Source organism: Rhamphochromis longiceps, linkage group LG23, assembly GCF_057381845.1.
Source record: "Rhamphochromis longiceps isolate RC_006_pf linkage group LG23, R_longiceps_female_GT1.1, whole genome shotgun sequence".
Lineage (NCBI taxonomy): Eukaryota > Metazoa > Chordata > Actinopteri > Cichliformes > Cichlidae > Rhamphochromis > Rhamphochromis longiceps.
Genome location: NC_140578.1, coordinates 40,173,874 through 40,234,821, shown reverse-complemented (window position 1 = coordinate 40,234,821; position 60,948 = coordinate 40,173,874). Strand labels below are relative to the sequence as shown.

The window sequence follows — 60,948 nt, the reverse complement described above, 5'->3', positions numbered from 1 at the left end:
GTTAGTTATTTGTCCATGTGGCATGCAACTTAGCCATGGCAGGGCAACAGTCATCACTCTCATATCAAAACTGTCCTCGATTCTGCATAGCTATTGTTATTCCAGATAATTCCTCTGCCATATGGTCAGGTACATCCATGCCGATCTGCCTCAGAGTCTCTTTGGGTCTATTCTGGGTGCTATCTGACAACATTCACTGTCCTGTTTAAGGTTCGACATTTTTAATTCATTGGTTTGTAGTTCTACATCCAGCACTTGAGACTTTAATCAATTGACACTTTCCTCTTGCCGCCTCAGCATTTCTTCACCAGACAGTGTCTGAAGGCTGAGGGGCGGGCACCCAGCACACATCTTTTAGACAGTTTCCCATCCCGGTCCTTACACTGCACTGTCCGGCTCTGCCAGCCAGTGTCACAAGTCCTGGAGCAGGTCATCCACGGCCCCGTTACCCACTGTGGCCCTGGAGCCGGGGTTGAGGGACCTGGAGCTGTGGATGGCCCTGGAACAAGAAGAGGAGGAGCGTAGGAAGACAAAGTGGTACTGCTAGTGGTAGTGGTGGTGGTTCTTGTCGTAGTTAACAGTGTTGTAGTTAACTTTGGATTGGGGATGAGAGGAAGTGACCGTGGCTGTGGATTTGTCCGACGGGGCATGAAAAAGCTATAATGGACATCCAGAGGCTTTTTGGCATCTGTCGCTAGAATCTGAACCACCAAGGGTTCTTGAAGAGCCCCGGGGCCCATACTGTGAAGCCATTCCTCCCTCTGGCTCCACCCACTGTAGTTGAGCACAGAACCGTTGAGTGGGATGACTGTCTCAGAGGTGGAGATCATGAACTTGCCATTTAGGAGGTAGTCTCCATTGGGCCGTCGAAGAGCTAGGTAGGCAGTGTACCGGGTCTGGTCCTTGGCCTTGTGCTGACGAACCTTGATGTGAGTAGAGCCTGCAGGGATCTTCACTACGTCAGTGTAGCCCTTACTGTTTGGCATGAGAGAAAGTAGAGGGGTCAGTTCAGTAAATAACACATGATCTTGTCCTTATAAAACTAAAAGCCGTTTTCAGTGTTTAGACCTGCTGTCACATGCTATAGAATCAGAATAAATTTAGGCTTGTTTAGCAACACTAATAACAAATGCAAATAGAGGGAGTTAAAGAGCAACAGTCAACGGATATCTGCCTAAATAGTCATGTGCGGATACATTTTTGTTTGTACTATGACTGTAGCTAAGTCCGTGAGCTTTTTTCACGCTAGATACTGTTACGCCGGCCATATAGTAGGATTAGCACAACACAAAATAAAGTCTTAAGCCAACTGATAATTAGATATAATCAGAGTTAACATTTAGGCCTGGGTATCGCATAGTTATTCACGGTACGATATTATAACAATACACCAAAGGTATCACGATGTAGTGATTCTGCAAGACTGATAACCTGCAAGGCAGTTATCTATGATGGACCACAATATCTGTGTACCTAAAGGAAAACACCACAAAAAAATCCAAAAATCAGGAATTTTTCATTGTATTGTGGTGTTAGTGCTAGTGAATAGAATTATGAAGTTGTAATTCGTCCATTGAGTTAGATAATCAATTGAATGTCTAATATTTTACTGCTTCACTACAAATTAACATCGATTTGCTCTACCTGCAGCGCCACCATCAGCAGTTATGAAGTAGTGATGCTGTTATGTAAATACTGACAAGAGCGTATCATGACAAGAAGCAATATGACATAGTTGTTGACATCTTCCATGTACAAACTGACCAGCTACTAACAGTCCTGCTCATGCATGTATGCAATGGAGCTACAATGCATACAATGCTTTTGCCTTACCTCTTCTTGGTGAAGTTTCCCACCACACGTATGCATCCTGTGCCATCACCTCCACATATACCACACTTGTCAAACTGAAGCTTGGAGCCAATGATGCCATCGCATCCTGTCCGCACACATTTCCCTTTCACGCATACCGAACTGCTGTACGGACGGCACTCTGTCCCATCTACCACCTGAAAACACAAAGTCGCTATCGTGATCAATCGTGTACATCTCCCCCGTCATTAAATACACAGCGCTGTCGTCTAAGTAACTCACCCTTTGAGAGAACACCACATAGTATCCAGTTCCTTTTGCTCTGCAAGTTAGCTTGCACACATCTTTAGGCAGAACTCCTGCGTACTTAGGCACCCACTCAACGAAGGTCTTCACCCCTTTGGGATCTGTCTGGGGACCGTTGCGCACCTCACACTGCTCCTGGCGGAAACTCTTGTCTGCAGGAAAGTGCAGTAAAAAGAGGTTTGAAATTAATGACTACGTACTAATAGATGTGCACTAATAGCTTATGCATTCTTAAGCTGTCACGCTCACTTGGTGTTGGGCACGGTGTTACACTGCAAGACCGATAGATGGCCCTCTTTCCTGTGCAGTAGCGCCCGTTGTTCCGTGGTGGTGGGTTGTTGCAAAGGCGCTGGGCAAACTGCACCCCACCCCCACAAGTTCTGGAGCACGGACCCCAAGGACCCCAAGAACTCCAGCTACCGTGATTGGACGCCTGGCAGAGGAGCGAAAGGAGTAGAGAGGAGAGGGAAGATGAAAGAGGCAAAAATGACAGCAGAGGAAAGATCAGAGGGTATAAAAGATGAAGGAAAAAAAGGAGATGAGAGAGAACAATTAGTGCTTATCAAACATGCTAGAAGCTGGAGTCGGCCAAATCACATGTCATAGGAAAAGCTGTTTGGAGAGAGATCTGCGATAAAGGAAAATGTGACGTTCACTTTGGAAAAGAGACGGGAAAAGGTTGGAGACTATGGTCATGTGATAATAACTCTTTTTAAAAGCCACTCGTTAGTGCAGCAGAGGAGGTTCTATCTGCGGTCAGAGCTCACATGCTTCCCCGGAGGAGCAGCCTGAATGAAATTCTTCAGGTAACATGACTATTTTTTTGTGTCTTTCCAACCAGCCTTACATGATTCATTGGCGATAAAAACAACTGGATAAGTAGCTCTTTGCATTTTATGAGACAAACTGGATCGTGTAATCCCCCTATTTCTTTGGAAATAGCTTTCCATTTAATTCCACTGCAGAGTTTTATGGCACTTGAACCAATTCTTTCCACAGTAAAAGCTATGCAATCTGCAATCATACTTCAAGAAATACGGAGAGGTTAAAAGATCCCAAAGTCTAAAATACAGGGAGTGGGTTTAAGCTTGCTCCGAGCAGGAAACTGCTCGTCATATAAGCAGTGAAAATGAAATGACTCAGAACTTGAGCCACATCTAGCCGTGCAGCCATCTGCCAAGGATCCAGTCGCTCTCGTCAAATGTCATGTGACAAACAAACACAAAAGGAGAAAATATTCTCCTTGCTCCCAATCTTTCTTTTTTGGACATTCCCTCTCTTTTCCTCCCCTGATGCACACACACACACAGGGTCGACAGTCTGCCAAGAACAGATTGGATCCTTTAACTCATAAAGGCCAAATTCAATTTGGGCCTGTTTGAGTAAGGCCGACGGAACAAATAGCACAGATCAGCAGTGTCTTGAATACAGCAGACCACACAATGAAGCCACAGAATGAATTTGATCTTTTGCTCGCTTTCATTTTTTTTTACTGACTTTCTACTTCCATGCGCTCTCCAAAGCACCCCTGTGTGCTCTACATATGAAGTGTATACTTTTTCTCTTTGTCTCCTACAAACAAGTTTGTCCAATGTGGGAATGAGATCCTAAAATATCAGCTTGCGAGCTATAAAAAGAACTCTATTTCTATCGACTCCCTTTTGTCTCTCCTGACAAATTCCTTCTGTCTCTGCGTCTTTTACCTTAGACTCCAACACCATCCATCCATCCCTCTTACCGAGTAGTGCTTCTTGCGGGTCTTGTCCACGCACTTTCCCTGCAGGCAGATGCGACCCTTCCCACAGGGCGTTCCCTCCACTGCCGGCAGCTTCTTGGTCAGGCACACCATCTGTCCCTGGCGAATCACTGCGCACCACAGCCGCGAACATACGTCCATGCCCGGGCACACTGTGTACTCAGGGCCGAAGGCCAGGCGACACTGGCGTACGGCGTCGTAGCTCTGCCCCGGGAGCTCCTCGGGGCCGAGGAGGGCCTGGCGGGGCGAGTCGAGGAGGCATTCGGCTGTGGAGGAAGGAGGTGTTTTTAAAGATCTGTGCCGTGCATACTGTTTGTGCACTGGTGTACGAATGCTTCTTTCAGTTGACAGATAAACTAGGCCATTATGACCTATCACTCAATAAAAGTGCTGGAGCAGCAGCACATGCTGTCAAGCCTTAAATCATGCTGTTGGTACATGAAATACGCCGAAATCCATGGAAACGCTGAGCAAAAAGTCAGCAAACTGTGGTGCTTTATGGTTGTCATGAATAAAACTGCCTGATCAAACTGGAATGCAAAGCATGACTCATCCTGATCTTTGGCTGCACTGCAACTGCTCTTTAAAGAACTTAACAGGATTGTAAATAAGCCTCTATTAATAGAGATTATTGCTTTGCTTGGTAGTAAACAGCTCTCAGTGATAGCTATCACCAGTCAAATTTACATGGATGCAATTTGGAGGTGGCAGCCTGGGAAAAGTTCTCACTTTTAGAAAGAAATTACAAGCATTGCTGTCGTGCATCTTCTCCCACGCTCACCGTTGCCGTCGTCGAAGAAGTCGATGATGGTTGCTGAGGTGCAGCGGCTCCAGGGTTTGGAGGCATCGATGGAGGTGAGAATGGAGGACATGAGCCGCTTGTCGCTGTTCACTCCGAAGCGCTCTTCGCAGAACTTGGAGTCGTCGTGGGACAAACCAAGCAGGTGACCTGAGTCACAACGAGAGAGGACATTTTTGTTTTTCCCCCTGAAGGACTTGTCTCAGATTTGCACACGCAGCAAGAATGAGAAAAGAAAACACACCTAATGTTATCAGTGGTATGACATCAGGGAACACTGGTGTGAGATTAATCAGCGAGAGGAAGACAGAGTGCTGACAGATGTGCATGTGCAAGCCCTGGCTTGTTTACATCTTTGTGTTGCTGTGTGTGTGTATCCATGCCTACCTATCTCATGGGCGACGGTAAATGCGGCGTGAAGCCCGTCGTCCTCGATGACGGCGCAGCTCCTCTCTGGAGAGCAGATGGTGCCGACGTCCGCCATGCCCAGCGTGTCACAGGAGTGGTGGCCACAGAGGTCCTGGACAAAAAAATACTGCACATTTAAATCAAAAGCTAATAACAAATAAATAATGGGCTTCATACTCAATCTCAAGATATGAGGTCTAAGATAATCTGTATTTCATCACAATTAAATGAAATATAGGTAAAGCTACTTCGAAACTCTGGATCTCGAGTCTGCTCCAGCATAGAAATCATCCACTTGCTGAAGAAGCTAAATGGTCGGCTTGTTGCCGGGACCAGTCCTCTCATGCTGGGGGAGGAGAAATTACGAGTGATATAGGAGGAAGCTCCATGAGTTCAAAACTGCCTTTTAATCTACTGGTCCCCGTGTACTCGCTGTAATCAACGCTTCACCAGTGTCTAGCAAAGTCCCTGCTTATTTTAGGAATGCTGTCCTCCGACCACTTTTACAAAAAAACAAAAAAACCCAAGGTTGACCCTTCTCTCCTCTTGCCAGTAACAAACCCATCTCAGAATTACAGTTTATTGCTCAGATTTTAGAGAAGGCATGTCTTTTATCTTCCTCCTCTCACCCCAACCGGCTGCAGCAGATGGCCCCGCCCCGCCCTGAGCCTGGTTCTGTCAGCGGTTTCTTCCTGTTAAAAGGGAGTTTTTCCTTCCCACTGTCGCCAAAGTGCTTGCTCATAGGAGGTCATATGATTGTTTGGTTTTACGTCACTCTTCTTCACTTTCCAAAACCAACACGCTACCTATGGGGCTACAGAATGAAGCCAACTGCATGTTAAAATACCCCACTATAAAGACTATAAAAGCATATTTACAGCTTGATTTTGTTCATCGTGGATAGTTTCCAACTCTACAACTGTATCGTGGTTGAACTATTTTTTATGGTGTGTCGACACAGGCCAATGTCACCTGCAAGGCCTCGCGCCCGCTAGCCACTGAGCTGGGCCTGGTTTATGGTGTTGTTGCGTTTTCCATTTTGCTTTCACTGGAATTATTTGACAAATAATATGGATTGCTGTTTGGTGTAGGCCGTTTATGAAGTCTTTTGTCCTCTTGTCCAAATATTGTGAATCATTACACCAACATGACGGGAGGCAAAATGCTGAAGGTTTCAAAATGAGAAGCTCAGATACTAGTTGCTACTCCCATCTTTTATCTACAGTCTATGGCAAGAGCTACAGGTGTCGTTGCGTTTCCCATTTCAGTCACCAGCTACCTGTTTGAACCAAAGGCTGTATAGAAGAACTTCTGCTTCTCATCTTGGATAGAGGGCAGCTATACTGGTTGTACCTCTAGATGGGATAGTTAAGGTATTATTGTGCAAGTGTACAAGGTGACTTCCAATTATGGTGGATGTATCTGCAACACAACACACAAAAGTTTCAGTAAGTCCCAGCTGTTCACAATTTACTTCTAATGTCTTTAACCACAACACAATATGTTAATTTCTCAAAAGCTGTTGTTAAATCCAGTGTGCTGACTGATCCAGATTAAAGATGTGCCTGTCATTGTTCTTTGGCACCTTTCTTCAAGCTAAAATGATTTTAATACGCACTTTTTTTGCTCTCCCTGCTCACTCTCTCCTCCACCATCTGTCTGTCTGCCTTGCCAGAGTACACAGTATTGATCTTTGTTTTGATTCCCACACATGTCCATGCAGATGATGCCTCAGGCGGCGCTGCCTGGCTGCACTGAGTGCTAAAATCAATCGGCAAATCGTACCGTTCCATCAGTACAAGCAGGCCTGCACATGAGCCAGTCCAACGGGACATGCTTAAAAAATATGCATTCGGCACATAGTTGCACATACATATATGGAGACTGAGATTCATGCATTTCCACACACGCGCAGACACACACATGTCCCATGGAGAGGATGAATTGTCATGTTAAATGGTGCTGACAGGCCTGCTGGATCGTGTGTGAGAGGCTCTGTGGGGAGGGTGTTTACCCGTTCCGGGCCGATCGGTTTGGAACAAACTGCCTTGTGTTCTGCACTCACACACATGACTGACTGGGTGGGACCTGCTCGCACAGAAACACACACTCAGATAGCTGTAAGTGCATACAATTAAGGACATGGAACATATATAGCATTTTACTGGAAATTCACAATGCACACAGATACAGGAAGACCGCATGTGCTTTTGCCAATTAGCTGCTGGATGAAAGAGGAAGCAAACAAAGGCTGATTCTGACTGCACGGACGGCTAACTAGAGCAAAACTGAAGTTTCTGCCTGTGTGTGGAAAGGCCTGAAAACTACAAAAGGAAGCTTGTTTATTTTGCTCAGAAACCGAGGACTTATAGAGAAGTTAGCCTTCATATTTTGGCTTTCTCTTCTCCCCTTTTCCCATACTCTTTCACCCTGCTGCGCTTTACACCCCTTTTCCATTTCATTTATTTATTCATTCATCCCCTCCCAGATATTAATGTGAGAGCTGTTTTTGTTCCGCTCCTTTTTTTGTGTACATGCCTTTCATTGATATAACCCCGTGTAACAAGCGGGTGAAAAATTGGAATCTCCTGTTTGATAAATAGTGACGAGTGAATAATACAGGAAATTCCCCCCAAAACTGAGCATATTTTCTACTTCTTCCCTCTGCCAAGACTTCCTAAACTCGCTTTCATTCGAAGGCCTCTGCAGACATGCAGAGAAAAAGAAAAGCAGGGCGGGTAAAGAAAAATAAGTTCAAGAATCACTCACAGCTGGGAAAGGATGGAGGATTGCCGGAAATTAAGGAGAAGAACTGAGAGGACAAGGAGTTACGGCAATATTGGCAGAAATAACAGGAGAACAGGTGGCAAGCTGGCTGCAAAGGTCAAGAGGCGATCAGAGCAGTGTGTCAGTGTGTATGTTTCTGTGTGTGTGTGAGGTACAAGACCACTTGCAGTCTAAGCCGAGGCTAAACAAACAGTTGGCTAGACCCAAACACACAGAGCAGTCCCTCTCGCAGAGAGAGTTCAGCTCACTTTGTGAAACCTGCTGCAGGTTGATTTCCAGCAATCCTAATTACAAACACTGACCGTAATGGTTCCGAATGATTCGCCACCAGTGAGTAACGCTGACCAAAAGCTGACACATATTCGTCAAAAGGTAAATAATAACCATTTAATAGGTTGCTCTTGTTCTTTATAGTCTTTGATATGCACAAAATGAGACTATTTTACAGTCATTATGTTCATGATTAGTAAAAAAAATGTCCTTATGTATTTAGATTTTCTTGAAAATAGGATAAAATATAAGAAGGAAGGAGTGTCCACTTTAACATATGACCAAACACCTTTGAAAACTGACATTCACCCCGGCCTTAGCTGATGGTTCTTTGCGCTAAGTACAAAAGATTTGCAACCACATTAAAGACTTTCAACTAAGCAGTTGAGATACTTTGTAATGAGCTTGTTAGCATGTCTAAAATTACCCCAAACATGTGCATGACCTATCTAGCAAGGCTTTGCCTCCAAAATTCTTACATCCCATCAGAAACAGACTCGTCTCAACGGTTGCTACATTTTTATCACCTGATTTTAGATCCATTTAGATCCATTACCTTGAGATTAATGGAGACATCCTTGAAAACTTTTGACTGAAGAATGTTCAAATGCACCCAAATGATTCCTTACAAGTAAACCTTTACTTTCAAAGTCTAGGAAGAACTACTAGAAATGTCTGTGTGTCATCAGTGTAGATGGATTTGACAATCTGGCAGCACTTGCACACTGAACAACAGTGGTCCCAGTAATGATCCTTGGGGAACACCATAGTAAATCAAAGAACAGAAGCACTTCAGTTCTATACTTTAAAGAAATAAATAACCAGTATGAGGATGCCATAGTCCCTGCTTTTGAAGGTGGCACACAACAGCGAGGCAGATAAGAGTTAAGAAACACACATGACGGATTAAGTTGCACTTGGTGCAGTTCAAAAGAAAAACTGCTTATCAGTTAATGAGAAAATAAATAGTTTGGTGGAGTGAATAAATGGAGTTATTTTTAATTTGTTGTGTCACATGAATTGGCCTTTAGTCCAGAATCAAAGGAAACTTTAGGAAATGACTGCAAACAGGAGTGTGTTTTAAAGTCACCGATGCATCTTGAGGGTGAAGAGGGCGAGGTTCGTTTGTTGGCATGGGACAAACCAAACTCCTGGGCTAGTTATGTAATGTCGACAGACAGACATGGGGGGCGGGGGGTTGCGAGGGGGTCGAAAGTTTGGAATCTAAAAGCTGTCTGCAGGTTGTCAACATATGCCAGACGAAGTAAAGCACATGTGAAATATCAAGAGCATTGAAAACAAATAGAGTAACTGGCTGTGACGGGGGCGAGGGCTGGGAAATGTACACTTCAATGTATGGACGCTGGAGAGGAGTGGAGGCAAGTGCACAGGAAAGGGGTGGGGGGCTCCAAACTATACACATGTTTATACTGCCAGAGGGCAAATGACTACAACCGTGTGGAGGGAATAGATGGTGTAATGTGTCTCTACGTCGAGCTTTCTCACTGGCACATGAGGATTAATGCTGTTAAGACATTTATCATACAGTACTTTCCCCTAATATATGCATTTATCTAACTTGTTGTTGTTTATACACTACTTTCCATTTAATCATTAGTTGTTATTAATCTCTGGCTCTCTTCCACAGTGTTTTTTTTTTCTTGTCTCCCTCCCAATAGCCGTGACAGACGACTGCCCCTCCCTGATCCTGGTTCTGCTGGAGGTTTCTTCCTGTGAAAAGAGAGTTTTTCCTTCCCACTGTCGGCAAGTGTTGGTCATAGGGTGGGAGCAATATTGCTACAAATGTTTGAAGTGAGTGAAACCCACCCCCCAAATGGCAACATGAACACGTATGCACGCCAGTATATCCACAGTTTTGCGCTCATGCTTTCCTTATAGTACTGCTTTGTCTACTGTACACAACACAGCCAAACACACACAAAAGTGTCCAAAGTCCCGTTCAATGTAGCCGTTGTATTATTCTTGTGCTGGTATGTGTGGAACTGGGTGACACGGCCACACGGGTCAGCACACTGCGGGTACTGGGTGTTGGAGTAATTGGACCCAACCACAAAAGGGGCCCCCGTGCGATCTGGCCCTTTCGTGTGGGAACAATGGAGCGGCCTGACTCTGCGGTCACTGTGAGCTTTGGCTCTACTTTGTCGGACGGCAATAATTGGGCTCTGCATCACAGTTTCACTCTGAATACACAGATGAAAGATTTTCACATGAAAACCAGCGTCCTCTTATTATTTGATACCTCTGACATTCGGTGAGATGGAGCTTACAAGGAACTTTGAGCTCAGTCAAAGCCACATTCGAACTTGTCTTTCCCCGTGACGTTTCCATTTGGCCTACAAGTTCTGTTCCTGAGAAAATAGTTCTTCTTTTTCAAGGCAAAAAGCAACAAGGTATGAAGTAATTGAGGCCAATCAAGTTATTTTCTTGCTGGCACCCCCTCAGTTAGTGGAAACATTAATAGCTGCATTCTGTGTGTAGAATTTGCTGCTCTTAAGCTCAATTCTTATGCAACAATTGACAGCAAAATATTCTTTCTCACGAAGCAGACATTTTTCATGATGTCAGCATCTTTTCACTCTTTGCAGCACCTCTGCAGCAGTGTGGCCCTGCTTGTCGACCTGTCCCATAACAACTCTAATAGCCAGAAACTTCTCTTTGGCTTGTTAAAATCACGACCCACCAAAAGCTAGGTCATGCATTACCTGATTGTGCTAATGCTCACCGCACACATTAACCGCATTTAGCAGCGACTGGGCTCATTTGTCCTGCAGAGGTGAGACAGATAGAAATCAAGAACCCACCTTATGAAGTTCATCGGAGGACTTCGTTATGTTACGGATGATTAAAAGCACTGCTGGGAGGCTGAATCCACTGTATGACCTCCAGGTTCAGCAGTGAAGGTGAGATGGGTGTGAAAGAGACCCAGAGACAGGTTTGTGAATAATGCAGGAGCCGTGAGAGGTGACACTAAAATATTGTGCTGAGTGATATAGTGAGGATCATATTGGAACTATGTTATTGAACCTTTAGGTATACAGTGGTTTGTCACTTGAACAGTGGAGGGAGTACAGACTGACTCAAAGCTTTATCTCACATCACATGGAATGACATAAAGGTTCAAACTTAAATAAATATATATGTACACACACACACACACACACACACACACACACACACACACACACACACACACACACACACACACACACACACACACACACACACACACACACACACACACACACATATATGTATACACATATGCTTTTCTTTTGTGTTTCTCTCTTAATATTGCACTTTAAATTCTAGAACAAACTGTGGAAATATGGACCTTTTGCTCTTTAGGAACATACATGTGCCTTTCCGTCCCTTGAAAAGGGAAATTTTGTTGTCTTGAAGTCTGATAATTAGTCCTGGGAGGTGCATTCATGTGGACTGTAACCTGTGAGGACAGAAATGGACTGAATGTACATGATATAACTCTGAAGTTTCAAACTGTGCATGACTGTAATCTTATCTATAGCATGCTGGAGATGAAAAGGCGACTTTAACCAGTACACTGACACTCTGATGGATGTGTTATGCCAGTGTGAGCATGGGTATTTTAATGAGATCAAAGCAGCAGAACAGCTGGAAAGAAGTCACAGTACACGGCCTGTCATGTTTCATAAAAAATTCCTGTTCATTCTGAGTCTGCCTGTCTGTCCCGAGTCTGCCTGAGTATCTGGATTAGTGTTTCCGTGCCCGACCAGCCTGCCAAACCCAAGCGCCCAAGGATGCCACTTCCTCCTGCCTGAGCTCTCTCTCAGTCACACCCCTGCAGGTGTAGTGGCAGAGGAGCCACGAGGTGGCTGGCGCACAGAAACTGTGCCACTCTGCCAGCTGTGCTGACCTCAGGTATGCACTACCGGCTGTCTTGTGCAGGAGATCCGAAGTAATACCAATGCTATTTTCTTTTTTTTTTTAGCCCAAGCCATGACAAGACCTTGCATGACTTAAACCCACCGCAATCCAAGGCGAAGCCATCTGACACTGCAGCTAAAACCACCACAAAGCCACACCCGGAGAGGTGAAAAATGCAGATCTGCTGTTGCTGCCCTGCGGCTTCAGGCCAGACATTTAGGGAAGGAGTAGGAGGAGAGAAAGGGATGGTGAAAGAAGGGATAGAAGAGTGTGGTCTCAGTAAAGCGCAGGGCTTCTCACAGGGTGGATGTGTTTGTTTTTCTGACAGCTCCCAGGCTCCAGCTGACAGACACTGGAAAAGTAACTGGGGAAAGAAATGTGCAGGCAGGAGTGATGAGAGAAAGAGAAGAAGAAGAAGAAAAAAAAGGGGGGGGGGGGGAGATCTGGGACAGCTACCTAATTAAATGCTGCTTCAGGGGGAATTTAGAAATTTTTTTTAGGGATAGTTCTGCTCTGCACCCTGCAGCTGATTTCAAGTCTCCAACACTGGGACACACAGACTGCGAGGCTTTTTGGGGTTGTCAGGGGACTGGGAGGGTTACGGGATGAGAGGATGGGGGTGGGTGGGATGGAGACAGAAGGGCCTGCCCAGAAAAACACCAGGGGCAGGAAATACAGTTTTTATGGCCGTTTTCACACACGCTGCGCTCGATTTACGCACGCGAGTTTCAGCAGAACAGAAGATGGGAGGAAAACACAAGGAGCAGGAAAATAAACACTACAGGGGTGTGAACACAGAGACACGCGGGCAAACTGTCGTTGCTGTTTCGACCTTCGGGGTTTATATTTAGGGAAATCGATTAAAACACAGAATAACGTGACATTTCTTCATGTTCAAAGACGAATATGTGACGTGTGTGAGCTCCTTGGTTATAGTGAACCAGCTGCCCCCGCGTGCGCCATCGAAATCAAAACAAACTGTGTCGTCACACTCCAACAGCTGCCTCGGTCTCTATGCGAGCGCGCAAGCGGAGAAGCGGCAGGTGGAGGCGCGTAAAATAAAAAAGAGAAACATAAATAAATAAGGGAGGGGGCTGTCTGTTTACCTGCCTGGTGAAGAGGATGGCGGCGTCGTGGTGGTGCTGGTGGTCGTCGTCCAGTGGGTTCTGCTGGTTCTGCCACTTGCAGAAGCTCTTGAGCGTCGCCGCCGCGTTCTTGGTCACCTCCAATCCCTTCTCCTTGTCGGTCACCGCGGTCACTTTGACCACCGACAGCCGGATGGGGTTCTCGATGCTGGCGTGCCCGTACAGCTTAGAGGCGATGGAGGCCAACGTGAGCAAGTAGTGGTTCAAGTCCTTTCCATACTTCTTAGTCATGGTCTCGTCCGCCACCAGGAGCAGCTCCACGTACCTGGCGCGAGACACCGACCTCCTGCGCCGTGCGCCCGGCTCCGGGGAGGGTGCCGTGGCGAGCCGGCTCCACCATCTCCGCCCGCGCTCATCTTCGGCTTCCAAAGCGAGCCCCTCGCGTTCCCGTCTACCCTTCCCGCGACCTCTGCGCCGGCGTTTGCGTTTCTTGCGCCCGTCGCGCGTCCCGCAGCTCTCGCGGCCCTCGCTCATCTCCTCGAAGCTGAAACTTTCGCGCGTGAACACGTGGAGCGCGCTCTCCGCATCCTTGTCCTGCAGGGCGCGCACGTCATTCTCGTGTCCTTTTGCCCTGACGATGGGGGTGACGGTGTAGCGCGCGTCCTTCACTGCGAAGAAGCCCTCGAGACCTCCTCCGCAGAGGTTGAACACGGCCAGGGACTCCGGGTTGGAGTTCACGGTCCCGCGGTACACGCACTCCCTCTGCAGAGGCGCAGGGCTCTGTCCCATCATGGCGAGCACATACTGGGGGCTGAAGTGATGAGACAGCACCGACTCGTCTCGTTCCATGTCCAGCTGAAAGCGGCTCTCATCCAGGTACACCAGGTAGCCAACCCTCCCTCCCCCGTGGTAAATCCGGTCAATAGTCCGCACAACCCCGTCTGTCCTCCGGGCAGGTGTCAGAGGCGAGCCGCTCGCAGGTGGAAGATAGAAACCCTGGAAAGTGGCAAGCCCGGCTTCCAGCTCCAACTCCACGACGCACAGCAGCAGTAGCCGAAACCAGAGCATGCTCCCGGTCAGAGCACCCAGGAGCTGCACCATTGTTCATTCCAACGTGACAAACATCTACGAATCCACTAAAACAAACCTGGACCAGAGGAGAAGACAACTTTGAGTGCTTGTTCCTCCAAAATGCGCATCCTCTCGGTGTCCACAGCTCTCATCCAAAAGCACACAGCATTCACCAACAGGCAGGCAAATAAAACCATAAAGGAAGAAAAAAAAAAACAAGAAAAAAAACAGAAAAAAACAGAAAAGGGAAGAAAAAAAGAGCAGCAGAGAGGAACTGTGCGCAGGCTGGAGAGCACCGAGCTGAACTTGGAGAACAAAAACACAAAGTTTGCTCTTAATAGGACCCGGAGAGGAAAAAGTCCTGCCCCCTTTGCGCTCAATCACCATTCCTCCACCCCCCTCCTCTTTTCTCTGTCTCTCGCTCTCTTCCTCAAATCAGAGTAAAGTCAAGTGCTGGAGGAGAGGAGAGGAGGGAAACCGTAACAATGCTGTCACTGGAGGATTTTCTGTTGCCTCAGCAAAGGAATGAGGAGGCAGTTATTATCTTTAAGTCACTCGTGGCTGTGAAGAAATAATGAAAATCTAAAACTTATGCATTCATCAGTTTTAAGTTTTCAACACCAACTTCCAGTTTACATTAAAAACTTCACCCAAAAAACAAAAAACCAAGTTGCTTCTCCCCCCCCTTAAAGTGAACTCCGACACCCCTCCATTAAATGCCAGCCTGTTATTTTTAACACTTTTACCACTTTGACTACTTTAATAATTGAAGGGCGGCAGGATTTGAAAGGAGACTTTCAAAAAACTTAAAGCGGAATAGATAATTTATGGCCGCTCCTGAATAAGAACTCTGGGAGTTCACTGTTCCCGGTGTGAGAACATTTAATGCTGTGTGTGTGTGTTTGAGGAGGAAATGGAAGCAATGGAGGGAAATCTGTGAGCGTGCATACAGTAGGTGCTGTATTGCTCCAACTGGTTCTGTGAATGTAAAGGTGGTGGGAGAGGAAAAAAAGTGTGTGTGTTGTGTGTTGTGTGTGTGACTCTGCAGGTGTGTGGCTGTGCCCGATACTGCCCCAGGACCTGTCTTGATTATTTATTGTACCTTTTCAGGGGCCTGGAGTGTGTGTGTGTGTGTGTGTGGTATTGCAAATGGGATGTCATACTTGTGTGCTGAGAGGGATTTAGCCTCTTGCTGGGGCTGAAGTCACCACGTCTCACTCATGCACAAACAAACATGCTCTCAGAGGGCAGCCAAACAGGAGAGTGGCTTTTCTGAAAAGAAAAGAAAAAAAAAGTCTTCCAAGACACTGCTCATTCGCTGACTCACCTAACAGCTATTACCTTCACACACCAGCGAAGGGGGAGGTCAGTGTGTGTCTGTGTGCTAAGAGGAAGGCCTCTCTTCGTGGATACACTCCCCCCCCCTCCTACTTTTCTTCCTTCTCTGTGCAGAACTTGAGAACAGATATTACATTTCAACTTTGCTGCGTCGGACGGTGAGAGAGCATGTCAGCCCTCCTAAAGAGCCATAATCCAAAAGCTTGCTGGACAACTGAGTGGTGTGGGCAGTGCTGGCTGGCACGCAGCTGTGTGATGGGGGTGGGGGTCGTGTGGGTGGACAGCGGAAACTCGGCCCAAAATGGGAACACAGTGCACCACCACCATAAACCCTGGAACACCCCCTGTCAAATCCCGCCATGGTACGATCCACATTTGAACCAAACATCCCACACGGAGGAGCGCTTTACTTTCTAAAACTTGTAAATGACTAACTTAAATATTTAGAGAATAATCACAAATTGTTACAAAGTGTGCAAAGTTGTGTGTTTAGTGGGGGCGGCTGGGTGGGGGACTTGGGCTCGTGACCTCCTCATATCTTTGTTACGGCTCTGCTGCTGAGTGTTAAAGCCTGTGCTATAGAGTCCCACAGACCTGAAGACAGCACCACCACTGCTCAGCGGATCCAATATCAAGCTCAACTTCACGTGCAAATCACCCAGCTGTTATGCAACCCCCCCACCCTTTCTCTCCTCCCTGTCCTCAAGTTTCATCTCGATTCCCCTTCCAAGTGCTTCTACTTTACACCAAGCTGTCAAGAGTATTGCGGCAAAAAGTGTGTGCATGACTATAGGATCTTTGATACAAGCCGGACCGTCAGTGCTCGTGTGGCTGAGAGCTGTCTATTTCCAGTGTATCTGCAAGTCAACGTGTCGGAGATGTGACTTTTCCTGTAAGTGCATGGGCAGGGTTTCAGATATCTAGTCCCGGGAAGTAATGTGGCCAAAATGTTTAAATTTTTTAAATACGTGTGATGAAAAAGTGCTGCAGCTGCGAGCTGGTGGCAGTGAGCCTGAGCAGAAACGAACTTTTTCTCCAGCATCTTTCAAAGCATTCAGTGAAACAACGCACAGACACATGCTTTGGCTCGCATCCTTGCAGCGTCCTCCTCTCTTCTTCTCTCCCTCCCTCTTCCTCTCTCCTCTTTTGAATCTCACACACTCAGCCCACTGGATCATTTTTAATCCACATCATGTGAAACAGAGACGTATGCCAAAGCAACCATATGGACATAAACCCTCCCCCGTTTTCCCTGCACACACACACACACACACACAGTTACATAGTAACCCGGATCACATGTGCAAGAAGGAGGCTGCATTCAGTTTTGCACGTCACCAAAACGAGATGTGTGTGTTTGTGAACCCTTCGTGCTGAGCCACGTGTGTGTGGAGGACCAACCCGCTTCCTCTGGTGGCTGTGAGGGGAGGGAATCCAATACAGTTAATTGACAAACCGAGCCTTTTACATAACCGCCGGACTCTGTCTAAGTGCTGCTGTCTGAATTCCTCCCCACCCGCTGCTGCTCTCCCTCCCTCTTTAGTCTCCATGACACCCTCTCCTCCTCCTCCTCACACACACACTCCATCTCTCCTTGACTTCTATCCTTTCACGGATGTTAAACCAGCAATTCGCATCAGGATGAGGAGAACACTAATCACGGCATTTGTTCCTTTTTCCTCCACCTCTCTCCTCACTTCTTCGCCTCCGCTCGTCCACCCTCCTTGTAGAAGCCAGGTGTGGCCTCAGCATCTGTTATCGCCCCACTGAGGGAGACCGCGACGCCTCCCGGGGCCTCCCAGCGACACACCTGCACGCACACACACGGCTTGTCACACGAACTGAATTAAACAGTCGACACAAATGCTCATGTCCACAATGTTTATATATATATGTATATTAATATATAGTCATTTAGAAAAGAAAATAACAGTACAGATGGAGGATTTCAAAATAAAGAGGCACATGCATACACTTGTAAACAGAGATGATGACACACTTGGATCAATCTGAAGTCAATCAGAAAGACATCCAGGTTTGAATGACAGCAGTTTCAAGTTTCCATAAGAGTCTCTTTATATCTTCGAACATACTGCATTTGAACACATCACAATTGCTCAAGAAGAAGCGTTTCCAGTGAAGAACAGGTTGTGTCCTAAAGCACATTAAGTTACTGGAGACGTCGCCTCCACTAGGCTGAACGGTGATAGAAAAAAAACAGGAAGGAAAGTAGAGTGTAAATAATTAAAACATATTCTTGATTTACATTTCAAGTCCAAACATAAGGAACTGAAGTTGTTCAACTAGGACACATTCCTTCATCGCACTCCTGGTGTTAGTTTTCTATGTCGTAAACATATCTCTACTATCATTTACACGCTGTCTTCAAAGAAGTCTACTGCGTTCACACGTTAGAGCCGCAGAGAAAATCACAATAAAGAGGTAGGAGAACTAAAAACATTTCAACTCAAAAGTGATGTACAAAATTAAAAAATAAAGTCAGATATATTTTTCTGACAAAACAGTTGCAGCAGCAGTACTGCATTACTGCATGCTGGCTGTATGCATGTTTCCCTGCAGTGCACAGCTGTCTAAATAATGCCTCAAATCTTTATAAAAAACTGCACAATTGCAACAGGAAGTAACAAAAAACCCCAAAACAAAAACAACAGTAATTAACTTTTTTAACAACAAAGACGTGTGATGGATAAAAACCGATTGCTGCACTTGATCTCAAGCACTTGTGCGTTGGCAGCAATAAAAAGGACTTGACTGAATGTCTTCTCTACTTGGTCTGAGGGTAAGACGTGTTATGATCCATTCAGATGCCATGATATTGCCATCACAGAGGGTGAAGCATGAGAAAAAAAAACAACCCATCCCTATAAATTACTGCATAACACGCCTGACTCATGGAGTCATTTCAGTTTATACCTTCACCCCAATGAATCGATGCACTCTTTTAGTGGACTCCAAAGCAAAGCAGTCATGCTAACGCAAACAGTAATCTCTCAGGCTCTCATAGAGAGTATAGCTCTATGTATGTATGACTGCTGGCAAATAAAGGGAACATTAGTCCTGCGCGCAGACAGCCAGCAGAAGCTATAATTATATGGTCCTTAATTACATGAATAAACTGAGACAACAGGAAAAAAAGCAGGTAAAGAGATAACATGATTCAAAGCCAGAAGGGTGTGCTGTTTTACAATAACCAGCTCTGGCAGGCAGGGTGTGGGTCTGGTGCAAAAGATTAAACAAACTGTGTCCCAGTTCAGGGCTGGACCCTCTGTAGAAAGCTCCAACCTGAAGAAACTATTCCAATAGCAGCTAGATGGTGCGTTCAGGTAGGTCTTGTTTAGTTTTGTTTACTTTAACTGACGTTTTCACTGAACTAATTCAAAATAACCTTCTAAAGTTAAATATGTGGAAAATATATCAGCTTTATCATCTGAATGCTCCTGTAGATGAAGGCCGTTGTAGATGATGTGGATGTCCTCTGAATCCCTTCAGAGAGCCCATAATTGAAGGATCACCTTTTGAGCTGATTACAACATTTAGTCAACAAGTACAGACTGATGAGGATCCAGCCCCTCTGTTGGTATCCAGCAGCATTAGCTCTAAAGTTGACCCTCTGCCCTGACACACCCGACTGACCGAGCAGCAGCCACTGTTACATTGTTGTCAAGTGTCTGTCGGGTCATCTTGTCCTAGATGATTTCTTTTAACGGTGCCTTTGACTTCTCAGTGAGAGGCAGACTGGGGCTGGAGGGGATCGCTGACTGGTTGGAGAGGTGGTGGAAGGTCAGTGACGGGGTTTCAACGGGGCTGCACAGGATTTGGAAGCGCTGCGGGATAGAAAGGTTGCAGTTAGTTGACTGTGGATCAGCGTCATTAAAGGCACAAGACAGTTTCACATCCAACAGCAGGAAAAACACATTGTATCACCTGTGTCAGGGTTCCCGGGGTAGTGACCAGGGCGTAGATGGCCCAGATGGGAAGCAGAGAAACGGATGAGAGGGTAAGGATCCAGCCCAGCGTTGTGGCCCATACTGGAGCCACCAGTCCTTTCCCCAGGCTCAGTGGTGACCAGCGCACCAGGGAAAATATAAATGTGGCCTGAAGAGGGGAGAAAGGAGGACGGGGTAAATACTAAAGGTCTAGGCCTCTGTCAGTGCGCCCCAGGGTGGCTGTGGCTACAATGTAGCTTGCCATCACCAGTGTGTGAATGTGTGTGTGAATGGGTGGATGACTGGTTGTGTAAAGCACTTTGGGGTCCTTAGGGACTGGTAAAGCGCTATATAAATACAGTCCATTTACCATTTAGGCTTAGCCATTTTAGGCCAAAAATGGTAAATCAGTGTTTCCCAGTTAAACAGCAGCAACGATAAATACCCTCCCTGAGAGCCCTTTAATAGCAGCTGGATGTAGACGAACAGGTGGCTATTTACTCATTCGCTGTTATGCGGTCGATGAGATGTCTCCTAATGCTCTCAATAAATATGAGACCGGGAAAGAGTCTGGCTCTGTCCAAAGGCAGTAAAACACCTCTGCTGCACAATAAAAACATGCAGTACCTCTCCCAGATTTTCATCTGTGCAAAACGTGTTTGAATTTAAATAGTTGCTGATTATATTTTTATACTAAATTACAACTACGTGGACAAAAACAAAGAAACCCCAACGACCCTGGGAAAGGTCGTAAAATACGGATCAAACCAGAACGCAGTGATCTCCAAAACGCTGAAGCCCCATATTTAACCTAACAAGTGAAGAAACAAAGAAGTTTCTCAACATAAGATTTCAAAGAACAAACAGATTATCATTAAATGACTCAAGGCTGAAAACCAACGATCTTTATGGTTTAAGGCAGTGCTGCATTTAAAAAAAGACACAATTCTGTAGTGGAAATCATTTCATGGGCTTAAAAATACTTGAAAATTGCAAGTTAAACCTCAGAAAGTATCTAGAAACCCTCACAACCAAACAACAACAAAACAATTCTACAAACAAGAGAGGCGATGCTGCCGTCTTTGGGCCACAGCTGATTTAAGGATGGTCTGACTAAATAAGACTGGAACTAAAAACGAGTATCTGGAGCGGGAAGTGTGTCCATAACTGCAGCTTTCTTGAATGTGTTGCTGGCATCAAATTGAAAAGCAGACTACATTTTTCCAAATAACTTTTGACATGCTGTCTTTCTTCTGTTTCAGTTGAATGTAGCCTGAAATTATTTGCATTCAGTTTCCATTTACATGTCAAAGGCACTCCAGAGGGTCATCAACATGGCCCAAAAAATCATTGGACATCCTCTTCCCTCCCTGAAGGACCTGTACAGCACTCGCTGTCTCAAGAGGGCACGCAGCATCCTACGGGACTGCACACACCCAGGACACCGGGTGTTTAAGCTGCTGCCGTCTGGCAGGAGGTTCAGGCTGCTGAGGTCCCGAACAAATAGACTCAAGGACAGCTTTTACAACAGGGCAATAGCCCTGATCAATGTAAATAGCTGACCTGACTGGATACCTCCCTGGACTTTTTAGGGGGAGGTAACAATGTTTAAAACGATAACAATAATATTTATATTTATAACAAGGTGCAATAATAATTAATGTGCAATAATAACAGTGTGCAATACACATACACTTATTCTTCTTTTTTATACTAAGTTAATATACTGTGTTGTGTTGTTTGTTACGTTGTGATGTGTCATATCGTGTCGTGTTGTGTTATATGTAGTGCCGACGTAGGACAGTTTTTCCAATTTCATTGTACTACTGTACTATGTATGACTGTGCAATGACAATAAAGAGTTATCTTATCTTAAACAGTGTTTCAACTCTTTTGGAAACTGCTCGCATCCAGTGCTTCTTGCGTCCTGCCAACGGAGCTCATGATTCATTTTCTGCTCTGGAGGTGGTGGAATAAAAAGCCAACCTCACTGATAGAGAGACAAACAAGTGGCACACAGATGAACCCTGATATTTTCCTGAGAGGTGGAAGGTGGAATCTGTATGAAATCCCACACCTGTGCTAATGGACATCCTACTTCACAACAAACAGCTCATAACAAAGTGGAATGCAGGTCAGCGGGTGGAGGTTACTCACAGTGCACACGATCGGGGTCAAGTATTTCCAGCACAGGTTGAAAAAAGGAAGAGGGCTGTAGCCGGTCATATCCCTGATGTTGGCGCTGAAGCGCTCTGCTCCTGTGGCCAAAACAAGAACACAGTGAGGTTTGGTTGTGGTTCAGTTCACATCATGGTTTGGCAACGGTGGCCAACTGTGCTTAGAGAACATTTTTTCTTCCTGGTATTCATCGCCAGAGCGGAAAATACAAGCAAAAAAAAAAAAGGAGAGAAAAACAAATTATAACTGAAATCGCTGCTGCACAGGACAAACAGCCAAGCTGCTGTTTACAGCCTGTCCACGCTCATACACTGACATCACGGTGAATGACCTTTGACCTTTCAGATATGAAATGCCATTATGTTATTTTATCCTTTTGGGCAGTTGTGTGGAATTTTGTTGTAATCTTGTGATATACTGGCCAAGCTGAGGACACACACCAAACTGTCTGACTACCAACCCTCCTGAAATCCACACTAGTGCTTTTCTCGGCAGGCTTAAGAAAGTGAGCAAAATGCTATCAGTACCTACAGCTCTTTTCTTTTCTGTCTGGAGTGGTAGTAGGAGGAGCACAAACTGTCACATACTCTGCAACTTAATTCAGTTTTATTAATATATAACACAACAACCTCAAGGCGCTTTATATTGTAAGAAAAGAAACATCTACAATATTAAAAAGGAACTCCAACAATCAGACGACACCCTATCCGGTTGTTAAGTCTGACGTCACTAGCCGTGTCTGGGCCTAAACTCCGCTGCAGGTCCATATATCAAACGATCACTATGGCATTACTGAGAGTTGAAAAACTGTCTAAAGTCTTTCATCTTTAATAAAATGATCAGCGTTCTGCTCTACCAGGTGTAACAATTGAGGTTAACATCCAGGCATCCATGAAAACGGAATTTATGACATTTAATGGAGTTAGAAGTTAGCAGGGAGTTAGCTCGCTAGCTTCTATCTAAATACAATATAGCATGTCCTGACTGCGGGGTTTTGGAAACAAATTAAAACGTACAGCTCTGCTATCACTTCCAGCATAAATGAAGACAGAAAACTAAACAGCAGTGACGTTTGTAGGATTACTGAAGTTGGGCTAGCTGGTATATAATGATGTGCTACGTGACCGCTAGCGACACAGCTATGTTAGCATAATATAAACAAGCTAACTTTTTTTTCCACTCGATAAAAGTTAACGTGAGTTTTCTCGGTGGTCAGAAACAAATGTAATCGCATGGCAGGATGCTGTAAAAGGACCAAACTTCAGCCAGGAGAACAACTGAGATAATCCATCCACAATACGAGGTTAGTCATTCATATACTGCTGCATGGTCTGGGCTGTAGTTACATCCTAAGGTTTTAAAAACTGAGCTTAAATAAATGATTAGCGGTAATAAAAGCCGAGGGAGGTCAACAGTGATCACTGACTGTTTTAGGAGCTTTTTGAGATCAAATAGAAGAAAATACATAACATTAAACATGTTAACAACACAAAAGCCATATTAAACGCAGACTACTTTAGACCCGGAAGTAGGATTCGTCGCGTCATCACTGAACAACCGGATAAGGAAGCACTTGGCGACAGTGGGAAGGAAAAAATCCCTTTTAACAGGAAGAAATCTCCAGTAGAACCAGGCTCAGGGAGGGGTAGAAACAGGACAAACCACCACACTGTAATGACTTACTCAATAACCTTAAAGCAATTTTGACACATGAAAGCTGGAGAATCTCGGGAGAGTCGGATGAGGAAGTTGTCTGCAGCTTTTCTTTCAGTTCAGTTCAGTTCAGTTCAGAGTGTTAGTGGTCATCAGAGTCCTTAAAAAACTGTAAATTCCCACAGCCGTAAAAAGGGGGAAAAGGTGCAGCTGAGTTGTGAACGCTGTGTCGCACAGTCCACTTAAAACCCTTCTCCTCAACTCAAGGAGAGCCATAAAAACAGGCTTTTTGGCCCTCATAAGCACCCACACCTACAAACACATTCTCTGCTGGAGTATTCAGCCTATTTTTTATCTCATGAAATGGCAACATATATTTTTTCTAACACTTAAAGTCGACTGTCTAACCTCACTGAGCGTTTACTGCATTGTCCTGATGTATGCATATAAAACACTCCGTCCATTGCACTTTTAAACAAACAGTGTTTTTGTGAATGCTTCAGACCTCCATGTCTGGCTGGAGTGGGGGCTCCCTGGGGCCAGCAGACTGAGACTGAGAGGCGACAGGGCCCGGAGGCTGATTTAGGGCCCGGAGGAGACAGACAGGGGCCTGGCTAGGAGCCAGTCTCCCTACAACAGTGGGTAGCTGCAGCCATGTTAATATACTGTCTACTGCCTCTAAGTGGAATGCCGGAGGAGGGGAAGAAGTGGACAGCGAGACTGTGTGTGTGTGTGTGTGTGTTTATCAGATTTGAGGACTTATATTCATTAGTGATAAAAGTTCTTTTTATTTTCTATATAACAGCAACCAGCTTAAGATTATGTATAATCTCATTATCCTACTGCCTGAGCTCCAACTGAATTTAATTAAAGTCAGACTAGTAGAAATGACTCGGACACTATTTTTCCATTAATTTAGTGCTACATTAAAAAAAAGAAAAGAAAAGAGCAAATAAAAATCAAACAAGAAGAGAGGAGACCAAAGCAGGAAAAAGTAGTGGAGAGAAAGAAAATAAAGAAAATTGAAAATAAGCTAAAAAATGGAAAGAAAAGAGAATTCAAAACAAGAGTGGAAACAAGATAAAGGAAAGAACCAGGAAAATAGGATGGCAAAAAATATAAGAACATTGAAAAAAGTATTTAAAAGAAAAAGGGGAAGAGGGGTTAGGGAAATGAAATGTTACACCGGAAGAGTCAGTTTGCGAAGGATCAGAAAGAGCAGTGTGGCGAGGAGAAAAAAGGGGAAGACAAGGAAAAGATTAAAATTGAAAGGAAATGAATGATTAGATTGACAAGGAGATTAGATAAAGACGGAAAAGGAGGAGAGGAAAGGGAAGGAGAAGGAAAAAAGAAGTAAAAGGGCACACAAAACAGAAGAGATGAGGAAAAAGGGAGATGATCAGAAAAGGAAGGAAAAGGAAAGGGGGAAGAAGAGAAAAAGGAATGGGAAATATAGAGTGGAGGGAAGAATCATGAGGACAGAAAACAGGTGATGAAAGGGCAAGGAGCAGGCTAGAGTTGGGATTTGTACCGTAGACCCAGCCGATGGCCAGAGACTGGAAGATGGAGAGAAGCAGCAGACTGGCTCCACTGCAGGAGAAATGGTCATAGATCTGGAACACATACAGACCGCCCTGCACCACACAGAAGAGACGACTCATTAAAAACAGGCTACTTCTCCAACACAACACATCCATCCACCGGTGTGACTTACCGGTGTGACCATGACCAGTCCAACCAGGAAGCAGACGATGCAGACAAACAGCAACAGCAGCTCTCTGCGGTGACCTCGTCTGATCAGGTGAGGGTACAGGTCAGTCACTGATGTCATCAGGGCCTCCAGGCTCACAAACTGCACGAGACACATATGTCGGCGTGTTTCCATGACACCGAACGCAACGCCAGTGGAGAGAAATTCAAAGTTTGTCGAGGGTGTTAGTCTGCATCTACCTGTGTGTCCAACCCCAGCATGATGATCATGAGGAAGAAGCAGACAGCCCAGAGTTGGGGTACGGGCATCATGGCTACAGCTCTCGGGTAGGCGATGAAGGCAAGCCCGGGTCCTGAGAAGACCATGAGACCAAAGATATTACAAACAATTAATATAAGTTTCTTCTGACATAAAATAATGGAAAATATTTACTATTTTTATCACATTATCATTTAGAGCTGAGCTCGGTTTTGTCGGAAGTTTCTTCCTTCAAAGAGAGTTTTCCCTTCCCACTGTTGCCAAGTGATTATTAATGGGTGGGTTGTCTGTGTAGCCACCACGAAGCACATCATTATATACCAGCTGGGCCAACTTCAGTAACCCTACAAACGTCACTGCTGTTTAGTTTTCTGTCTTCATTTATGCTGGAAGTGATAGCAGAGCTGTACGTTTGAATTTTTCAGAAATCCCTCAGTCAGAACATGCTATATCATCTTTAGATGGAAACTAGCGAGCTAACTCCCTGCTAACTCCGTTAAACTTCATAAATTCTGTTTTCACGGATGCCTGGATGTTAAACTTCATTGTTACACCTGATAGAGGAGCCACACTAATCATTTTATTGAAGATGAAAGAATTTAGACAGTTTGTAACTCTTAGTGACGCCGCAGTGTTCTTATGACTTTGGGACCTGAAGCAGAGTTTGGACCCGGAGCAGGCTAATGACGTCGGACGTAAAGACCGGATTGGTATGTGTGACTAATTTTATGCTTCATTATTATTTTCACCACAAGGGCATCTTGATAAAATCTGGTTTGGGATCACTATCACTTCTGATTGTTTCACACTTCCTCCTCATGCTTTAACAGTTAAATTAAGAGTTAAATTAGCCTGTGGCACAAAACACCACAAAGTCAAAGTCTGCTGACTTATGCTGACAGTTCTGTGTCCTGAAGGAAAACAGTCTCTCACCTGATTGGGCTACGGTGCCTATGTCCACGCCTTGTTCCTCAGCCATGAATCCCAGCACCGAGAAGATGGCGAATCCTGCCAGGAAACTGGTGGCGCTGTTCAGGAGGCACAGCATAAAAGAGTCCCTGGAAAAATACATAAATACACACAAAATTAATCTGAGTTAACTAATTAGATTTCAATACAGTGCTGCCCAAAAGTCTTGAGCCACCCCTCATTTCCTTATATTTGAGTGGTAAAATCATGCAAACATACATGAAAATCCAGGATATGAGACAAAAAGGGAGTTTGTACAATTCTGACAAGCTTGAAAGTCGATATTTGATACGACCACCTTAATTCTTTATGTGAAGATGGAAGTTTTTGGCTAATAGGTCTAATAGTGAAAATGGTCGGGTACTAGGACTGGACTGAAAGTAGGTGAAAAAGCAGCCAATGTCCAAAGAAAGAACCGTGAAAGACCTTCAGAAGTCTGGAGAACTATTACTCAAAAAACTGCACAACAGTCTGGCTCCTGGTAAGCAGTATATACAGAGGGTGTCTCAAGAGTTTAGCACAGCACTGCGCTGAACACAAAAAACACCCTGTGAAAACTGAAAGACAGAACACAACCCCACTGAGGACTTGATCTGTCCTGTTACTGTAAATACAAGCCAAGAGTCAAGAGCTTGGCTCTTCCTGAGTGTGTGTGTGTGTGTGTGTGTGTGTGTGTGTGTGTGTGTGTGTGTGTGGGGGAATCCTACAGTGTGGGAAACATGGCAGCGAGGGCTTTTCTTTAAGGTGTGGCTGTATCAGTGTGTTTTCTCTGTCCATTCCAGCCATTCCTGCTGGAAGCCATCTGACCAGTGGGAGCTTACATCTTACATTTCAGCAACTACAGTTTGTCTCAAGTCAAGTGGAAGAAGGAGAAGCCGTGTGGCCGACTCTGTTTTTACGTGGTTGTATGCATACATGTCTGTGTGTGTCTGACATAGTGTCTCACTTATAGCAGTCATTGTTGTATTTGTTGTAACTGCCCAGAGCTGTGAGACTTCCCAAGCAGATTCCATAAGAGAAAAATATTTGGGTACCTGCATCCATCCATACCTACAGAAAGGAAGAGAAACAGAGAGCGAGAGGAGAAAGTGAAAGGACATGTTAGCCCACAAGCTCATATCTAACTGACTGATATACTTTATCAGCCTTGGCTGCTGTTTTGGGGTCAAAGGTACACCGTACAAGATGTTCTATATTACACAGTTTACAGGTAACATGACACAAACTTGGCTAATTAACAGAAACAAATAGATACTGATGCTGTCAAACCGTACCCACACGATAATAACAAACACTTTTTCACACCAGTGAAGAAGAGTTTGAAAGTCGCTTCTGAATTGATAGAGCGCAAAACCACAGCGACAATAAGATCTAATGATCTAGTGATGAAAATGTGGCACAGAGCAACAAATCAGATGTCACGTTGTAAACTACATTCAGCTTCACAACAATAATCCAATCTCCTTCCTGCTGTATGGCAGATCTGACATTTACTCACCTGACAGTGCGGCTCTCCTACCTGTAGGAGCTGCCGTATGACCTGCAAGAACGACTAGAAAAATGTCCTCCGACGTGATGCTTTTCAAAATCTGCCACCGTTTACGGACACATAAAGCGAGTGCGCGTTTGTGTTGCTGTACCTGTGGGTCAGCCAGGCGGGTAACGTTGGGTTTGAGGTAGTAGATGATTCCCTGGGTGGCTCCGGGCAGGGTGGCACCACGCACCAGCAGCACAAACAGCATTACATATGGAAAGGTGGCCGTCAGGTACACCACCTAGAATGTACACAAGAGCGTGCAGGGATGTGGTCGCAGAGACAAACAGGGAGGATGTGACTGTGATGTTCTTTAAAAAAAAAGAAAGAAAATACTACAAGAAGGAAAGTTGGAGTCTTAAAATCTGTTGACTGACGGCGGCGGAGGCACAGCAAATAAGTCCGACAAAGTGGCTGCAGTGTCGTGGCCCTTATTTCTCATCTGCTACATGAAAGGAGAATTATGTTTTGGACTTTACCGCTCCTCGAGGTTCTGTTTAAAAGACTTTATGTCACCATAAAAATGCTCCTGCCGTAGATATTTTTAAAATTTTATAAATAAATGGGTGCCATTAAATTATATGTAAGCATGTTTTGTTTATGAGGTAGGCATTTGGTTTTTTATTACTTTTTCATAGTTCCTTTGGAAACTTTTTTCTTCTCAAAAATGCATGTTGGCTATGCACTGTGTAAGAGGGAGAAAGTCACACACATTCTCCTGCTTCTACCTTTCTTTCTAAGCGACCTTTTGATTTGGAAATATGTCCAAAATCAGCCAGGCAGAGTTATAAAATCCCCTAACCTTTTCCCTACCCATGCTGGACAACATCCACCAATATTCACTCTTAAATAGTACATAAAGTACATAAAGTAGTATTCAGGACAGGCCTAGTTTCTTCATATTTTAGCAGAGAAGCCCTGTTTTTGACAAGTGAGCAAGCGCTGGCTCTGCTGCACACCATATAAATAGTTACCGAGAGGCGACCACCTCCAGTGACACCTATATGACCCTGTGCTCTGGGGGATTGTAAAAACAGTTTTCACACAGAGGTCAAAGCAGTTCTCATGATATCCATTTTTGTGGGCACAAAATGCTGACTTTAAAATTCAAACACTAAAACTAGAAAAAGTGTCAGAAGTGGAACATTCGCAAGAGCTCAAACACTTGTTTCTATCACTTGATGTGGGTGAGCACCTGGAAACCACAGATGGAACTGTGATGCTAATGCTATGTCTAAAAACTTGCATTCAGTATGGTTACCTAAAAGTTTTCTGGTGCTACAGAAGACTAACGCTTTTCTGACATGACTGCTGAACACTTTACTGCTGAGCTTATGGGCTCAGTCCCTCATTTCGGCCAGACTCCCAAAACTTGTTGGTCACAAGTTGTTAGTCAATGAGCGTGCACTCGTCACATCTTACACCAAAGATGGATGCATCCATCTTTTACACTGTCTATGGTGGCAGCTTAGACATGTAGCTGAGACAGAGAGGGAACTTGATGAAGCTGATGTGTCGACTCCTCACCTTTCCGGTAGACTTGACTCCCTTCCAGACGCAGAAGTAGCAGATAAGCCAGACGGCGGCCAGACACAGAGCCAGCTTCCAGCTGATCGGGCCGAGCCCGTCCAAAGTGCTGGACAGGCGGAGCACCTCCCGCCTTAGAACACACGCAGCAGGTGTTAGCACCAAAACTGTTTCAAGCCTCATAATCAATACTCTAAAGATGTTACACTCACTCCCAAAACTCCATGACAGGGGAAGTGGCGTTCTCCGGCAGGCTGCTCGCGTTGGCCGTTTGGTTGTAGGAGTCATATGAGAAACACGCTTCTGCAGGAGGACACACACAACAGACCCCACTTTGCCTCTTAAAGTCTTTTGCATGGTAGTGTCAAATTGCAAGGATGACAGCTTCTGATTTCCTGTTTTTACTGACTCGTGTTCCACGTGTTGTTACAGTGCGACCACGGCAGCTCCGCCTGGAAGCTGTAGGACAGGTATAAGAGAGCCCAAGCCAGGATGACTATGTAGTAAACACAGCCGTGCAGGATCATCACCTGGCTAGCGTAGCCGAGACCTAAGGAGACACAACAAGTTGCAGAGAAGACAAGCGGACACGTGTGGTGAGTTATGTGAGCATGAAGAGTGGCATAAATGAGCTTCAAAGCCTCCATGAACACGCCCTCTGTTATCAGTTCCAAGTCACTTGAGTTTGAGATGAAAGCATCCCGTTACTCAGACACTCGACTTGCAGCCCACACTGAGTACATCTTCATTAGATATGAATGATAGTCTTATGAGGCCCTGAGTGGGTTACAAAGTGTAGGCTGTTTGGCTAGACAAATAGCTGTCTGTGGTATCCGCTAATGAAATTCAGGCCGCATCTGACGACGGGCACGCTAACTGCACAAACCAGCGAGGAATTCCAACAGAAGCTTTTCTTTGTCCAAGTTTGCAATAAGTACGAGGACATGTGCCCGAGGAAGTGCAGGAGTTTATTCCAGTGCTAAACACATGGCCTTCATGCAGCTAGCTGTCAACAAAAACAGAGTGTGCGCAGATATGTGTGTGTGTGTGTGTCTGTTTGTGCACGCATGCATCTGCAGGCCATATGGGCCAGAGTGGCAAATGTTGGAACAAGAATAATTTTTCATTAAATAAAAAAAAACAAACATAGCTCCACTGACACAAACACACACATACACCAATTTCAGAGGCGGTCCAGCAGCTAGCATGCTACTAGCATTAGCTGAGATGAACAAGCGTAACTGGAACATTTGGGTCTCGTCTCTTCTACACGCTCTTTGTCCCTTTCAGCAACTTTCACACTTTCTCTAGAAACATGGCAGTTACCCTCAGGGCTGCATTGCTTTGCTAACTACTGGTTGGAATCTGTGTGGCAGGTTAAGTATTTTTTGTTTTTTTTCCCCATGCATGCCAAAGTTGCACACCCTGCTAAAGTGTTGAGCAAACACAGAAACAGCTCCGGGGCTTGTCTAAATCTGAGAAAGAAATATATGACTGTTTTGTTTTGTAAGAAGCCTCTGCTGTCACAAAAATGCCCACAAGGTGTCAACTGGCAGTGCTGAACACAAAGCTGTGAATGACAAAAGCCTCGTGTCCAGTTAAGCATTATTATTATTATTATTATTTTTTTTTTTTTTTTTTGCAGTTTCTCTTAGTGTTTGGTAAGGTCGCAGCACTAAAACCTGCTTGGGTAGGTTATGGAGAAAAAGAAAATGAGTTTAGTTATGGTTCTTTACAAGATCAACACTACACCTTGAAAAACGTGATGTGTCCATGTGACACTGGAGATGAGAGCAGTCTCATCACAGGGTCCCTTCATATAACATAGACTTGCTCTATCCCTCACACCATCTGTCCCGTGGTTTTTTTCAACTGCTGTGTTAAAGGTGAAAGATGAACTTGTTGAGTTGTGATTGTGTGTTTGGTTAATACTTATCTGAAACTCCTCTCTTGGACAGCGAGATACAAAGAAAACAAGACACTGCATGCTGTTCTTGGTCGGCAGGGAACGTGGTGCCTTTTGCACTCTTGAGCTGTTTTAAAGCACAAGCTGAGCTCCACTCTCCACTGCACATGCACACAGCTGGCATTTTCTGATTGCAGACACACTGTTTGTACAGGTTTTGTATTAACGTGGGAGCTTTGAATGCTTGTGCCAATATGGATGAAGAATGAGAAAAAAAGGCAAGGGGTAAAACCAGAAAACAGCACTGGGCAAAAATCTTGAGCTACCCCTCAACTTCTTTATAAGTTGGTTCCAAGGAGTCAGACTTTCTGGTAATTTTTTTTAAAGTGGTCTTTAGCATTAGTTCTCCAAACTTTCTGAAGATCTTTCAAAGTTTTTCCTTGGACATTGGCTGCTTTTTCACTCATTGTTTCACTACTACTGAGAGTCACTGCTCACCTAATGCGGAGTTTTTAATGGTCAAATGCAGACCTTATTATCTCCCCAGAGAACTCACTTCGATCATACTCACAGCAGTGTATATCCCCCCCGACGCTAATGCTAGGTTGGCCATGAAAGAACGTTCTGCAGCCATTAACAAACACCAGAATAAACACCCCGAGGCTGCTTTTATTGTTGCTGGCGACTTCAACCACACCAACTTAAAGACAGTCCTCCCCAAATTCCACCAACATGTCTCCTGCCACACCAGAGGAGACAAGACTTTAGACCATGTGTATTCCAACCTGGCTGGAGCCTACAAAGCCACACCCCTCCCCCACATTGGACAATCGGACAATCTCTCCCCGTTCCTCACACCTAGGTATTCACCACTCATCCAACGTGTGAAACCTGCTGTGAGGACAATTGAAATGTGGCCAGAGGGGACAGACGCAGTGCTCCAGGACAGATTTCAAAACACAGACTGGAATATGTTCACCCACACAGACCTGGACCAGTACGCCTCATCTGTACTGGATTACATCTCCAAAACCACAGACAGTGTCACCACCCAGAAACGGATCACCATGTACCCCAACCAGAAGCCTTGGATGAACCGGGATGTTCGTCTCCTCCTGAAGGCCCGCAACACCGCCTTTAGGTCAGGAGATGCACACGCCTACAGTACAGCCAGGGCTAATCTAAAGAAGGGCATCAAAAAAGCCAAACACCATTACAAAAAGAAGGTAGAAGAACACTTCTCTAACTCCAACCCCCGACGCATGTGGCAAGGACTCCAGACCATTACAGACTACAGGACCACCAAACCCTCCCCCGCATCCTCTGATGTCTCCTTCCTCAACGAGCTCAACAACTTTTATGCTCATTTTGAGTGAGGGAACCCCACAACCACAACCAAAGCAGACATGACACCAGACCACCAACCTCTGACTCTCTCCCCCACCGATGTAGGAGCGGTGCTGAGCAGGATCAATGTCCACAAGGCTGCAGGTCCTGATGGCATCCCCGGGTGTGTTCTCAGAGCGTGTTCTGGGGAGCTTGCAGGAGTGCTGACAGACATATTCAATCTGTCCTTGGCCCACGCTGTGGTACCGGCCTGCTTCAAATTCACCTCCATCGTCCCGATACCCAAAAACTCCAACCCATCTAGCCTCAATTACCACCGCCCAGTAGCACTCACCCCCATCATCACTAAGTGCTTAGAGCAGCTGGTCCTAGCACACTTCAAATCCTGTCTCCCCCCTCACCCTGGACCCCCACCAATTCGCATACCGCCAGAACAGGAGCACAGAGGATGCCTGGACACCTGGACAACAACAACACCTACGCCAGAATGCTGTTTATAGACTTCAGTTCAGCATTCAATACAATCCACCCCTCACAACTCATCAGGAAACTGACAGACCTGGGCATCAGTTCCCTCATCTGCAAATGGTTACTGGACTTCCTGACCAACCGCCCCCAACATGTCCGGCTGGATAACTGCTGCTCATCTACAATCACGATGAACACTGGTGTACCACAAGGCTGTGTGATGAGCCCTTTCCTCTACTCCCTCTTCACCCACGACTGCAGACCTGCTGATGGTTCCAACACCATCATTAAGTTTGCACTGATGAGGCCACGGTGATTGGCCTCATCAGTGACAACGATGAGGCCGCCTACAGGGAGGAGGTGGATCGTCTGGCTGAGTGGTGCGACAGAGACAACCTGCTGCTTAACACCGAGAAGACTAAGGAGCTCATCGTGGACTACAGGAGGAATGCTGACCCACATCCACCCATCCACATTAAGCGGACGGCTGTGGAGCGTGTGAGCAGCTTCAAGTTCCTGGGAGTCCACATCTCCGAGGATCTCACCTGGACGACCAACTGCTCCAAGCTGGTCAAGAAGGCTCACCAGCGCCTCTTCTTCTTGAGGACTCTGAGGAAGAACCACCTGTCCTCAGACATCCTGGTGAACTTCTATCGCTGCACCATCGAGAGCATCCTGACCAACTGTATAACAGTCTGGTACGGGAACTGCTCTACCTCGGACCGGAAGGCGTTGCAGACGGTCGTGAAAACTGTGCAGCGCATCGCCGGAGCACCACTTCCTGCCATAAAGGACATCTATAGGAAGCGGTGTCTGAAAAGGGCTGGGAAAATCATCAAAGACCCCAGACACCCATCACATGGACTCTTCACCCTCCTGCCCTCTGGGAGGCGCTACAGGAGCCTCCGGACTAAGACCACCAGGTACCGGAACAGCTTCTTCCCCACAGCTGTCAGACTCCTGAACTCTGCCTCCTGACATCTGACCCACGTTAAACTCATGGACTGAACATACACACACACCCACAACCACCTACACACACAATGGACAACTGTACCCTCAAACACACAATAATAACATGGACTGAACCACCACTCACAACCACTAGCACTTTATATAGCCTCTGTAGAAAGTATCCACATATCTCACTTATCTTAACTGCACTACTGTATAGTTCTGTGTAAATAAAACATACTGGACTGAAAAGACGCACACACATCTATTTTAAAGAGGTGCAAGCACAAACTCGTGCATGCAGTTATACAGACATTTGTCTTTGGAAGACTGAATTTGATATGCATCTAATAGTAACAATAATACATATTTGATTAAATAATGAGGAAATTTTTTTTGGCTGATATTACTGTTGGCTACATAAAACAAAAGGAAATAAGAGTACCTCCAAATAATGGGCACATATTCCTCCAGGCACTGACCCCTCCCAGGCTGGTGTACTGTCCCAGTGAGGTCTCCAGGAGGAAGAGGGGGATGCCGCACAACACCAGGAACAACAGGTAAGGTACAAAAAACACACCTGTGCCAAACATAAAAGGTGCTTTTAAGGAGCAAACCAGACCAGCTTAATCTTAATTTCAAGTCACAATGATTCTGAGAATGAGACTGGAAAAATAGGACAGGGAAAGGAGAAAAAAGAGACAAAGACACTTTAGACAATGCCAGTTTTACTTCCTCTCTTTACCTCCACCATTTTTGTAGCAGAGGTAAGGGAACCTCCAGACGTTTCCCAGACCGATGATCTGCCCGGCTACGGCCAGGAGGAACTCAGCCTTGGAGGCCCACTGGCCTCTGGCTTGTAGGCCGTCTTTGGTAGCTTCTTTTCCCATTGGCAGGCTCCCCTGGGGGAACTTGTTTAGCAGTGTCCCAGCAGGATTTGGAGGCAGTTGATCGGGCATTGCAGGTTCTGGCAGTGATACGAACACAACCCTGAATAAGGTGGAAAAGATAACGGAGACGATCAGGATGAAAGCAAATAACAGCTCACAACTAGTTCGGACTATTTGGAGCAAAAATAAAGTACAAGAAAGTAAAAGAAGGGGGCACGAAAGATCTCACATCTTCGCAGCCAAGCCTGAACGACAGGAAGCCGAGTGTGTCTGCTGGCAGTTGGTTTGGCTGCCTCACTTATCTACGATGCTTGTGTCAAGGACAAACTAATGTGGGTGTGTGTACTTTATCTGTGGACTGCAGGACTACCCCTTACTAAATGTGTCAGTTTCAACATAACTGGGAACTACTTCATACATTTAGGTGTTTTGTAAATGTACACACGGTGAAGGACATCCAACATTCAATAACTATGTCTACCTTTTACCTTAACTCAATCCATTGACTTGTAAAACTCTTTATTAATTTGTCCTTTAGTAAATTAATATAGTTATTACAGCAGCAATAAGACACTCTGCTCCTTGTTATGTTAAAAATCTCTGATATTCAGACTATTGTGACTCACCAGAGTTTATGATGATATTCTTTATTATTCTTTCATGTAGTATTAATTGAAGTAGAGCCTCTAAACTTTAGAACATTTCTTAAATATGAATTAACTGTTAAATCCCAGCAAAAGCAGTGAGGGTTACAATAGCTAAGGTTTCGTAACGTGTCGGAGACACTTCCTCGTTTACTTTGCGTAACCTAGATCCCACTCTTCCTTTCATAAACATTGTCAGGCCACGTGACCACCAAATACTGATATAACAAACACACCTAACACAGCATCTTTTCTTTTATAATCACTTCTTTTTTTAACCTTCCACCATGACTGGCCCGCTTATAACACCGAACATAAAAGCAGAAACGCTGACAATGTAACAACACATGTGTAGCTTCGGTTATCCTTGAAGTGAATGCTTTCCGTGTAACAGTTCCATGCTGAGGTTAAGCTAACGGCGGGGACCTGAGCGCTAGAGGCGGGATTAACACTCAGGATGCTCAACGAATAATGGCTGTAATTATTTCCCCGAACATGTGTCGTTACGCTCGCTTGTTATTTCACATATAATTTTAAAAATGTGTCAGAGAATTCACGGTGATATTGCCTACCTCTACGTTTCCAGTACTTCTTAATACCGGGACCACCCCTGTATACCGGCAGGGAAATGGTTTGTTCCGGGCACGAGCTGCTGTGTGAGAGACTGCTGGCCGGTGCAGCGTCTCAATCCAAATTTATACAGGCACTATGTTTGGGTCTGGTGTGGCGAGGGGATGTTAACCCGCAAGATGCAGGTTACAAAATGAAACACAAAGCATCATGGGTAATGAGTAGTGTAATTTAGCGTTGCACAACAAAAGACTTACAACACTGTTATTGGGTACCTGCTCTCCACTTCCTTATCAACCTTAAGAATCTATCGCGTGTACTAAACCCGCTCTTTCCTCCAAGTATTTTGGGTTATTTTCTGATGAATATGAGTCATGTTAGGTCGTTTCTCAGAAACCTGTTTCCCACTATGTTCTTTTGCTACCTGTATCAGTCAGAAAACTGGTCTTTCCTGCTGTTACATCCTTAGTAGTGTTGCTTGTAGGCCATTAAAAAAGCTAACATTTATTAAGCTATTTAACATATAGTAGTGATTGTGTCTTCATTATGTCAGGCTTTCATTTTGCTGCCACCCACCTCAAATTTAGATGTGATCACCCTTAGAAGTCACTTAGTTTTATTTATCCATAATATTTGAGTGATGCATAAGAATGGGTTATGCAATTCATAATAATGATAACAGCACCAAAACTAGTCAAATGAGCGGCTATTATCCACATCCTTCCACACTGTAGCTGCTTTTTCTTTCCTTGATGAAATTTGCATTCTGTGTGATGGCATAAGCTGAAATAGCAGCAATGAGGGTTTCTGGCAATGCACTGATTTCACCACATCTATCATCTGCCACACCCTTATCTCGCGCTGTACTACTTGCTGTCGCTCACAGTAGGGCTTAGGGAGATTCCTACCTAAGTGATGTCATAATTAGAGCTGGCTGAATTTTTTAAAGAGGAAAGGTTCATCAGTTGTATTACCTCTTTTGATAGAGGAGAGAAAGAGGAAGAACACAGAGGGAGGACATGTAGACGGTTGGTGTGACAGAGGAGGATGCTAGGGTTAGGGTGGGATGGAGCAACCACTGTGAGAACCTCTAAAGCGAGCGGCCAAAAGAGGAAGAAGCACAGGTAACACTGGGATGTTCAGTGAGTGTTTGTTCTTGAAAACAGTCAGTGTCAGTCGAGGCTGTGTTTTCCATCCTATTCTATAACTTCCTTAGGTTTCTCCTTTTTTATGAAAAAAAGAGTAGACCTTGCTAAGTGTTCAACTTCTACCTGCTCCTGTAAAGGTGTAGTATGTGCATAGTGTGCCAAATGTAAAATTATTGTTATGTTGCCTTCATATATCACATGGACTGTAATATTCAGGGATAGTACTTAGGCTTTTCTTTGCTCTTGTTTTCTTGATATGAATACTATACACAAAGTTAAACTAACCTAACTAAACTAACTTTCTACTATATGAATATGTTTTAGACTTTCAACAATTAGAGAAGCACAAAAGGAAACTTTGAGTATTCCAACTTAGCTAATATAATTAGCTATATTTAAATAAACAAAGTGAGGGTTGCAGTGTAAACGGTCAGTCTGCATTCACGATGTCCTCATTTTGGGCGTTGCCGTATTGCCAGTCTTTGGATTATCAATAATTAATTAGACCTCAGAGAACCTGAAGGGCTTAATAAAGGCTAGAGTTACAGTGGATGGAGTAGACAGGACTCATTCATTTCACTGTGGGCGATCGTGGCTCAAGAGTTGGGAGTTCGCCTTGTAATTGGACGGTTGCCAGTTCGAGCCCCGGCTTGGACAGTCTCGGTCGTTGTGTCCTTGGGCAAGACACTTCACCCGTTGCCTACTGGTGGTGGTCAGAGGGCCCTGTGCCTCTGTCAGTGCACCCCAGGGTGGCTGGGGCTACAATGTAGCTTGCCATCACCAGTGTGTGAATGTGTGTGTGAATGGATGGATGACTGGATGTGTAAAGCGCTTTGGGGTCCTTAGGGACTAGTAAAGCGCTATACAAATACAGGCCATTTTACTGTTGTGACTGATTAGCTTGATTCTTTTAAAATTCTCTATTCTTGTTCATGAGGTGGTATTTTTCAATCTGCTGTACATGTCTACTAAGCAAAAGAATGAGAACACATGGGGTGAAGCATCGATTACATACTTTCTGCAGTCAACAATGTCCACCATCGCATTTTTAAGCAACTTCATTCTAGCAGTCTGAGTGCAGTCGGATTTTCTAAGCAGTTCAATTTATTCAGAATTTGGATGTCAAAATTTAAACTAACCCTAACAGTGTAGGGTACCTGAAGTAGCTGTCAGCACATTTAATTGGCTGCATCACTGGCTCACTGCTCACTCAGCTGAACAAATATAGCCTCACTTAGAAAAAATATCTGCCTTTTTTGCTTTTTCATTCAAAAGAATAACATTCGCCTCCTGAGACATATTAGGTTACACAAGGTGTATAAATCATATGCAGAATTGGTGGATATTATAAATGGAGGACATACGCACATCTTTAAGTTTAAAAACTATGGACTACAATAAGATGTGAATTAGGGACTGAACTATGAACAATAAACAGTAGTGCCACTGGACTTTTATACAGACACTTTTATGAACCAAAGAGAAAGTCAATAAGATGAAAATGAAGACAGATAACACCATCCCTGAGAAAGGAGGGTAATTTAAAAAAAGCAGAATAATCAGATGAGACAAAAAGATTTTAACTTGATGTATGTAACTTAATTAGCTATGAATTTTCCCTGGAATTCTGTAACATAAGTAATAATTTAATGAAATCTGGTCAAATAGAATTTACTTGACTGGTATATATTAAGTTTAAACCAAGCATTTGCCTTAAGGATGAATTATTTGAACGTATACACCTTTGATTTGATATATTTCAGTTACATTTTACCCCAAACTATTGCTTCATATTTATTGAGTTTGAAGAATAAATTTAGGAGTGCAAGCTCAATATAATAATTTGACATTTGCTGAAAGGAAATTTTTCCAAGAGATGAAATAAAGTAGAGAGTTGCATCTGGAACTTGTGAAGTGTTGCAGCGTTGATGAAAGCAAACATCGGTCAGTCAGGGAAAGGATCTGCTGGAAGTCAGATCAGCTGATTCAATCAGCTGACGGGGAGAAGTCTGTTTCAGGTCTTTTAAAGGGGGTTTCTGCGTATTATGGTGGAACGACTGGATTCTTCTCCATTACCTGATGTAAAGCCTGACTGAGCTCGGGCAAATCTTAACAAACTTTCTACCAATTTGTAGAAATACGAAAGACTCCATTATGCTGCATACCTATTACAACACTGGGAGTTGAGATGAGACAGCCTATACTAACTAATTACTGCAAATATAGAACGCCGTAATGAATACAAGGTGATTTTGACTGAATGCAATCAACGTACCACAAGATATGAAGACTACATTTCAAACTGACTACATCACATCCATAGACCTTTTAGAGTGGCCATAATGATCATGACTGTGTACTTTTCAAAGGTTTAGATTATATGTGTTTTAAAGGTCAGATTAGCAAACAGAGTTTACGTTTACTGAACAGTCACTGCTTGGTTTACTCTGAAGTGGGAGTAAAAAAATGTACGCATTTCAAAACAGATCAAGATAACAGAGTCACCTAGTTACGTGCAACAACAGTAACAAATGTGTTGTTTGAGTCATCACATTTTTGCGTTCCCAGTGTTGCTGTTGAATGCAATAATCCAGGTTATTTAAGGGCAAGAACAGGACATCTTATCTTGTTTACGTCTTGTGGAATTGTATGATTATGTTGATAAAGGTTAATCATTAGACAGTAGTAGACACATATGAAGGTCTTCTGTTCTCTACTGTCCACATGAACCAAATAAAGCTGTCTAAATACAGCTACACTCACTTTGTTAGGTACACATGTTCAGTCACTCGTTAATGCAAATATCTGATCAGACAATCACACTGCAGCAATCAGTGAAATTTGGCATCTAGACGTGCTGAAGTTCAACCTGAGCATCAGAATGGAGAAAAAAGGTGATTTAAGTGTCTTCGAATGTGGCGTGGTTGTTGGTGCCAGGGGGGCTGGTCTGAGTAATTTGGAAACTGCTGATCTGCTGGTATTTTCCCACACAAACAACTCCAGAGTTTTTATAAAATGGTCAAAAAGAGGAAACATTCAGGGAGTGCAGTTCTCTGGGTGAAAATGCTGGAGGTCAGAGGTACATGTGCGGACAGCTTTGAGCAGATAGGACTCAAATTACCTGTCGTTCCAAGCAGTGTATGGAGAAGAGCATCATAATGTGCCATCTGCCCAGCCACCGCAGCAAAAACCACACTGGGTCACTGAGAACAAGAAACTGAGGCAACAGCTTAAGTGGGCTCACCAAAATTGGGCAACAGATTCTGATGATATTTCATTTCTGCTGCAACATTTGGATGATAGAGTGTGAACAACATGAAACATGGATCCATCCTGCCTTGTATTAACAGTTCAGGCTGCTGGTGGTGTAATGGTGTGGAGATATTTTCTTGGCCCCTCTGTACCAAGTGAGCATTTTTAAAATGCCACAGCCTACCTGAGGCTTGTTCCTGACCATGTTCATCCCATTATGACCACAGTATACCCATCTTCTGATGGCTGCTTCCAGCAAGAAAAAACACCTTATTGCAAAGCTCCGATCATTTCAAACTGGTTTGTTGAAAATGACAATGAGTTCTCTGTACTCAAACAGCCTCCACAGACACCAGATTTAAATCAAATAAAACACCTCTGGGATGTTGTAGAACTAGAGATTCACATCACGGATGTGCAGCTGAGAAAACTGCGTCATGATAGTGTGATGCTATGATACCAAAATGGGCCAAAATCCCTGAGGAATGATTCCAGCAGCTTGTTGAATCTATGCCATGAGGAGTTAAGGCTGTTCTGAAGGAACAGACAGTCCAATAAAGTACAAGCAAGGTGCACCTAATAAAGTTCTTACTCAAACATTTAACCCCGTTTCAGAATCACTGTGTTTTCAGCTACAATTATAAAAAGTAAAACATAAAAAGCACAATAATGCACTGACAATTTACTTCAGTCTCCCTCATTAGTTAAAGAAATTCCCTGAAGAAAATTGCAAAGTCAAAGGTCAAGAGTTAGGAAGTGGTAAAAAAAGCATGGCAATCATACACAATGTAGAAAATCCTTAACTACATGCTTGCACCCCTCACACAGCCTCCAGATTCTTTGCGTCCAAGGGGACAAATAAAAGCCCAGAGTTAAGGGTCCTTCAATACAGTCACCGGCAAACCTGTGGCCTCTGAGAATGTGGAGCCCAGGTATGCAACTCATAGAGGCATAGCTGTGCTCTAAATGCTTTATAGCTCATTTTATTGCTGTCTTGTATCCAGGGCACTAGGTCACTGATATAGTGTACAGTGGTAGGCGTTGTGAAACTCTTGCAGCTTACTTCCAGGCTTTTTTAAAAGGCTGATTAAAGAAAGGATGAAAAATTCACAGATTCATCGTGACTGTGGGGCATCTGATTAGAGCCCTTCCACTAAACACAGTCAGAGTGAACCCATACACAGCCACTTTGTGTGTGTGTGTGTTAGTGTGTGTGTATGCGCATCACAAGCCTGGGCTTTACAGGAAAGTAGTTGCTCACATTACACAATTTGATTATCGGGTCCGTCTGCCTTGAGCCCTTCCTATGAACACAATCCGAGCACTCATATAAACCTGGTAACTGTCCAAAACACATGCAATCATAATTACAGTGAGACAGTTGCTCACGTTACTCACAAGTACTGTAAAGTGGTTGCTCATATTACACGCATGCAGCACAGGTAACAACTTCAAAAACAACAAAAACAGCAACTAAAAAAATAATTAAAACATTTTGGGACCTAATTCAGGGCCAGTGTTAGATATGTAAAACTAAAAGTTAAAGATATAAAGAGGTAGCTACTGGTATTAAAGATACCTAAACTGGTGTGAGTGGGAGCATTGACTGAAAGAAAAAAGTAATATTTTAGGATGATTTTTTTCTCACAACAGTTCCATGCAAAGCACAAATAAACACCTCTGTGTGAAAAGCTTGCAGCCTGGAAATGTCCCGTACACTGACAGAAGACAAATAACAAAACTTGGACTGCATGGCAGGCAAATACAAAAGAATTATGGGTATTGAAGTTTCAGGTACGTTTGTGTTGGGTGTGTAACTGATGCGCATATTGTGAGTGTAAACAGAGATCCTTTGATAATGTAAGGTGTCAGATTCGCTGGGCTTCCCAGCTGTAGTCACTGCTGACGTAGTGCCTGCAAAAGGTGCCCTATACAGGTATCTGACTAATATCTGACTGCTCATTCACTGGAGCTAAATTACGGTGTCGGTCACATGGTGATGTACAAATACACTATGTGTGATCATCATTGGCTCAGAGAAACAGTTACAAACATACTCTAGAAGAACTCTTGAATTTGGTTATTATAAATGGTTGGTATAAATACAGCTTATTAAGTTTGCTGTATGTTTGTAATGTAATAGGGTTAAGATTGGATTTTTGGTAGATCTGATAAAGGATTAATGTTCACAAAGCCTTGGCTAAAGGTAGATACAAGCTACACAAAATCAAAAAGAAAATCTCATATATAATATTATAATGTATATATATACTGAACACTTCCTGCCTGCAGACATGAATAGCACCATCTCTACTGTGCCTCTTGATTGGTCAAATAAAGTCGAGATATAATCACTTGCTTCCATAAATAAAACCAATGCAGATTGACTTTGACAGCTTACAAAACATTTAATAAACCAAATTTAGTTAAAATAATGAGGTTTTTCTTGACAGAATTTCTTTGTAACTGATCCATTTTCTTAATCCGAATGTTTTACAACACAAGTCCATCTATGTGATTACAGTCTTCCAGCTAGCAGACCAGAAAGGTGAGTGTAATTCTTTTTTTTTGAGAGTGATTCTATTTTTCCGAGGCATTCCAGTCTGACACGTTAACAAACGCTTTAACCTTCAGGTCACTCACAGTGGAAGAAGTTAAAACGGTGATCTCGCCTCATTTGAACCCTGTCAAAGTGGAATTTTCAAGGACTCGATGCGGTCGAGATCTTCTGCTCCCCCATGTTTTAAATAGGTAAGCATTCCTGTGGCTGATACCCTTTCCTCTTTAACCTGTGTTAAAAACACACCTCATAAAAGAGGGATCATTTGAGTGTAACATATGGCCTTATGTCCACACTATAGTGGGTTCCTCTGAGGTTGGTGGTGGGCTGGATTATTTGGTGCTCATAATTGTTCCTGGAGATTTCTAAGCGCTTAAAGTAGTTCCCTCTAAGAATCAAATTATTTATATAGCGCCAAATCCCAACAACAGTCACCATAAGGCGGTTTATATTGTAAGGTGATGACCCAACAAACTAGAGAAATCCCAACAGTCAGACAGACCTATATGAGCAAGCACTTGGTGACAGCAGGAAGGAAAACATCTCTTGTAACAGAAAGAAACTTCTGTCAGAACCAAGCTCATATGGGGGCAACCATCTGCTGTGACCAGAGACAGCACATGGCTGCAGAAGAGAGCCCGTTTGAGAATAACTAATGATTAAATGGCGAGTGGTGTATAAACTCATACTAAGTGAAAAGAGCTGACAGAGGAAGAAACACTCAGTCCTTCATGGTAAGTCCCCAGTAATCTAGGTCTACTGCAGTATAACTAAGCAAGGGTCACAGATAAGTGAGTCAGGTAAGTGAGAAGAGCTATGCTCACATTCTAACCAACTTTACCACTCCGGAGGATCGCAAAGAAGACCTGGACAGTTTGCAGCAGTATATTGACGAGTGTTTTGAGCATGTTGTTATGGGGAAACCAGATAACAAGGCGCCGATTCCCTCCAGCAGCAAAGGAAAGCCGTCCTCGAAATTAAGCCACCTCAAAGACTCACTGGAGCCAGCTTCTCCACAAAACAGTGACATAGTTGACATTTTGGTGTCCATAGATAAAAAAAATAGTCCAGTTTTGACGCACGCCTGTCCCTCCTGGAAATCCTGCATAAAGATTTTCAGGATCTGCATGAGTCCATTGAGTTCAGCTAGCAGCAGTTGGAAACACGCTCAAAACGCCACCCTCAAAGAGTCAATGAAAATCCCTCAATGAGGGACCCGACTCTCAGAAGCAAACGAAAAACTCAAGGAAGCTGTCATCAAGCTCCAGGCCCGCAGCATGAGGGAGAACTTGGTGCTTTAAGGAATACCAGCAAAGGCAGAAGAAGATCCTTATGAGTCACTTCACCCAGATAGAATAGAATAGAATTCAACTTTATTGTCATTGCACATGCACAGGTACAGGGCAACGAAATGCAGTTTGCATCCATCCAGAAGTGCTTTAGTGATATAGATATATTACAATATATATTAGCAATAATATAGATATGTGAGTATATTACAGAAATGGGTCTATTATGGTATGTTATAATGTATACGGTATGAAGTATGTTGTGAATATTCTATAACTATAAGTATGTACAGGCTGTAGTGAGTACAAGCTATGTACAGGCTATGAACAGGATATAAATATGAAAAACTATACAGAATATGAAATAAATAACTTTACAGAAATCTGAGATATACAGCTATACAGAAATGGGAACTGTGCAAGTTGTAAACAGTTGTAGGGTTAAAAATTATCGAATGTACAGAATGATTATTTACACAGAGCTATACAGTAGTGCAGTTAAGATAAGTGAGATATAATTCCTACAGAGGCTATATAAAGTGCTAGTGGTTGTGAGTGGTGGTTCAGTCCATGTTATTATTGTGTGTTTGAGGGTACGGTTGTCCATTGTGTGTGTGTGTATGTTCAGTCCATGTGTTAACGTGGGTCAGATGTCAGGAGGCAGAGTTCAGGAGTCTGACAGCTGTGGGGAAGAAGCTGTTCCGGTACCTGGTGGTCTTAGTCCGGAGGCTCCTGTAGCGCCTCCCAGAGGGCAGGAGGGTGAAGAGTCCATGTGATGGGTGACTGGGGTCTTTGATGATTTTCCCAGCCCTTTTCAGACACCGCTTCCTATAGATGTCTTTCATGGCAGGAAGTGGTGCTCCGGCGATGCGCTGCGCAGTTTTCACGACCCTCTGCAACGCCTTCCGGTCCGAGGCAGAGCAGTTCCCGTACCAGACTGTTATACAGTTGGTCAGGATGCTCTCGATGGTGCAACGATAGAAGTTCACCAGGATGTCTGAGGACAGGTGGTTCTTCCTCAGAGTCCTCAAGAAGAAGAGGCGCTGGTGAGCCTTCTTGACCAGCTTGGAGCAGTTGGTCGTCCAGGTGAGATCCTCGGAGATGTGGACTCCCAGGAACTTGAAGCTGCTCACACGCTCCACAGCCGTCCCCTTAATGTGGATGGGTGGATGTGGGTCAGCATTCCTCCTGTAGTCCACGATGAGCTCCTTGGTCTTCTCGGTGTTAAGCAGTAGGTTGTTTGTGTCGCACCACTCAGCCAGACGATCCACCTCCTCCCTGTAGGCGGCCTCATCGTTGTCACTGATGAGGCCAATCACCGTGGTGTCATCTGCAAACTTAATGATGGTGTTGGAACCATCAGCAGGTCTGCAGTCGTGGGTGAAGAGGGAGTAGAGGAAAGGGCTCATCACACAGCCTTGTGGTACACCGGTGTTCATCTTGATTGTAGATGAGCAGCAGTTATCCAGCCGGACATGTTGGGGGCGGTTGGTCAGGAAGTCCAGTAACCATTTGCAGATGAGGGAACTGATGCCCAGGTCTGTCAGTTTCCTGATGAGTTGTGAGGGGTGGATTGTATTGAATGCTGAACTGAAGTCTATAAACAGCATTCTGGCGTAGGTGTTGTTGTTGTCCAGGTGTGAGAGGACAGAGTGCAGTGCGATGGAGACTGCATCCTCTGTGCTCCTGTTCTGGCGGTATGCGAATTGGTGGGGGTCCAGGGTGGGGGGGAGACAGGATTTGAAGTGTGCTAGGACCAGCTGCTCTAAGCACTTAGTGATGATGGGGGTGAGTGCTACTGGGCGGTAGTCATTGAGGCTAGATGGGTTGGAGTTTTTGGGTATCGGGACGATGGAGGTGGATTTGAATCAGGCCGGTACCACAGCGTGGGCCAAGGACAGGTTGAATATGTCTGTCAGCACTCCTGCAAGCTCCCCAGAACACGCTCTGAGAACACACCCGGGGATGCCATCAGGACCTGCAGCCTTGTGGACATTGATCCTGCTCAGCACCGCTCCTACATCGGTGGGGGAGAGAGTCAGAGGTTGGTGGTCTGGTGTCATGTCTGCTTTGGTTGTGGTTGTGGGGTTCCCTCACTCAAAACGAGCATAAAAGTTGTTGAGCTCGTTGAGGAAGGAGACATCAGAGGATGCGGGGGAGGGTTTGGTGGTCCTGTAGTCTGTAATGGTCTGGAGTCCTTGCCACATGCGTCGGGGGTTGGAGTTAGAGAAGTGTTCTTCTACCTTCTTTTTGTAATGGTGTTTGGCTTTTTTGATGCCCTTCTTTAGATTAGCCCTGGCTGTGCTGTAGGCGTGTGCATCTCCTGACCTAAAGGCGGTGTTGCGGGCCTTCAGGAGGAGACGAACATCCCGGTTCATCCAAGGCTTCTGGTTGGGGTACATGGTGATCCGTTTCTGGGTGGTGACACTGTCTGTGGTTTTGGAGATGTAATCCAGTACAGATGAGGCGTACTGGTCCAGGTCTGTGTGGGTGAACATATTCCAGTCTGTGTTTTGAAATCTGTCCTGGAGCACTGCGTCCACTTGAAACTCCCAGAGGATGGAATTAAAATCATCTGCTTCCATTGTGTCCATCGTTTGGGAAATCAACAGACCCAGACCTATCATGGCCAAATTTGAACGCTTCCAGATATTTGTCAGAAAAAGGAAATACTAAATTTTTAATCATGGCATTTAAAAGGGACAAAAAACCTAAAGCAAGTTATACAAGGCAGGAATCAGCAACAACACATCTTTTGAATATTAGCAACTTAAATCATGCATACAGGAAAAATTCAGTCACAATCAACTGAGTCTGGAAATATACTGGATAACAAAATTATTAAATATCTGCAATACAAAAATGTATAAGCTATTATTTAAAATTGATGAATCATGAAGCTGGGAAGTCTAGTCTGCGCCTTGGGTGCTCCTTGTTGCCCACAGGCTCATTGGGTGGGGTGTCCAGGTGAGGGAGCATCCGTTGCTAGGTGCAGCTTGTCCCAGATCCAGGCCAGTGTTTCTTGTCACTTTGCTGTGTGTGTCTGTTGCACTTGAGTGGATGACTGGTGTTAGGTGGTGTTCCTCCCCACTACTCCCCGCTGGGTGCTGCTACCCCCTCAGTGGAATGCAGGTACTTGTTGGTACTGGGGTGCGTGGCTGGATGTTCTGGCGTGGTTGTTGACCCAGTCCTTTGGTGGTCCAGGGTGGCTTTACCTCTTCCGTGTTGACGGGGGGTGGCTATGCTGGGCACCGGGCAGTTTTTGGGCGCCTGGAGCCCTGGGACCATGATCTTGGCTTTTACCAGGGTGGCAGGCCTATAGCAGGGCTGGTTGCCCATCACCTGGGGTCCTCTGGGACGCCCACCCCTTGGACGTGGGCACCCCATCTAGGGCCTCCCTCCTTCTTCTGCTGAGATGGGTGCACAGGCATCACAGAGAGTAGTGGTCTTAGGTCATTAGTACTCTTGGGGGCTGTGGATGGCCCGGTTTTCCCAGATCCTATTCCACCTGCCTCTGGCTCCTAGGGGGCGTTATTGTGTCTTCCCAACCTTATTTTCAAGTGCATTTCGTGATAAAGACACACACATACAAACACTCCACACTCTCTCTCTCACATGCACCACAAGGAGACTGTTGATTTATGTAACATATGTATGCATTTTTGAATGTTTGCAATTGAGTTGTTGTATGTTTGTTTTCTCACAGGTGCACTTGGCAATACATTTTGCTTTTCTTTGCTCCCCCCCCTTTTTTTTCCCGCCTGTCCTGCCTCAGACATTGTATTAATGTATTTGCAAAAGCTGCCAAGAACAGGATTAAAAAAACTGATCACCTGATCCAACCCTAACTATAAGCTTTATCAAAAAAGAACGTTTTAAGCCCAACCTTAAAAGTAGAGAGGGTATCCGTCTCCTGAGAGTTTCTTGTCTGAGAGGACAGTTGTGCGAATACAGCAGCACAAAACAATTGGGCCCAGAGTTGGGATCACTGACAGCAGTGGCTATTATAGCTGATTTAACATATGCAACCTGCAGATTTTTTCCATATTGTTTTTCTTCTTATGTAAATTATCCCAGCTTCTGCTTCATAATACCGTCTGACCTTCTTTCTCAAACCTGCTGAAATGTGGTCTGGCTTTAAAAAAGCAACAATGCAGAAATGGCTCTGCTCTACCAGTGGCAGCAACACTCCACTGACAGAAAATATGTAATCAAGAGCCTCTTGGATTTAAATAACTGCTTCTGGAAATATTTTTTATATATTTTGGTGTTTTTGTGAGGTTCAAATGCAAACAATTTCTCTTCAGCTAACATTTTAAGAATCATTGCTAGGAATAACAAGACAACGTTAGAACCAGAGGTTTCCGCAGTACTTACTTACAGTTAATTAGCCTTTAGATTAAATTAACCATTTTATTTAACGTCTACAGTAAACAAGAACATTTGTGCAGTCAGTCAATGCTACAGTAAAGTTGGGGGAAATAGTGGTTGGAGACAAAATTATTGCTAACTTGTGCAATGGACTTCTGATCTTGTCGCCTCTGAAATGGCTACGTCAAAGACGAGGACCAGGTCTGTAACCACTCAGTGAATTCCTGCCTTCAAAGGGACTTTGGTGCATCTTGACAGAGGCACTCATTACTGCAGACTGACTCAGACTGAGTCCACTGTGTAAAAATTAGACATTAATTTGCAAACCTTAGTCAGATCTGAGAGAGTGTGCTTCATCTAAAACTGAGGATTGTGGCCCACATTTTCAGACATTTTATCCAGAAAAACAATTCAAAGTGTTGCATGTAGCCCCAGAATAGTTGAATAGCAGCAGGGGAACACCTACACCTATGATATCCCAAATAGTCAAATAAGCCCTCAGCAAGATAAAGCCATCTAGTTAAAAGCAGTTATTTGCTAAAAAGGTTGATAAATTCATTTGTTAATGACTTTCCAAAATAATTTTGACATATGATTCTCAGGCAAACATCACTTCCTCCTCGTGCTGTGCTTACCTGTTTTGCAGATGTGAAGTCTCACTAAGCCTTCGAGGTAGCGCCTTAATGGTACTTGATTAATTAATTCGCTGTTCGTGTGGATAATTTTACAGAGAACTGAGTACGACCCTGTCTCTCTTTCCCCCATCCAGCCCTTTGCCTGGGATGAACTGGGCTCGCAGGGAAATCTAGGAGAGCTAAACAAACCCGGATTCCTGTTGTGCACTGAGCCTGAAACCAGGGGCTAAATGATCATATCATGGGACTTTTATAAGTCAGGATGTTGGACTCATAATGACTTATTTACTTTAAATGGCCTCAAGCATCCAGAACAGTAGGCTTTATGTGTAAACTGAATATTTTAACACTTTGGTTTGCCAGTGTGACATCCAGGAAACTAAATGCAACACTGAGGGAGCAAAGACAGAGTAGCCACTACATCATACATTACACTTTATACAAGATGCCTGGATAACATGTGATACAGCTGAACTAGTTTGAAGGTAATGGGTTATTGTTTATTTTTCCTTTGCAAAAGGAGGATAGATGTGAGTGTGGAAGCAAAGCCTTCAGCCACCAAGTCAGCTATAGAGTAATTAATCCATCTAATCTGGCTGAGGCTGCCAGACCTTCACACTCTGGACCGAGTTTGCCCCAGAGAGGAATGTAGCGATGGATTATCTCAAAACATCAAATAATAAGCCCCCCTTCTGACACCACTGACAGCAAATGAAAAGGCCCGGATTTTCCATCCCTGTGAAGAATTAAAGATATGAAGAAAACTCTGTGGGGATCTAACTTTGGCGGCAGGTTCATGAATTGACTGGATGGAGGCTGCTATTTAAAGCCTGCAAAAAATTAATAGCTTGATTAATTCCTGGTGACTTGCACCCGACATGTCTTCGCTATTGTGCACATGAAAAGTTGCAGGGTACCAGCGAAGTAATTATATCATCACAGGCCATTGCTTCCATTGCAACCTGATTTTTTATTATTTTATTACTCTTTTCTTTGCTGACTTGGCGAGGGGTTTGAATTCCATCGACGACCGTTTTATACGCCTGGACGCAAAGAGACTTAATTGAGGTTAAGCACCTTGGTCAAGGGGTTTGGAGTGCCACACTGCTGCACTGGGAAGTTTGTGAAGAGGCCCTTTAAGTCTCTGACCAACCAGAGTACAGGAAAACAGGGCAGAGCGAGGAGGCGTTTGGACAGAAACATTTGGGACAATTGCCATGCTGATTTTGTTTGTTAGAGCAAGTTGTTGATCTGACGTGAGATGGTTAAAATCATAGTTGCAGCTATAGTTCCCTTTAGTGCCACATGAGGGAATGTGGCGCAACAACCTAATGCTATAGTCAGGAAAACAGTGGTCGGAGGTCACAGCACGACCAAAATTACTGACACTGAATGCAATGAACTTGTATTCTCGTTGTCTTTCAAGTGGTTCTTTCAAAGATGGCAAGGAAAATGGCAATAAGGTAGAGCCAGTCTGCTACTGGTGTGAAATTGAAAGGGTTCAAGTTGATGGTTGCAATCTGTTTGTGATAATACTGCAATTAACTGTGATAAATCAGCAAAAATTGCAATTCTGCTACCATCTGCATAAACAGTAATTCACATTAACTACTTACAGATTTCAGAAATCTGGATGAACGTAGTTATATCTAAAGTTCGAAACAGAAACCAGAATTTCCCCACAAATAGTGATGTAGTTGATGCAGGACAATTTAACTGTAAAATATTATTTTATATAAGATTAAAGTCCGAATGCAACCAGCTGGCAGGCAGTTGAGTTGAGTGCCCTATAGCCAAGACGCGTGAGTTGTGCTTATCAGTGCAGACTGACTCAGACTAATTGCACTGTGTTAGAAATCTGTCTGGGTTTATAAATAAGATGGCAATTATATGACAATGTCTGGCTGGGAGTGCGTTCAGGTCGAGTTGCTTTGTTTGGTGACAGATTGCCTCCTATGTGGACCGTACAATAGAAAGTGTTTGCACAGAGGTTGGGAGGGTGTTGCATGACCAGCCTCTTTGTGACCAGTTGGTTGTTACAACTACTTGTAATAAAGCATATGGTTGCAAACACTGGGCAAGCACACTTCATTGGCGCGATTGACAAAATGAAAAACTAACATGCTAATAAAAAGCTACCTATATTACACAATATTAGACGTGTTTGAAATTTTCCACATTTCTGTGATGGGACATGATTAAGAACAACGCATAACAGCCTCCCTTTAGTTACAGAAGTCACTCTTAACAGAGCCAAGGTTCGTAAACACGTAACAGCATCAGTGTTGTCCTCCTGTCATTGACATCCAGTTGAACCACGGGGATCTTGGCCATTGTTTGATACAGTTCAGGGTGGGTGGGTGGGTTGGACTCAACCCGCATTACTGGTTTCAGTTATTCTTTTTAATTTTCTTGCCAACAACACATCAAAAGGACTTAATGCAAGCCAAAGTTCCAAATGGTGATGACAGAAAACCACATGTGCCAAATCCAAGTAGCTGCCTCAGCACTGTGGTAGGATCACAAGAAAGGCTTGTGGTCACCTTTGGCAGGCTTTATAAAATCCATCCAGCTAAATAGGGGCTGCAAATAACATACACACTTTAACGCAAATGACATCAGTCTATAGAAGCACACAGAGATGTGCTTCTATAGACTGATGTATAGACCACGCAGGTGGCCATGCCATTTATGGCAGTGTTTGAACAGAAAAACAATAGCATGTTGTTGCTGTTGTTAACCGACTCCTAGATAGATACAAATAAGCTGAATATTGTGGAAACAGCTATTTCTTTCTTTTTTATGGGAGGGAGGCTGGTGGTGAGGGTTAATTTTTAACATTAACATGCTGAAGTGTGAGACCTCAGTGACATGGATGTTAGACAGATCAGTTATAGGTGTTAAAACCCCTTTGCATGGCTAAGCTGCTTAACTTTGTTAAAGCACAGAGTTAAAAACAACATGCTAACTAGCATAGCATCAAAATCCCTCAAACCTCTTTTCAAAGATGTTTCTTTGTATCTGCGTCAAACTTCAGGTGCTGATTTTGTATAATTCCATCACATTACTGTTGCTGGGAATCTGACACCTTATAATTGGATATTTTGCTGTGTCATGTGGGCGTGGGGATTGTGGTTGAGCAGCAGACGGAAGCCGTCAACAAAAGAAGCATGAAAAATCCGAGTGCTGGAAGCATGTGTGTAAACCAACCTGCTTTACATGTGGCCACTCCATGAAAGACTTTTTCATGAACACTTTTAGTATAAAGCCACATCAGGACATGTGATCCAAAGTTATAAGACAGAGACGGGGTATGCAAAGCATGCCTTTGTGCTGAGAATGACTCAGCTTTTTTTCTTTTCATAAGGCTGCACTGTTTCTTTTACATATCACAAGGAAATGGAAATGGAAATATTGGGTTTAATATCCTTGCTTCACCTGAGATTAAATCAAACAAATTTTCAACACACGTTAAACATCATTTTAAATTATTCTGCATCTAATTTTTTTAAATATGATATACGCAAAGACTTAGAGATGTGCCTTAAAACATGACTAAAACTAACACAATATTTAAAATGCTTCAAAATCAGAGTATCATTTATTCCAAGTGAAACTATGTAGTCACACACACACAGATACACCTGCACAGGAGAATAAATGTCTTGTACCTACCGGTTGTAACTTGACACGCGTCTCTCTGTAGTCTTGCCAGGTGCTGAACCGTAAAAAGCAGCCTGAGAGCGACAAAATATACTCAGGGATCAAGTGGGCGGAGCTTCTATCATTCAGGTGCACTAGACCTCTGCTGTTTGTCGTTGTCCTGAGCAATTAATCTGAATAAAGAGCCACAAAACGTAGAAACACCATATGAGTTTTGCAGGCTCCCAGTTCACAGTTAAACTCTCATCCTGTCCTCCGGTACACTGAGGATACTGAGGACATCACAGGTGTAGGTGCAGGAGGTGGAGCAGCAGATGAGAAGCAGTCACTGTGGGGGAAGAAGGCTTGGAACAAATAATCTGCATATGCGTCTGCGTCATGTATGTATGGGAATTGATGTAGTGGTTTTAGGGTGTGCCACTGTTTTCTAAGACTTAGAGGTTTTCATCAGCTTCTTATGTGTCAAGGTGTGGCAATATGTCAGCAATTAAATGTAATGAATCCCTTTGAAACTAGGCATTGACACTCATTCTGCAGTCAGTGGAAGGGTCTTTTGTATTGCTAAGGAACATCATTTATATTTTCAAACAGGGTTGCGTAACGACATTTTGCCTGTAGCATTTTGTAGTTAACTTTCACTGCACGGTATTTTCACGTCCTTGAAATCTTAAATGCAAATTTACGCTTTTGGACCTTTAGATTGCTACTTAATTTGAGCTATGTGATTATGATTTGATAGATTTATAGTAAAATATGAGACTGCACCGGCTAGTTAGCTGTATTTTTTGTGACCTTAAGATTTTTCGCTGGTGCGTATATGTGACGTATAGATCTTCGTCTTGTATGTGTTGGATTCGATGTTCTGGAAAAACAGTGGCACACTGTTTTCTCAGGCTTTAAGATTTTCGTGAGTTTTTCATGTGCAAAGGGGAGACGATATATCAGAAAGCATGTTTAACCCTCTCAGGCTCAAATTAAGTTTTTGTTGCTAATGCACAAAAGACTACCTGCAGTGGTACTTCTGAGTAAAAAAAACTCATAAAATATGTATGTGGGGTAATCAGGTTGTTAATTTTTACTTGTTGCAAATCTGCAAGCCTGCCTTGAGAGGGTTAATACCATTAAAGCCTTTTGAAATTGCACAATGATGTTCATTGTGCAATTTCAATTGAAGAGGCTTTTGTATTCCTAAGTAACGCATGTTTTTTTTATAAAATGGGTTTCTCTAACGATATTTTTCCTGTGGCATTTTGTAGCTAAAAATGGCCGTAATTCCTTCTGTTTGACACATTATAACTTCCTTGAAATCACGAGTGATTTGATAGATTTATATTAATAAATGAGACTGCAGTATGCTTTGTGAGTTATGATTTTGAGTTGATCTGTATATGTGACCTATACATCTGTGTCTTGTGTGAACTTGCTGCAGTGGATTTGGGTGCGGCATTACTTTCTAAGCCCTTTAGAGATTTTCATGAGCTTTTCCTGTGTGAAGGCATATCTATATGTCAGCAAGTAAATTTATTTCCATTAATTCCTTTTGAAACTACATGTGTTCATTCTTCAGTCAGTGGAAGGGTCTTTTGTATTGCTAAGTAATGCCATTAATTTTTATAATACAGGGTTGCGTGATGACATTTTGGCCGTAATTCCTCCTGTTTGTCATGTTCAACCTACTTTAAATCCTTCATGCCATGTTTAGGCTTTTGGATCATCAGAGTTACTTAATATGAGATGAATCAGATATTTGGTGATAATTTGACAGGTTTACATTAAAATGAGACTCCAGGAGTTAGTTAGCTTTCTGTTTGATGATTTTATGATTTTTTTTAGTTAACTTTTCAAATTAAGGATGAGCAAGTGTACCTGTTCAGTGTTATTTCTCAGCAGTGAACTTTTTAAATGAAAAGAACATTATTCCTACCACAAACGAGCAAAATTAAAAACCTAGGGTCAAAACTTGCTTAATTCAGATTGGTCTGTATTTTAAAACCTTGAGGTAAAGTGGCTTAACTTTTTCTCTATAGGGTTAGGGTCCTAGGACTGCGGTCTCCTGGACAAAGATCCTGGAATCTGCTGGAGCCACTCTCCCAGTTTGGACGTTACTGCCCTGAGAGCTGTTACCACTGTTGCTTTCAGTTTCCACATCTTCCCATCTCTTCTCTAGCTCGTCCTTCATCCCTTGGTATTTCTTCTCATGTCACCATTTCCAGATGTTGCTGTCACTCGGTATACTGTAGCTACATTCATCATTACGGTCGTCTTTCTCTTCTTGTCCACCACCACTATATCTAGCTATCACCAGTTTGTCCATCTGTATCTGGAAGTTTGGTCATTTTCAACCACCTTTAGGGTGTTTCAACACGCCAACTTAGCACAGTCTCAGCCACAGAGACTTTTTTTCCTTTGAAGATGAGATGACTGACACTTCTGCTACTGGTAAAAGATAATATTATTTGATACTGATAAAGAAAATTTCACTAAGATACAGCGCAGCCACGCTTTCCAGTGCCTCGGCAGAGAGACTGTTTAGCCTTGGGAAGCTTGTCTTCTCTCCAAAGTGGAACAGGCTCTCTGATGAGAAGTTTGAGAAGCTCATTGTTTTGAGACATAACCACTGGTTTAATGAATAGCTGTAAAGGGTTGGGGATGTGACAAATAAGAATTCTTTATATTAAAAAAAATAGAGGACATTAAAACAGGTCACTTTAACAGACATCTACTGTGAGAACAACACTTGTGTGACTTGTGTTGGACTGCCAATGGCAAACGACAGCCATGGAGTTTACATTTGTATTACCTGTTTACATTTTTAAACCTTGGTTATGTTGTACAGTGCACGTACTTTCTCAGTATTACATTGAAATCACTTCAGCTATTTTACTTTTGTGTGGAAGAAAATCCTTGTTCAGCCACTGATGTCTGAAGCTGTGACAGTTTACATTGCTTAAAAGCATAATTTAATTTAACAACCATTGATAGCCAGTTGCATCCTGTTGATGTGCAATAATATCGAATGTTCTAAAACAACATGTTTTATTGTATTATTTATTACAAATAGAAAATTAATTCTATCTACAATTATTAAAATTGATCTGATTGGTGTTTTATTTCACATTATCACAAAGCAACATTTGAATAGTTAATAGTTTCCTGTTAGTTCCTTCTGTGGCCATTTACTTCAGCTATATATTCAGTTTTATAACAAACAGTTGAATATATATTTTAGTATGTTCAAGTATGTTTAGTAATTTATAATTTAGTATTTTAGCAAGTTCCATTAAGAGGAGATTCAAGTTCTTTAAACATTTTTAAAGTAACACAATAGTTACTTTTCATGGTAATTGTTACTTTTATAATATTGTAACTCAGTTACTTGAAGAAATAACTATAACTGATTACTTGCCCAACACTGGTCAGGTTGGTACACAGCTGACAGCTCTATTTGACAGCTGTTAGAAATCATATTATGGCAAGAACCAATCAGCTAAGTAAAGAGCAACGACAGACCATCAATATTTTAAGAACTGAAGCTCAGTCAGTTCAGAAAATAGCTGAAACTCTGAATGTGTCCCCAAGTGCAGTTGCTACGTGGAAACTGGATGACACGAGGACTCTCAGGAAAGGAAGACCAAGAGTCACCTCTGCTGCTGAGGATAAATTCATCTGAGTCAGCAGCCTCAGAACTCGCAAGTTAGCAGCACCTCAGATTAGAGCCCAGAGCCCAGACGCTTCTCTACACCGACTGTTCAAAGGACACTGTGTGAATCAGGCCTCTATGGTCAAACAGCTGCTAAGAAAAAACTACTAAGGAAAAGCAACGAGTTTGTTTTGTTTTTGTATTTGTTTGGGCCAAGAAACACAAGAAATGGACATTAGACCAGGTTCTAACTACAAGTCCAAGTAATGCATATTAGAGGGAAGTTTCAGCCTTGGCAGAGGAAAGCAATCGCAAACAGCTCTGGTTTAATGTTACAGAGTATTCTTTCTTATTTTGCATGCCATTGCTTTTCATCTTTTCTCAAACGACTTGTCACCATGACTAGACACTTTTTCAGCTTGTCACTCACTAGCTATGAGACAAAATTAAATCACTGATGAAACTGTATTGTTATGAGGAAGAGGTGATGAATTGTCAGGTATGTCCTGCTCTGCCAGCTGTGTGGGATGCAAAATAGGACCTAACTGCCGGACTGAGAGACAAGGGACTAACTAAAGGAGGCAGCTTTACTGCTGTTACTTAAAAAACTCCCTGAAACTAGCTTCAACTCCATTCTCTCTCACTGATTCTGTGTAAGATGATTTTTTTCCTTCAGACTTCTGACAAAAAGAAAACTGAAAAGAGAAAGAGGATATCGAAAAGCAATACAGTGATGAGCGGAAATACTAATAAATATAACGCTAAATAGCTAAAAGCTACTAGTCAAGCCTTAACAATGAAGGAGAAACACTTGAATCATGTGATGTCCACGAGCATCATATTATTTCTTTCCTTTCCTTTGAAATTCAGCTTTAATTAATATCCCACTCTGCTGGCTGACATGTGGCCAAGTCGAGGGCACGTGGCCAGGAGTCAGATAATCTCACCTCGTTAGTACTTGGGGACTACGGCTGTCTTGATGTTGAGCATTGTTCCTGAAATAAAGGTGGTTTCAGATATATACAAGGTAATGTTTCACCTACTGTTGTTCTCAGATTACATATAAGGTAGAAAAAAATTATTGTGACTGCTTCCTTGTCATAAGGAGTCACCACAACTTGTACGTCAACATGTTTGATTTGGCAGAGTTTTACCTCGATGTCCTTCCTGATGCAAAACCACAGGGGATTTGTATCCAGCTGGAATTACATTAAAGACCTTTCACTTGCCAACTGAATGTGTTAACCACTACACTATGTAGCAACAGTTGCATATAACCTGTTACTGACAAATGCTGATTAGAGGGGCCCCTGTGAATTGTCACTAGGCAAAGTTGGACGCCATATGATCTCTAATAGATATCTACAGTATATCTTGTCTGTATCCAGTCTAGGTTTTTACAAAGTATTGTTTTTATGTCACTGTCGCCAAAGTGCTTGCTCATAGGGGGTCATATGATTGTTGGGTTTTTCTCTGTATCTATGAAGCGCCTTGAGGCGACCTTTGTTGTGATTTGGCGCTATATAAATAAAATTGAATTGAATATGTAGTTTATAATTTCTAACTTTCATATTTATAAGTAAATTTCTGTAAAAGTTTCAACCTTGGTAGAGAACTGGAGTCAAAGGCTGCTCTTGTTTAATGTTGCAGTCAAACGACTTGTCTCTGTGACTAGTCACTTTTTTCAGCTCTTCTCTCACTATCTCTGAGACAATATTAACTTACTGTCAAAACGTTGCATTGTTTCCTCCCCACCGACAATAAAAACAGTCCTGCCAGCAGCCACAGCTAAGAGCTGTTATGAGGAAGAGGTGATGCATGGTATATGTTTGTGTCTCTCACTTGCTGTTGTTGTGGTGTGTTTTGTGGTGTAAACTGGTTGAGATCAGATCATGATATGTAAAGGAGTAAAATGTTGGTTATGACCAGGCCCATAGCAAAGACTCAAATAACAGACTACAGTGTGAAAGAAAAAACATTTTTAGTTTTGTGTATTTTGGATTTAGAAGCCAACTAGAGATGAATGAAAGATGTTCTTATGCCAGGTGAGGCAACTAGAACAGGCAGGGATGAGTCAGAAATACAAGAAAACATACAAAACCTCAAAAACACCAGAATGCTCAGGCAAACATAGAGGTCATGAACAGGAAATAGTCAGAGGTGAAGAATCCTAATGACCACATGGAATTACTGGACTACTCAACAAGTCAGTGATAAATAGACAATCTGGGGACTACAGGGGGAAACGACACAGAGTAAATATACTGAGGTGAGTAAGTGGCTGATTAAACAAAGATTGGGAAAAAGCAGAAGTAGAACCAGTCCGCGTGGCTTGTCACACTCCTCATAAAATAAACACTAACTCCTTCACACTACAGTTTATAGTGGTTAACACATTTACCCTACACGTGACAGATCCCCCGGTCTGAAACTGTGAGGTCTCGGGGATCATGAGCTAGTGCCAGGCCCAAGCCCTGAGGAATGGCAGCTTTACGTCAGGAAGGCCACCTGGTGTAAACATGCGGATCCAGAAGGTAAAGCCGAAGGTACTGTTAGTTCACAGCACAATTCATCTGATCGACGGTTTGTTGCATGTCACACATTCTAATTAAAACTGCAAAAGCGTAGCACCGGATTAGCTCACTGGGATGAGTGGGCGGCCGGCCTGGGTTCAAATCTTACCCCACGAATCTGCAAAAAAAACTGCACAATCATTGAATGTATCCCGAATCAATTTTAATAAAACAAATGTCAAAGTTAAGTATATAGAGATTCTTCATTCCACAAAAAAAAAAAAGATATTTATTCCACTCAAATCATATCTTTAGCCTCTGTTCTAGGTCAGTTGGCCAAGTGAAGCCCGGCATGTCTCCAAACCTGTACATCATGTTAATATGCTGTTGTCTGGCATGCACAGAGGAAACCTGTCATTTTAGGGACCTCAAAACAAATATGTCATGACTAATTCAAATAGTACGTCAACAGTAGCTAGGACAAAATACTGTTCCAAAGAACTGAAAGAAATAGTAAATAAGTAAAACTTTATTTATATAACACCTTTCTAGATAAAAGATCACATAATTCTAAAAAGATGTGTTTTAAAAGAAGCTACTGAGTCCAGAGATCTTAAGCTCAGTGGGAGAGAGTTCCACAGTCTGGGAGCCACAGTGGCAAAAGCTCTGTCTCCCTTAGTTCTCAGCCTTGTATGATGAATGACAAGTAGACCCTGATTACATGACCTAAGAGCCTGCTGGGGACAAGAAGTTCAATGATGTAGGCAGGTGCTTGTCCATGAAGAGCTCTAGAAGTCAGTACGAGAATCTTGAAAGGACTGAATTCAATGGGGAGCCAGTGCAGCTGTATTAGCAACGGTGTCACATGTGAATACTTAGATGTTTTGGTCAGAAGTCTTGCTGCAGCAAATAATATGTTAAAAGTGAAAACAGAAATGATACACAAAGGAAGCCAGGCAGAGGCGACAAACAACAATTCAAACTCTCTCTGTGAGGACTTCCGCATTAGATTGGATGGTTGCTCCTGTCGCTTATTAGCACGTCATCCCAAACTGTTGTGGCATGTTCATCTCCCTCCTACAGCCTGCTAATCTCAGTGCTCATGTAACCTGGACGTGTGTCCCTCTATCTATAAAGAGATGATCTATACTGCTCGCCCAAGTGCAATGTCTACAATATCCGAATCTAGGTTTGGGAAGGAGATTGGCGGTAGCAACTCTGTAAGAGCAATGAGACTTCCAACCCACATAACACGCACGACCACAGGTTTATGAAACAAAGTTTGCTTTATATATTTCCTTTTGGATCAGTTCCCTTTGCTCATCCTCAATGTAGGGATATCTTCAAATGCAGTAACCATCTCAAATGCATCACAAAATAATTGAAACAATCAAAATAGATGTAAGACAAGAAACACAATATTTCAACACCCCAAAGAAAAGGAAAAAGAAAAGAAAATAGCACGTGAGTGTCCAGTTCCTTATGGTGTCAGTTTATTCAGTTACCCACTGTCCTGGGTTAAGAACTGAAAACGACCTGAATCTCAGGCGGAGAAAAAGTAGCAAAAGAAAATGATAAGGTATCTCTCAGGTGGGCTTCCTTTTGTTTTTTTTCCTACCGCCCTCCTGGTACGGCAGGCATCAACGTGTAGCGTCCTGACACAGAGAAGGCCTCCACAGCAGCAACAGTGTCTTAGACCCACGATACCAGCTCCTCACTTGGCACCCATGGAACTGTACCTCAAAAAAAAACCAGTCTGCACACA

At 43.5% G+C, this 60,948-nt stretch overlaps 2 protein-coding genes across 7 annotated transcripts; both read right to left on the bottom strand.

Annotated features, from left to right (window-relative positions):
* Positions 1-217: 217 nt before the first annotated feature.
* adamts5 (ADAM metallopeptidase with thrombospondin type 1 motif, 5 (aggrecanase-2)) lies at positions 218-14,542 on the bottom strand. Its single transcript, XM_085397635.1, has 8 exons — positions 13,169-14,542; positions 5,061-5,193; positions 4,656-4,823; positions 3,857-4,140; positions 2,368-2,551; positions 2,095-2,270; positions 1,834-2,009; positions 218-975 (listed from the first exon to the last, which is right to left on the bottom strand). Exons 1-8 carry the CDS (start codon positions 14,246-14,248, stop codon positions 294-296), a joined length of 2,883 nt encoding a protein of 960 aa, XP_085253761.1. The 5' UTR covers positions 14,249-14,542; the 3' UTR covers positions 218-293.
* A 2,883-nt stretch (positions 14,543-17,425) lies between these two features.
* LOC146642555 (sodium- and chloride-dependent GABA transporter 2-like) lies at positions 17,426-53,177 on the bottom strand. Of its 6 annotated transcripts, none has more exons than XM_085397640.1 (15): positions 53,043-53,177; positions 34,754-34,998; positions 34,454-34,588; positions 29,743-29,883; positions 29,546-29,636; positions 29,334-29,466; positions 27,913-28,047; positions 27,219-27,322; positions 26,237-26,361; positions 25,285-25,397; positions 25,049-25,186; positions 24,866-24,968; positions 21,661-21,761; positions 19,502-19,672; positions 17,426-19,401 (listed from the first exon to the last, which is right to left on the bottom strand). In XM_085397640.1, exons 2-15 carry the CDS (start codon positions 34,965-34,967, stop codon positions 19,264-19,266), a joined length of 1,842 nt encoding a protein of 613 aa, XP_085253766.1. In that variant the 5' UTR covers positions 34,968-34,998; positions 53,043-53,177; the 3' UTR covers positions 17,426-19,263. The 6 variants fall into 6 exon arrangements, with proteins under 6 accessions (XP_085253766.1, XP_085253765.1, XP_085253768.1 ...); XM_085397639.1 differs by lacking the exon at positions 53,043-53,177 and adding an exon at positions 36,115-36,295; XM_085397642.1 differs by lacking the exon at positions 53,043-53,177 and adding an exon at positions 35,779-35,906.
* Between the last annotated feature and the right edge of the window lie 7,771 nt (positions 53,178-60,948).

What these genes read in the sequence shown, in the direction of transcription:
- adamts5 (XM_085397635.1), bottom strand. Translation starts at nt 14,248, where the DNA reads ATGGTGCAGCTCCTGGGTGCTCTGACCGGGAGCATGCTCTGGTTTCGG. An exon ending in CTTCTTCGACGACGGCAACG is followed by an intron (nt 4,141 to 4,655) that starts GTGAGCGTGGGA and finishes CTTCCTCCACAG; the next exon opens with CCGAATGCCTCCTCGACTCG. An exon ending in AACACCGTGCCCAACACCAA is followed by an intron (nt 2,271 to 2,367) that starts GTGAGCGTGACA and finishes ACTTTCCTGCAG; the next exon opens with ACAAGAGTTTCCGCCAGGAG.
- LOC146642555 (XM_085397638.1), bottom strand. An exon ending in GAGTCAAGTCTACCGGAAAG is followed by an intron (nt 28,048 to 29,333) that starts GTGAGGAGTCGA and finishes TGTACATTCTAG; the next exon opens with GTGGTGTACCTGACGGCCAC. An exon ending in CCCCGGGAACCCTGACACAG is followed by an intron (nt 19,402 to 19,501) that starts GTGATACAATGT and finishes TCTATCCCGCAG; the next exon opens with CGCTTCCAAATCCTGTGCAG.